The 58,585-nt window shown below is 52.1% G+C and overlaps 2 protein-coding genes and 1 long non-coding RNA gene across 6 annotated transcripts; 1 reads left to right on the forward strand and 2 right to left on the reverse strand.

Annotated features, from left to right (window-relative positions):
- The first annotated feature begins 3,289 nt into the window (after nucleotides 1–3,289).
- On the forward strand, nucleotides 3,290–46,570 carry TECR (trans-2,3-enoyl-CoA reductase). 4 transcript variants are annotated; one of them, XM_032781401.2, is made up of 13 exons: nucleotides 3,290–3,450; nucleotides 26,497–26,547; nucleotides 36,048–36,099; nucleotides 37,029–37,073; nucleotides 37,579–37,682; nucleotides 37,767–37,882; nucleotides 38,529–38,634; nucleotides 38,795–38,867; nucleotides 40,327–40,370; nucleotides 40,751–40,808; nucleotides 41,738–41,826; nucleotides 44,070–44,115; nucleotides 45,246–46,570. In XM_032781401.2, the coding sequence occupies exons 1-13, from the start codon at nucleotides 3,436–3,438 to the stop codon at nucleotides 45,371–45,373; spliced, it is 927 nt and encodes a 308-aa protein (XP_032637292.1). In that variant the 5' UTR covers nucleotides 3,290–3,435; the 3' UTR covers nucleotides 45,374–46,570. The 4 variants fall into 4 exon arrangements, with proteins under 4 accessions (XP_032637292.1, XP_032637289.1, XP_032637290.1 ...); XM_032781398.2 differs by lacking the exon at nucleotides 3,290–3,450 and adding an exon at nucleotides 20,068–20,094; XM_032781399.2 differs by lacking the exon at nucleotides 3,290–3,450 and adding an exon at nucleotides 22,723–22,884.
- Nucleotides 7,147–21,413, reverse strand: LOC116825407 (uncharacterized). The gene is made up of 3 exons (XR_004373831.1): nucleotides 20,988–21,413; nucleotides 8,647–8,735; nucleotides 7,147–8,301 (listed from the first exon to the last, which is right to left on the reverse strand). It is a non-coding gene; the product is annotated as an uncharacterized LOC116825407 (long non-coding RNA).
- Nucleotides 46,571–50,435: 3,865 nt separating the features above from the next.
- NDUFB7 (NADH:ubiquinone oxidoreductase subunit B7) lies at nucleotides 50,436–54,052 on the reverse strand. The gene is made up of 3 exons (XM_032781397.2): nucleotides 53,888–54,052; nucleotides 51,443–51,611; nucleotides 50,436–50,606 (listed from the first exon to the last, which is right to left on the reverse strand). The coding sequence occupies exons 1-3, from the start codon at nucleotides 53,997–53,999 to the stop codon at nucleotides 50,519–50,521; spliced, it is 369 nt and encodes a 122-aa protein (XP_032637288.1). The 5' UTR covers nucleotides 54,000–54,052; the 3' UTR covers nucleotides 50,436–50,518.
- Nucleotides 54,053–58,585: the final 4,533 nt, after the last annotated feature.

Genomic DNA, 58,585 nt, shown 5'->3' on the forward strand with positions numbered 1-58,585 from the left:
AAGGCTACACTCAGAAAGACCTCAAGACTTCTGGAATATGCTGCTCAAACAATTTCACTTTTGTTTCTATTGCCTGTCCCTCCCTTCTCACATTTATCTCCAGACTTCTTGTCCAGATCTATTCTACCCCCAACAATCTTCTATTCATTAAACTTTTTGAAACTTTGCACTTTTAGAGAGAGGTAAGGGACTGATGCTGTGTACACAAATTTGCAGTGGGACAATAGGGTTGAGGTCTGTTATTTCTCACCTCCAGATATTATTTATTTATTTAAAAAAGTTTTTGCTGTTAACAAGCATGTTATCTCTGGAGACACAAATCCACAGTTTGAGAACTGCAAAACTAAGCATCTCTGATGGTATCTTCTAGACTGAGCACTGAGTACCATTGCGTAGACAGAAAAATTCACCTAAATAATCTACCCGGAAGCCCCTGGAACCCCATAAGATTGGGTCTTTAATCCATGAACTGTTGGAACTCATTTATAAAACTTTTCTTAAACATGACATGAATATATTGTCTCATACTATAGAATTAGACTTTATAATCCCTATTCCATGCTGAGATATCTTTGAGCTATAATGTATCTTAATTAAAACTCTCTTTAGATAGGCTTTTTCCTCATACAGCATTTTATCAAAAAAAAAAATCTGATTTAAATTTAAAAGAACAGATTTTTAGCCACCCTGATTTCTTTGCCTGGCTCTGCTTCCTCTACACCTTCCTCACCCGCTAAGCCTATCAGGTAGTTGAGTCTCAGGGCTTGGCTACACTTGCGAGTTGCAGCGCTGGTGAGGAGGTTACAGCGCTGCAACTTACTCGGTGTCCACACTTACAAAGCTCAGCCAGCGCTTGCACTCCTGGCTGCCGCGCTGGCTGTACTCCTGGTCTTGCTACGGGGGTACAACCAGCGCTGGATGCAGCGCCTGTCATCAGTAGTGGACACTCACCAGCGCTGTTATTGGCCTCCAGGGTATGAAAGAGGATATTCCAGAATTCTGTTCTACAACAAAACCAAGAAGGTACTCCCAGAGCTACCAAACACAGCTGCTACTTTGCTCCAGTGAGCAAGCCGAGCCGAGGCTTCGGAATGGTCACACGCTCGTTTGTCTCAAACAGCACGGAGGGGGGGAGGGAGTCCCGTCGGAGAAGCTTGCTTATTCTGCGGTCTGAAAGCCTTTTAATACATTTAAGATTGATTGAGAGAGGAGGTGGGAAATGGCCAGAATTATGCAGGCAGGGAGGCTCACAGTGTCTGCTCCAAATAAATCCGCTCTCTCTGTCTCCCTGTGCTCTCTGTCCACTCCACCCCGGCTTTTTGAACTTGCAAGGCAGGGGGCTGTCACGTGTCTGCTCCAAAAATTCCGCTTGCTGTCTCCCGACGCTCCCTGTCACACTCAACCCCACCCCCCTTCTTTTGAAAAGGACGTTGCAGCCACTCTGACGCTGCCAGGCGTGGTAGCTGTCAGTTGGCACACTGCAGCACTGTTCTACACAGTGTATGACCACAGCTGTAACTCCCGCACATTTTCAAGCTGTAGCCATACCTCAGGGTGTCTCTACAGCTGGCTTGGCCTGTGAGATCACAGCTTAGCAGGTGACTTAGTGTGACTCGACAATACCAGGAAGGGACCGAGTCCTTGGTTTCCCAGATCTGCCAATTGCCTCTGGCCCCTTCCCCTCCTGCCAATTGACTCCCAGGGTCCTCCCTCCCACGTCAACGCCTGCCAATTGCTCAGCCTTCCCTTCACAAACTTGCCATGCTCACTGGGTCTCCCCTCCAGCCAGGCCAATGCCCTCCCGGTCCCTCGACTCCCAAGCCCTGCAATGTCCTCCTAGGCGTTCCTCTGCCCACCCTTGCCAATGCCCTTCCCGTCCCCTCCCCTCCCCAAGCCCTGCCAATGCCTTCCCAGTTCCCAAGCGCTACCAATGCCGCCAGGCCTCCCAGCCCTACAATGCCTCCAGGCCCCTCCCAAGCCTGCCAATGCCCTCCCAGCTTCCCCTCCCCAAACCTTGCCAATGGCCCCTCCGACCCTTCCCAAAAACCCCACCCCTGCAATGCCCTCCCGGCCCTTCCCCTCCCAAAACCCTTGCCGATGCCCTCCCAGCCCCTCCAACCCTGCCAATGCCCTCCAGTCCCCAAGCCTACCATACGCCCTCCAGGCCCCTCCCAGCCCTGCAAGTGCCCTCCCAGGCCCCTTTCCCCTTCCCAAACCCTGCAATGCCCTACCCAGAACCCTTCCCCAACCTGCCAAATGCCCTTCCGGCCTTCCCTCCCAAAACCCTGCAATGTACCTCAGCCCCCTCCCCAACACCTGCCAATTGCTTCCAGTCCCCAAGCGCTACATGCCTCCCAGGCCCCTCACCAGCCCTGCCAATGCCTCCAGGCCCATTCCTCCCAACCCTGCAATGCCCTCCCAGCCCCTCCCAACCCTGCAATTGCCCTCCAGTCCCAGCGCTACCAATTCCCTCACAGGCCCTTCCAAGCCCTACCATGCCTCCCAGTTCCCTCCCCAAGGCCTGCCAATGCCTCCAGGCCTTCCCCCCCAAACCCTGCCAATGCCTCCAGGCCCCAAGCGCTACCAATGCCCTCCCAGAGCCCCTCCCAGGCCCTGCCAATGCCCTCACAGGCCGCTTCCCTCCCCAAACCTGGCAATGCCCTCCTCGGGCCCCTCCCCAAACCCTGCCAATGCCCTCCCAGTCCCCAAGCGCTACCAATGCCCTCCCAGGCCCCTCCCCAAGCCCTACCAATGCCCTCCCAGGCCCCTCCCCAAGCCCTGCCAATGCCCTCCCAGGCCCTTCCCCTCCCCAAACCCTGCCAATGCCCTCCCAGGCCCCAAGCGCTACCAATGCCCTCCCAGGCCCCTCCCCAAGCCCTGCCAATGCTCTCCGGTCCTTTCCCCTTCTCTGTCCTGCCAATCACCCCATGACCCCAAACCCTTCCCAGCACCCCTCGGTGCTGCTACGGGAGCCCCTTGGGCCACAGGACCCAGGAAAATGGCCCCAAGGCGGGCAGGGTACGGCCAGGAGGTCACTCGCAGGAACAGATGGGTTGTTCCAAGACCACGTGGGTGAGTAGCCGACCCTCCCCTGTAATTGACTGCGAGCCTGTCTCTTGATAGGCTCCAGGAGGGCAAAGCGCTGAGGCGATTGGCGCGCCGATCCGTCATTCCGGCGCACTTGGCTGGCTTCCGATTGGTAGGAGCCTTGTCACGCGTTTCAGTTTCCATGGGGACGCTTGGGGCGGGTTAATAAGCAGGAGGGCGGGAAGTCGAGCCCCCGCCCAGCGTTGATTGTCTGGATCTCTGCGGCCTGGCTTCTGCGATTGGCCGTTCCGCCTGGTCGGACCCCGCCCCCCAGATGAGAGTGGAGGCAAATCACGTGAGCGGAGCAGGTGCCAGGCGGTGGTAGCGGCGGCTGGAGCGTGAGGAACTATGAAGCACTATGAGGTGAGGAGGAGGCCGTGGCCCCGCAACGCTCGACCGCAAGGGCTACCCTCTGCGGGCCCTCACGCAGCCCGACAGCGAGAGAACCGGGCCCTTAGCGCTGCGCCCTGAGAGGTGGTGGGCGGCCAATGCGCACGCGCCAGGTCTGTCAGAAGGCGCTAATGCGCATGCGTAAGGAGCGAAGACTGTGTCGGGGAGGTGGGAGTGCGCATGCGTTCAGCTGATCTAGCTACGCGCTTTTGTACGCACATGCGCTTAGCGAATGGTGTGCGTGGGAGGGGTGAGAGCACGCATGCGCACATGGTGGAAAAGGGACTGGTGGGCATGCGTTGGATAGCTGTATTTCTGTCGCAGGCAAGGGGGGGCGCTGGCTGGGGGACAGCGGTGGGGGTAGAGCTCCCCCGTCCTTCGCAGGCTGCTTGCCCTTGATTGTCGCAGTTGCTAGCAGCTTGCGTGCACGTGCTACTGTCTGCACACCCCTTCCCCCAGCAGGGGCATCCCCAGAGTCACAGGTTCCTGCTGGCTCCACCGCTGGTTGAGCCTGTTTTCATTCACTGCCCAGCTAACTCACTAACAGGGCAGTTGCATTGCTCAGAACCATCCTCTGCGTGTGGCGGAATTTAGTGCTGGCTGGACAGCACTGGGCGCCCCTGACCCCTAAGTAGGTGCAGCACTGGCAGCCTCAGTATTTCTCCAGTATCTTCCCTTACCAGTGTAGAGGGGGATTTGGGCTCTGTGGCTGTTTCAGGCCTGGGAGACGCATCAGATGGTAACTTGGCATCTCTGTTGGGCTGGATTTCTGCTTGTGTTCCCTTGAACCATCCAGTATCTCAACCCTGTGACCTCCCTCCCTCCGCCCTCTTCAAATAAAAAATGTACCTTTTCTCAGGAGGAGGAGCAGGTTTCTGTAAACTACCTGAGCTACTCCTATAAAGAGAGGTTGCTGAACTCAGCTCGGACAGCTATGGGGAGAGGAGGTCACAGCAATTCTTGCTCTTGCTTCGTAAACAGATATATACCCAGATATGCAGGGCTATTAATATTGGCTGTAAGTACAGCTCTCCCAGCAAGCTCAGCAGTTTGTCAAATGCTTCACGGGGCAAACTGTCCCAATAGAATATTGAATGTAGGGCATAAAGTAGGGGAAGATTTAAAAACCCCCACATCTGCTTTTTTGATCTGGGAGGAGAATCTGGAGTGCGGCAGGCCATCCTGCAAACTGAACGTTGTACTCCTATCTCTTCCCATCCTGAAGGACAGATGTGTGTGCATGGACATGCTCTTCCTAATTTGCTGACAAGGCCAGAGCTGGTTACCTCGTGCAGGTCAGCTAATGTCAGTTGTGTCTTAACACCCTCTCTTTACCTCTACTGACAATGGCAGGTGAACCTTTTATGCCTATTTAATGATCCTTGGTAGTTATACTAATAAGGATACAGGTATTTGAAAGCTGTAGGCACACCTAGGGATGAGATGACAACCACATGGTGAAAATTAAAAGCTGCACAAAGAGATGTAGGAGTTGTGCTGCTCCTAGCAGTTTGGGCTGTTATCTGCATGCATATCAGAGAGGACAAAGGTCTCCTGCATCAGACCTGTGTGGGCAGTTCTATGCTTGTCTTATTGCCTTGTCACAGCTCTGTGCCTTTTGGGTCACCTCCCTGAACATAGAAAAGGGAAGATCCATCTGTTCCCCAAAGCCTGGGGTTCTGGGATTTCCCTGGCAAGGAGGACTCCCCAAAAGACAGCTGTATTTTCAGTTCAGAAAACAGGTACCTGTGCATTACTTTCTGTTGACCTCATGGAACTAGTTAAGGAATCCTGATTTGTGTCCTCTGACTCTAGATTGTCTCAGTGGGATTGCCACTAAACACATTTTTATATGGTTCCCAACCTATGTTAATGGGCACCACGGAGTCCAGCAAAAATGGAAGGGAAGTGCAGGGACCTTTGTCACATGGAGTCTGTCACAGCTCTTCCAGTGGAAGGGTTCCACGCCAAGGGAGAAATAGCCTGAGGCACCCTCTCTGTAGCTGTATCTTGCTTATTTATAGTGTCAGTCTCTAGTTTATAAGCCCTGATTTTACTCCCACCACAGAGGAGTTGGGAGAAATTGTGGAAGGCTGGTTGGATTGGGTGTGGCGTGTGATCTGACTAACCGGACCAGGGTCTCTAAAGTTACGATGGGAGCTCCTCATTACTTTGCAGCCCTGAAAATGCTTGTTACTGTTCTAGTCTAGTAAGTCTTGTTCTCCCAGTCAGTGGGAGTAAGGGACTCTCCCACCTGCATGTTACAGCTAGCAGAACATTCAGCAGGGGAGTGATAATGGAAGGTGGAGTCTTGTGCTCCTAGGTAACTGGTTTAAATCCAGCCCTGGTTGGTAGTGACTGAAAAAATCTTATTTGCCATCTTACTGGCTTTCAGTGACCCGTGTGTGAAACAAATTTGTTGGGTTACAGTCCAGTTCCCATGAGTCAAGCATCCATGTCACTGACCCCCATACGGACACTATTTGGTGCCTTAGCTGACAGCTTCAACAGAGACAGCAATGATCCATAGATTCCAAGGTCTAAAGGGGCCACTGTGATCATCTAATCTGCTCTCCTGTAGAACACAGGCCAGAGAAAGTCCCCAAAATAATTCAAATCAGCTGCAGAAAACTGACTTCCCTTCTTGTCTCAAATAAAGGCTGAGGATGTTTCCAGGAGAGGGAAGCTTGCAGTGCCACTGCCAGTCCTGTTCAGGGCACGTTTACAGTAGCACAAAATGTGCTTCATTAACAACCGTGTATTTAAAAATCTCAAGGTTCCTTTACTCTTGTTCTTAGTCAGCACTTGACTGTGCTGGGAGGATCAGGGAAACCCACAGAAGTCAGTTAGGTAATGAAACCTCTGAAACACCAGTTCAAACTACTTTTTTTGTAAGAGAGGCAAACTTTGAGTGTCCCTGAGAATGTTATTGTGAGCTCTTTGGAGCTTTTAGTTCTGTGTTTGTGTAGCACCTAGTACAAAGGAGTCCTGGTCCGGGAGGACTACGGCTGCGAGGTCCTGGCACAGTATATATAATGTTGTGTGGTTGCTTTGAGCCGAGGGGATGTGTGGAGAGGGAGAAGAGCTCCCAGTAATGGTCCGTTTGTGAGGGCTTGCACTAGGTAATCAGTAAAACAATCTGTATCACTGGTTACTGATGAAATTCTTGAAATATACTGAATCTTGCTTCCTTCTTCAAGGTGACACTTCAGCACATCTCACTCATGCTGCCTGTGTATAAATGGTGTAAAGGGATCCCCCAGGCTAGCTTAGATTTTGCAATAAGCGTTCTTTCTCTCTCCTGTTATTGCTAAGAGTGGAGCAATATGGTAGAGGCGTGGTAATTGCTCCATAATTAAAGTTGCAGCTGACTTTGCATTTTTGGCCTCGCCATTAAAATCTACCAAGTAACTTACTATGTGAGACCAATGTGACTTTAAGTTTAACTTTTCTACCAGACTGGCAGTGAATTGAATGGGATTTCTGTGATAAGGAGGTGCTCAGAGTTCAAAAAGTCTTAATGTTTTTGTGCCACTTCGTAGCAAAAAGCAGGAGAGAAACAATTTGGCTAGCTGGACTCCCCTCAGTGAGACCTAGTGACCAAATCAATTGAGTTCATTTAAAATCTACTTTCAGGGTATTACCGTGTGTGTGTGTGTGTGTGTGTGTGTGTGTGTGTAAACTAGTGCATCTCCTCTGAATGTCCTGGTTCTTGTACCAGTAGAGTCTTGTTGCTGCTGTGAGCCGCAGGGAGGGGGTGAGAACCGGGTGTGTGGGGTGGCTTGTCAGGCCTGGAGGAGGGGAGATGGCCCATTGAGCCCTAGGAGGGTTGTTATGCATGCACGCTTGAGCTTTAGTTGGCTCTGTAGCCCCCTTGCGAGCCTTCTGATGGGAGACTCCTCTTCATGCTGGATCGCCTGCTGGGATCAGCTGGGCCTATCTCACCTAATCGATTTGCTGCCATCACAGGCACTTTGGTCTCTCTTGGTCTCCTGAGGACTGAATTGCTTTGGTCTAACTGAAATCATTGGGCTTAGTACTGAGGTATCTGGGTGAAATGAATAGCCTGTGCTCTCCAGGTCAAACTGGATGATCTAATGGTCCCTTTTGGCCTGAAACTATGAAACTTCCTGGTCTGTGTTTTATCTTCTTGTGTCTTTAGAAGACAAGCGTGTCAGGACAGGGAGGCTGTCAGTTGGGCATATCAGACCCACTGCATAGTTGGATCTAGCTCCAGGGAATTCTAGTGGTGAAGCTGCCTGCGTGACTTTACCAGCTAATATTTCAAGTCTTCTGGAGCTAACAAGCAGTGCACTACTTCCCGCTTCTGCATACTAATGTACTGCCGGCTTCACCTCTTAGAGACAGTGTAAAGGAATGGCTGTTGTGGTAAGGCTGTCAAAGCATATGGGAGTCAAGTAGTGTGGGGAGGAGCAAGAGGGTAATCGGAATGATGTGACTTCCATGGTTAATGCCTCCTGACCATCTGGAGGTGGAAGGAAGTGTTATATCAAATCTCATTTGAAAGCTGATGGCCTGGGGACCTCAGCTTGCGAACAACATAAAGCACTTGTTACTAGGCCTGAATGTAGCAATGTATATAGAGGACCAAAAATTAGGTGGGACAGCACACTTTCAGGAGGACAGCATATCCAGTATATAACATATATACATCTGATGAGCAGTGGTAACAGATACTGACCTCCACAGTCTTTGGAGTCATCAGTTAGGTAGCTAAGTTTAAACTCCCTAGCATGCCAAGGTCCAGTGTCTGGGTACTGGGAATCCTGGTGCCTTCTGCAAGGACTTTCTTTGCTGAGCGGCCTGGGAATTAAAGTCCTGGATGAATCACAGTGTGCAAACAAGTGTCAAACAGTGTCACTTTAACAAACAACTGATGGTCCCTTTGCCTTTGTATTCCTTGAACAACCCCTCCCCTAAGGCAGCGTTCAGAGTGCAAGGCAAGGGTTTTAAAAATCTTTTAAAGAGAGAAAAACTGCTTAAGATGCCAAATTATTAAGTGTGGAATTGGGGTGTCTAACGCTGCTCCAGATGAAAGAAGCAAAGGGTCTTCCAAACATTGAGTCTTTGCGGTGTGTAAAGGCCTGGAAGGTCAGGAGGTTTTGTGTTGGGGTTGGATTTTTTTTTTTTTTTTTAATACTCTATTACCTTCAAAATATCGGGTTAATCTGTCTGGTCTCCCCTGGTTTTGCTTGAGCACTCACTGTTGGTCGCAGAAATGGGGAGCTTGAAGATTCCTGTGTGAAGGTCTTAAGAGACCAACAGTCAGAATAAAAATCACTGCCCCTATTAGTCAGTTGGGATTCTCTTTTTTGGTATGTGTGGAGTCCTCATCTGCCCTGTTCCACACTTCTTAGTAGACATGACCTAACTTGTAATATTAAAACCCGACAGTGTTTTAGTAAAACACTTCAGTGTCTCTACATCCCAGAGAAACAAAGGGAACACACATTTCCCCCACTCTTCTCTGGTCACCTTGAAGAATGTTCTGGAGGAGGCAATTTTAATCTTTTCTGTGGCTAGAACATAATAGAAATTCTGGAATTTCTTGATGGAAGTGCTGCTTGGTAGTATAACTACCAAGGATCTCCCTAGCTGCTCCATGTTTGGCAGCTCCTGCTAATGCTGCCGAAGGATTAACCTGCTTGTGGGTTGCAGCGTTTGCCTTAGCAATGCAACTTCAAAAGCCAGTGCAATGCCACTGCTCATGGAGAGAGCCGCTGATGAGGCTAGAACTAATGTGGTAAGTGGCCCTAGGAATGCAGTAGAGTGATGAGACATTTCAAGACAAACTCGCAACTTGTATTACTTCTCCCAGAAGCTTCAACCAGTGTCTCTGTCCTGTTGTTAGTGTAGCCAGTCAGAAACTCTGCAGACCAGTGTGGAATTTGAGATCAGGCCTCTGACTCCTCATGTGCCAGTCACTTCACTGTCTTCTTGCCTCCATTTACCCATCCGTTAAATGGGGATAACAACCGACTTTTGTAAAGTGTGCTGCAATCCACGATGTAAAGCCCCTCTAAGTGCCAACTATTAATAGAATTTGGTTGGAGTTTTTGGGGTGATTGTCCAAAACTCCTGCTCTAAAAACTAGCAGAGAGACCTTGAATTTGGTAAATCAGAGGGACACACTCTCAATTGTTTGTTTTTAAATAAGTGCTGTAAACAGAAAGGTCTTTTCCTCATTGTTATTACTTTCCCCTGGAAGATGTTATTAAATTGCACTTGTCTCTATTCTGTTTCCTTTGCATTTCTTGTTGCTCAGACAGCAAAAGTGATTTAAATCAGTTTGTGCTGTTCATATAGTCCCTTTCACCTTCAGGTGGTTAGTAGCAATGGCTGGGTTGCAAACACCACCGGTGATGCACATCCTTAAAACAAAAAGAACGAGGAGTACTTGTGGCACCTTAGAGGCTAACAAATTAAAAACTATTTCCCTATGATAATTTTTCCTGTATTGTTACTCACACCTTCTTGTCAACTGTTTGAAATGGGCTATCCTGATTATCACTACAAAAGTATCAGAGGAGTAACTGTGTTAGTCTGGATCTGTAAAAAGCAACAAAGAGTCCCGTGACACCTTATAGACTAACAGATGTATTGCAGCATAAGCTTTTGTGGGTGAATACCCACTTCGTCAGACGCAACGTATTCACCTATGAAAGCTTATGCTCCAATACGTCTGTTAGCCTATAAGGTGCCACAGGACTTTTTGTTGCTTATCACTGCAAAAATGTTTTTTTTTTTTTTTTCTCCTGCTGATAACAGCCCACCTTAATCAATTAGTCTGTTAGAGCTGGTATGGCAACCCCCATTTTTTCATTGTGTGTGTACGTGTGTGTATTCCTATTGTATTTTCCACTGCATGCATCTGATGAAGTGGGTTTTAGCCCATGAAAGCTTATACCCAAATACGTTTTAGTCTCTAAGGTGCCACAAGGACTCCTGTTCTTTTTGCTGATACAGACTAACACGGCTACCACTCTGAAACCATTCTTAAAACAGTTGTTTGCACTTTAATTAAAATAAAATGTTTCCATGTTTCTGTAAGTTTTATATAAAAAGCTAGTTGTTATCATATTTAAAATGTTGGGCCTTGTGTCACTGGCTGTTTCATAAGTGCTCCCGGCCAGGGATTGTCTCTCACTTGTGTCTGTAGAGTGCCTGCCACAGTGGGGGTCTAATGTACTGCAGTGCCCGCCCAAAATATCTCTGCCTTGCCTGTAGTGGTGCGACTACTTCAGTGATGTGATGGGAAGGTTAGTGTGTAATTACTCCTCAGACCCAGATGAGGGTGTTGGAGTCCCTTTAGCACTAGGTCAGTCATGTGGACGCAAGGGGGTGCTGTTGGCTGTTTGATGCCAATCAGATGTTTTTTGATATATTCTATTTTCAGTTAGGTCCTATCCTGCCCTGGCTTAGCATGGTATTTAGCAATAAAAGCCCTCCTGAAACAGGAGCCCAGCTTGATAAGCATTTATGTAAACTGTAGAGACAGGCCTAGTGGTTTTTTTTTTTTTTTTAATGTTGCAACTTAATCGTGCTTTTGGTTATCTGCACCGCTTGGGATCAGTGGCTCCATAGAAAGCAGGGTGCGGCTGATGCTGGGGAGTGGACACAGCTGCCTAATTCCAAAATACAGGTGGGAGGGATAGCTCAGTGGTTTGAGCATTTGGCCTGCTAAACTCAGGGTTGTGAGTTCAGTCTATGAGGGGGCCACTTAGGGATCTGGGGCAAAATCACTTTGGTCCTGCTAGTGAAGGCAGGGGGCTGGACTCAATGACCTTTCAGGGTCTCTTCCAGTTCTATGAGATAGGTATATCTCCATATGTTAGTCACGCTTGGATTCTGACATCTTACAAAGCCTCTGAGACCAGTGTCTCCCCAAACACCAGGACTGCCCCTGTTCCAGGGCCCATCTTTGCTGGCTCTGTTTGTTCTGGGTTTCATACCCCCTAAAGAAGCTGCTGGCTGGTGAAATTGACAACTGACTGGCTGAGCACCTGTGCCTATCAGGAATGCATCCTTCCCCAAAGCCTGTTAAATGTTAACCCGCTGCTCTCTCCCACCTGAGACCCCCCCACTTCTGCAAGTGTCCTTGAGCCAGTTCTCTCCTGTCAGCAGAGTCCAGTTGGAGAGGCAGGCACCCTTTTCCCTTGCCCTGCCATGGTGCCCACTGAAATCATCCTGAGCATCGGTGGTCTAGCGGTGGCAGGTGCTAGCCGAGAACTTTGGAGACCCCGTTTCATTTCCTTGCACTGCTGCTGACTTTCTGCATGACCTTGGACAAGTCACTTCGTCTCTGTGTCTCAGTTCCCCATCTGTATAATGGGGATAATGGCACTGCCCTGCCTCACAGGGGGATGGTGAGGATAAATACATTAAAGATTGTGAGATGCTGGGGTACTATGGTAACAGGGCCAGATAAGATGTCTCCCCACCCCTTGCTTACCGTGGACTTCAGGACTCTTTCCACAATCAGTTATGTGATTGCTCAGAAAGACCCTCTTGCCGGAAAATGTCTCTGGCTGTGGCTTGTGCTGAGGTTTCCATTATTGCTGCCCTCTGCAGAGTCCTGTAACTGTGCTTTGCTCCCAGGCAAAGCTCCCAAGCTCTGCCAAGACAAACACCTGTTGCTTGCTATAAATTGAGAGCCAGCAATGCTATTAAATAAATATCATAAAGCAGTCTAAAAGAGCTGCCACTGCTACTTCACTGCATGCAAAATCAAGCTCTGCTGTCAGTTACAATAATCACAGGGCAATTTAAGGGGCTGGATTAATGACTTATTTGGAGCCAGATGATATATATTTTTTTTAAAAACCAAGATTTAATTGAGGCACCAAAATAAGGGGCTTGGTTTTTTAAAGCACTCAGCACACGGGGTTGCGAGCACGTTGGGTGCTGAACTCTGGCCTGTGGTCCTGTAAACTTTGCACATGATGTTTTGTGCAGCTAGAAAGATACAGTGCAAATCCGAGGGCCACATTCTGCTTTCTTAATCTTTGGTAACTGCTGGAGATGATGGAGTTGCGCCAGATTTTGCAGGGTATAAATGAGAGGAGAATCTGGCTCTAAAAAATAAGAACTCAAGACAGCACAGGACTGGACTTCAGAGGGAAAGGAGTCTGGTCTTAAGGAGACTGAGTGACAATGATTGTGAAATGCTCAGGGAGGTTAGAGAGGCTACAAAACCAGAAAGTGCAGTAATAATGGGTGACTTCAACTTGCCTCATATTGACTGGGTAAATGTCCCCTGAAAGTGTGATGCAGAGAGAAAATTTCTAGACACCATAAATGACGGCTTCCTGGAGCAGCTAGTCCTGGGAACCCACAAGGGGAGAGGTAATTCTTGATTCACAGGATCTGGTCTAAGCGGCTACATCTGAACCGCTTGGTAATTGTGACCATAAAGTGGTTAAATCTAACATCCCTGTGGGGGGATGATACCAAAAAATCCCACTATGGTAACATTTAACTTTAAAAAGGGGAACTGCACAAGAATGAAGATGCTTGTTAGAAATTAAAAGGAGCTGTCACAGGGTTAAATGCCTGCAAGCAGTATGGGACTATTTAAAAACACCATAATAGAGGCTCAGACTAACTGTATACCCCAAATCACAAAAGACTAAGAGGACCAAAAAAATGCCATCGTGGCTAAACAGTGGAGTACTGAAGGCTGTTAGAGGCTATGGGTATGTCTAATCACAGTTAAAAACCTGCGGCTGGTTCATGCCAACTGGTTCACGCTCATGGGGCTTGGGCTAAGAGGCTGTTTAATTGCAGAGTAGATGTTTAGGCTCGAGTTGGAGTCTCAGCTCTAGGACCCTGCAAAGTGGGACAGTCCCAGACCTGTGGGCAGCCTGAGCTGGAAGTCTGCACCACATCCAGCTCCATGAGCCTGAACCTTGTGAGCCTGAGTCAGCTGGCAGGGGCTAGCCGTGGGTGTCTAACTGCAGTGTAAACATACCCAGAAAGACACCTTTTAAAACTTGGAACTCAGATCCTGGTAAGGATAATAGGAAGGAGCACAAACTCTGGCAGGGGATGTGTAAAAGTATAAGAAGACAGGGGAAGGAAGAATTTGAGAAGCAACTTGCTAAAGATGCAAAAACTGACAGTAAGAATTTTTTTAAGAAACAGAAGCCTGCCAAAAAGGTAGTGGGGCCACTAGATGACCAAGGTTTTAAGGGAGTGTTCAGGGAACACAAACAAGGCCACTACAGAGAACGTAGGGGAGATCTCCACAACAGAGCTCTCCTTTTTGGGGAACAGATCTGAAGTGCTTCCTCCACACTGGTGAGTCAATAGCAGAGGTTTTAGAACAAATTGAAAAATAGTAATAGAAGTCACCAGGACCCGATGGTATTCACCCAAGAGTTCTGAAGGAACTCAAATGCAGTATGTAACATATCACTGAAACAAGCCTCTGTACCAAATGACTGGAAGGTAGCTAAGGGCTCAAAAGGTGATCCTGATGATTACAGGCCATTAAACCTAACTTCAGTCCCTGGCTAATTGGTTGAAACTATAGTAAACAACAGAATTATCAGATTCATAGATGAACATGATTTGTTGGGAGAAGAGGCAACACAGTTTTTGTAAAGGGAAGTGATGACTCACCTATCTATTAGAATTCTTTGAGGGAGTTAACAAGCATGTGGATAAGGCTGGTCCAGGGGATATAATGTACTTGGACTTTAAGAAAGTCTTTGACAAAGTGGCTCTCCAAAGGCTCTTAAGGAATCTGAGTAGTCATGGAATAAGAGGGAAGGTCCTGTCATGGATCAGTAACTGGTTAAAAGATAGGAAATGAAGGGTAGAAATAAATGCGTCAGTTTTCATAATGGGGAGAGGTTAACAGCAGGGTCCCCCAAAGATCTGTACTGGGGCCCGTGCTGGTCAACATATTCATTAATGATCTGGAAAAGGCAGTGAATAGCAAAGAGGCAAAGTTTGCACCTGATCCAAAATTATTCAAGACCGTTAAGTCCAAAGTTGAGTGCGAAGAGTTACAAAGGGGTTCCACACAATTGGGTGACTGGGCAACAACCAAATAGCAGATGAAATTCAACACTGATAAGTGAAAAAAATAATGCATATTGGAAAAAATAATCTCAGCAGTGTGATTCCCACCGCCAGTCAGTGGAAAAACACTCGTATCATCATGGAGTCCAGTACCAATGTACTGTCAGATGTCCCTGCTGCCATAACTCAGAGGCTGTTTGCAGCATCGCAGGAAAGTGGGAGATTAGCGTCTTCAAAGACCTATTGTTTTCCCTAATGGCTCTTCCCAACCTGCTGTCCAGACTGATTGCATTCTGTGGAGTGGGCGTTCCCAAGGTGTAAATACATTTGTAATAGATGCAGAGACAATATTCCTGACTTCAGACACAAAACTGATACATGCATACAAATAGGATAATCATATTCAGTAAATCATAACCTTTCCAATGATCTCTCAGATTACCCATCTTGCATAGAACACATCTTAGTTATGCCATAATCATATCATATATAACAATATCTCTAAGAAGAATATGGGGGTGCAGCGTCACAGTAAGAGCTCTTGAAAATCTGGCCCTGCAATAATGCTTTCAAAGCACTTTGCAACCGTTAATGAATTAAACTTCAACCCTTTGAGCTAGTTCAGTATCACCACCTCCATTTTACAGAGGGAGAAACTGAGGCACAGAGAGGTGAAAGGACTTGATCAATGTCAAATCTGGGAGTAGAACCTAGCAGTCTTGACCTCCCCACTCCTGTACTTTAGCCTAAAGCTCATCCCTTCCTTGCGCCCTTAGCAACCAGGGTGGATTTGATTTAAATCACTAGTCAGGAAGACTCAATTTTAATCATGGTTTTCTACATGAAAGTGCATTTGTGTTATAACCTTAATGCATATTTTTCACAACTCAGAGATAAGATGTATGTTTCATTTTTAAGAGGTACACACTATGCATTTTTAAACTGTGATTTATTTTGAAAATCTTTCAGATGAGTTTTACAGCTATATCAGAAAATGAATGATTGTTTGGTTATTTCATTTGCCAAAGGTAATTGAAGCAGATATTTATGAAGTCATTGGGAGGTGAACTATCTCCAATTCATCATTAATATTTGGAGGATTTTCTTGCCATGCTGTATTAGGAGGAGAACATCTCCAGACAGATATTTAAATTGTTTTATTTAACTAAAACAACAATGTTAAGTATTCTGGATTTTTTTCTTCAACAGCAAACATAATATTTTAACAAAACAAGCATATGTCCCTCACTTCTCACATTTATCTTCAGACTTCTTCTCCTTGTCCAGATCTACTCCGCCCCCAACAATCTTCTATTCATTGAACTTTTTGAAACTTTGCACTTACAGAGCGACGTAAAGAATTGACTCTGTGTACACAAATTTGCAGAGGGACAATAGAGTTGAGGTATGTTTTCTCACCTCTATATATTATTGATTTATTTAAAAACATTTTTGATGTTAACAAGCATGTTACCCCTGGAGACACAAATCCACAGTTTGAGAACTGCAAAACTAAGCATCTCTGATGGTATCTTCTAGACTGAGCACTTAGTCCCAGTGGGTAGATAGAAAGATTAACCTAAATAATCTATACAGAAGCCCCTGGAACCCCATAAGATTGGGTCCCTAATCCATGAACTATTGGAGCTCATTTACAAAACTTTTCTTAAACATTACATGAATATATTGTCTCATACTATAGAATTTATAATCCATTTTCCATGATGAGAGAGATCTTTGAGCTATAATGTATCTTAATTAAAACTATCTTTAGATAAAATGCTTTTTGAGGGGAAAAAACTTATCAAAAACATCCAATTTAAATTAAAAAATTGAATTTTTAAAAAATATTTCTTTTTAAAATCATTGATTTTTATTCACCCTGTCCGAAACTATCTGCCTGACTGTCAAAAGACAGGCTACTGGGATAGATGCAGCATTGACCCAATCCAGCAGGGCTGTTCTTGTATGTTCTTTTACGAAGATAATTCCAGAACAAGTCTTTTCTGTATCGGCTCTTTTCTCAAACACCTTCCTCACTCCACTGGCTGATGATTCTACTGTTCTATGATGCTTTTGTCCTCTAAAAATAACTTCTTTTTCTCCTGTTTTAATGGACAAGTTTTCAGAACTAACTTGGGTGTCTATAGCTCTTCCTTCTACCCTGCTGCTATTTCAAATGCACCCACAGGGGATGGGAAAATAACTCTCACCGCCAATATATGTCTGGGATAAGTGCCATCCACCTGCCAAGATATAGATCACTGCAAGTCCCCAAACACCTCCAGCGTGCTGTAATTCTGATCCCAAGTTCCAAGTTTGTACAGGCTGCGTATGTGTAACATGGGCCAAATTCTGCTCTCACTTATACAGATGTAAATCTAGTATAATCTTGCTCCAGTGGATTTGCAATGATGTAACTGAGCTCATAGCATGGTTGTCGCTTTCCACATGTGGGCTGAGCACAGAGGGAGGAGAAGCAAACTTGAGTCAGAGTGAAAAACGCTATGGTGAGCCCTGAGCGAATGGAATGCAGAACTGTGCTGCTCCTTACACCTCACAAGGTGGAACAGATTACAGGGCGATGTCTGCCTTGGAAACAGTCCCCGGGCCTTTGCTGCGAGCCCCCCTCTGCACAGAGGAGGGGATTTCTGAGGTTCAGAAGTTCAAGGAGCATCTGCTGGTCAGGCACAGACTGAGGCTGTTTATGTTCCCAATTAGCAGGCGTTAAGGGATAAAGTTCCCACATTCCAGTGCTGTATGTGGTTACCCTTGAAGGGGGGAAGGGGCTGAGTCTGCCCCAGAAGAGGTCTCCCATGTCTCTGAGCTCACCCTATTCAGAGGGAGTGGCCCCTGATGCAGCTCTCTGCCTTGTGGGCCGTGACTGGCTCTCGCAGACAAGGATTTTTGATGTGTGTCACTTTCCTGCTTTCTGCTCCATGCCCTTTGGGGCTTGTGGATTTTGCAATGCGCGTCCCATTGGCATAAGCAAAGGCTAGTAGGAAAGAGCTGAAGTCCAGTGGCCCTTCCTTCAGTGCTTTGAAGGCTGCAGAGCCCACTGTTTGCTGGCATCAGGCCTGTACTAACATGGCCATGTTGTAGGATCTTCCTTATAAACAGCTCTGCTGCGTTCTTCTGATGAGTCACTTAACAGGGATCTGCAAGTGGGGATGGGTTGGGAGGGAGTTGGGCTTGTGCCTTTATTTGCTTTTTTGAAAGTTTATCTCACAAGTTTTTTTTCCCACTTAGTGTCCCCACCCCCCCAAAAATATCATGACTGTCTAGCCTTCTCTTCCTGTCTTATGCTGCAGTCCTCACGGAGGACCAGAGAGCTAACCTGGGAGCTTTCTCATTGAACTGGTTGGGGTTTTGGATGAAGGTGCCAAACAGTTACCAAAGAACGTTACTTCCCACTCTTTGTTCGGCTTTCACGTTAAATTGCTGTTGCGCAAAAGCAACATTTTCAGTGGGCTGAATGCAAATCATTTCTCCGTGCTCAGGTTTCACATCCTTGGTGTTTGTGATATAGTCCTCTGACAAGTTCTCCATCCATTGGGTCTTCCAGGAAAAATTAGACCCAAACTTCTATTGTTAATTTAACACCCTGTTTTTTTCCTTTTAAAGAAGCCATGTACCTCCAGTCTCTACTTTTCCATCCTCCTTTTCTGTAATGTACTGGATTCATTGTCTTCTGCAACTTTTGCTCTCTCTCCTCATTTAAGCTGATCCTTCTGGGGTCTCTGCTAGTGGAGGAAGATATTTGGGTTTGCACCCCCACATTCAGCCTTCGATTTCTCTCTGTCTGCACTCTTCAGTTTGGAGCATGGTCTTTGTAGCCCCTTAAAACCAGATTCTTATGGGACAGGTGCAACCAGTGATAAAATGAATCAAATGGTGAAAGGAAGGATCTGTGCAAGGGAGGCTTTGGGAATCGAGCATTGCATGACTCCACTGCTATCCAGCAACCTAGAGAAGGGTGATTGCGGTGTAGGTCCCTTTTAGGGTACTGGCGTCTGAACAACTCAAGGACTGCTGAGGCTGCTTCTGGAGGGGCGCCTTGACCAGGCCCCCTTGCTGTCAGGAGGGGTTTCATGCATGATGGAGCTTCCAAGGCAGGGAGAGCTGGAGACTCCTCCAGGGGGGATCTGGCCTCCAGTTAATTTACCAAAAAGTGTCTCCTGAACCCAGCACTTTATATAGATTGGTCATAGCTTCTCTAGTTGGTTCTCGATTCTAAGGTCTGCCTGCTGCTAATATCTGCTTGGTGCTACAGCTAGTGAGGGGACTTCTGAGCAGTCGTTGTCACAGCACTAAAGTGACAGTGGCTGTCTGTCTCTGTCCTTGTTAGAACACCCTTTCTGGTAGCTGTCAAGAATGTCCTAGAAACAGCAGCTCCGCAGGTGCTCTGCAGTCAGCCTGCCAAAGCAGGCCTTACCCAGGGCTGGGTTTTTCCATGGATGGGGCCCCTTCCATTCTGGGGTCAGCAGTTCAGTGGAACTGCCTCTGAGACCCTCTGCTCTAGCAGATCAGGGTAAATGAGGCTTTTAGAGATGCAGCTTCCTGATGGCCAAACAGCCTCGTGCGCGGGCGCTGAGTGTGCACCACACTCCCTAGCCTAAGGGGACACGGCGTGCTAAAAGGGGCCGAGGTGAAGCTGTGTTTCAGGCGGGAGCACCTCCTGCCCTATGGTAGCTATAACTTATACTGACCCCCACTAGCTGCTGACGGTTACAATCCTCCAACAGAAGGGTTCCTTCATTGTCCAGCCCATGGTACCCAGCAAAGAGAATGTTGCTCCTTTAGGAGAACTTCCCCTGTGTGGATGAGCCTGTCCCTATATTAAAGCCCTCACATGCACTGGCCACGAGATCCAGTCCACATCCCAGAAGTCCCTGCACCTTTCACCAGTACGGAGCTAGCTCGTGCTTCTTACAGGAATATGATCAGCTCATCTCGTCATTCAGTGTCGACTAGAAGAGAGCCTGGTAACTGGGGAAATAGAACTCCCTCTCCATCCCGGCTCTGTCCTGGGCCTTGTCTCCACTCTGGGGAATAGCCTCAGTTCAGGAACTGGTGTAGCTGACCCTTAAGCACAGACAAGAGCACGCTGAGCTTTGCATCTGGTTCTGAGACTATACATGGATTCTGGGTTCTGCTCCCAGCATACACTGAGCCGCAGCTGCCTGACGCTTTACCACATGCCACGCCCTCCACTGCTGGCCAGTCTTCCCCGTATAAACATGGTTGAAACAGTCCACAGCTTCCTGAGGGCTTTGGCTCTCTGCCCTGCAGCACACACTGTTCCAGACGCTGTGTGCTGAGCCTATGATCCCCCTGCAACCAGTGTCTGTAGGAATGCTCCAGCCTCTCCCCAACCATGCCTGGATTCTGTCCTTCCCTAAGAATCTCCCTTCTATGGGTCCTGGGAAGATTAGTATTCAACATACTGAGCATGCTGGCTGGGCCCAGCAGCGAATCCCTCTCAGAAGCCCACATACCAGATGCTCCCTTCTGAAGCATGTGCCAGTTCTGCTGTCTCCATCCTGGGGAGCAGCAATGTTTCCAGTGGTTAGAGCCGGGGGTGTGTGTGTGTGTGTGTGTGTGTGTGTGGAAGTTGGGAGATCTGGGTTCTGTTTCTGGCCCCACCCTGAAGGACTGTGAGACCGTGGGTATGTCATTTTGTGCCTCAGTTTCCCCCTCTGTGAAATGAGGATAATGATACTGACCCACCTTTGAGATTCTCAGATGAAGAATGCTGCCTAGGTGAAAATTCCTGTCTTCACTTGTGGGGCAGCTGGCTCCTCCCCAGACACCTGTTTGTCCTTCCTAGTCACTAGCCTGGACTTTGGAGTCTGAGTCATAGTGTCAGCTGTTGCTGGAAAACCGCAGTCCATCTGTATAGTAATGGCATGTGCCATTTACACCAGAGCAGCTTCACCCTACGCCCACTGATGGGCTCTTCAATAATTACAGCAAGCAGAGTTTTGGGCCCTGGGATCATGATGTGTCTGATTATTGGCAAGTTAATAATTGCTTGTGTCCCTCTGGTGTTAAGAGGCCAAAGCAGGTGGCTGGATTTCAGATGGCGCATGCTTGCTTTCTGATCCGCTCCAAGCGGCCCTGTGACTGGGGATCTCTAGGGCGAAGTTGTGCAAAAGGAGAAATATCAAATGGGCACATGTAGTTCCTGCTAGTAACATTTTAGCCTGTCTCATTGCTCGGGATACGTACCCTGCGCACATACCAGTGGGTTTTCTCCACATGCCCTTGTTTCTGTCTTCTGCTAGACCTGTTTTGAGGTTCTTGCAAGGGAGCACAGGCAGTTAGTCCAAACTCAGGGTAAACTTTCTCAGTACCCAGATTGGTGAGCTCAGTCTGTTCTGCGTAACCCACCCTGACTGCATTACAGTTAGCAACTTTTCCTCTGTAGCATGGAGTTATTTAGCAGGGATGTCCCTTACCTTTCTGTGCCCAATGGGCTGCTCCACTGGCCTTCTGCTTTGCTCTTGAAAAGCTCTGTCTCCAGTGGAGAGCCTTTTCTTTCCTACGGGGATCCCATGGGGGCCTGTAGGGTCGTGGTGTTTGAGATCGATTTCTCTGATTCCAACCACTTGCTGATCCAAGCTCTCTTGATCTGTGCCTCTGCCCGACCCCCTTCTGGTGTAAGACCCCCAGTCTGTCCCTCACGTCCAGGATCGGCTGTTTGTGTTTTCATATATTGACTGGCTCAACCGTATCTCTCCTGCTGCTTCCCCTGCATGAGATTCCTGTTGTTTCCAGAGTTTAGAGGCATATGATAAACCACCCTAGCCTCTAGAGCCCAGCTTCTATTAATACACCTGCTTGGACTCAGTCCTTCCTATCTGCTGAGAGTGCAGAACATGCGTTCCCTGCCCCCTGCAAGCAGCTATGGGCCGCATCCTTACAGAGCCACGGCTTCACGGAGACCCATCAGGAAGGAGAGAGGCTTTCTCCCCTTCTGTTTGTGGATGTGGCTGGGAAGGGGGTTCTGAGGGTGGGGGTTGGGGGGGCAGGGGAAGGAAAGGATGAGTTACAAACACATTTGCTCACGTGCACCTCTGTGCCATTTTGATCTGATTTTTGTGTAGTGTTCCCATTGAATTTAAAACCTTTCCAGTCCATGCAGAAGGGCCCCTGAGGCACAGACTGTTTGTGTTACCTTTGAGACAATGAGTTGTTCACATGTTGGGGAGCCTCCAGGTGCATGTGACACAGTCCCTGTCCCTTTCTTTCCCGGCTTGTCTGGGGGCAGTTTTCAGGAATCCACAAGCTCAGGAATTTGTCACCTTCTCCACCTCTTCAATGCAAAGTGAAAATAATCCCAAGTGTCCCTTGCAGCTCTCCGGGGAGAGCCGCAGGAAATGGTACTCTCTGCCCTCTGAATTCTGCAGATACCCAGAACTCCCCGACAGCTGGGAGAGCGCTAACTGAACCCCCCCACAGCTGTGAACTTTGAACTGTTTCATCATAATTAATAGTTCAGAATGTCAATGAGCAGAAGCAGCAGGAGAAGGAGAGAAACTGTCTGCTAGTTTTTGTAACCCTGTAATCTTTGCATGAGCATTTAAGGCTTTTTTTTTTTTTTTTTTTTTTCCCCTGAGGTGCTGAGCACCTGCAAGTCTGGTTGAAGTCAGTGGGAGCTGAGGCAGATTCAGAACAACTACAAATCGGGCCCTAAAGCCTTTACATCCCATAAATTGGCTTATTCTTATTTGTGTTTATAGCAACACTTAGAGGCTCCAGCTGAGATCAGGGCTGCATTGTGCTAAACCATGTACAGACACTGAGGCCAGGTCTATACTATGAACTTACATCGGTGTAACTATGTCACTCAAGGGTGTGAAAAATCCACACCTCGAGCAATGCGGTTGTACTGACCTAACCTATGGTGTAGACAGCACCCCGTTGCCCTAGCTACTGCTTCTGATGGAGCTCGATTAACTATGACAGGAGACATTCTCTCACATAGGCATGATAGCATCTCCACTGAAGCACAACAGTGGCCCAGCTGCACTGGTGCAGCATTTTAAGTGTAGACCTGCCCATAATAAGACACCTCCTCTTCCCAGATAATCTATAGACCAGACAGACAGAGGGAGAGAAAACAGAGGCACAGAGATTGGAAGCGTCTGGCCCATGGTTACAGAGCAGGTTGGTGACAGAGCAAGGAGTAGAACCCAGGTCTCTTTGATGGCTAATTTCAGACCGTGGTTGCAATACTTCACCCAGGGGAGAATTGATAACGTGATTTCTGCTCCGGGCATCCTGCTGCATTCGCTGCTGCTGATGCCTTTTTTGGTTCAAGGCTGTTGGGAATCCTTCCTGCAGCTACCAAAGGTAGAAGCTCCTGTACTAACTCCTTGCTGTGTTCCAAGGAGACCTGCCTAGATTTTCTCTGTTTATCGCTTTCCACCATGTGCTCTGATTTCAGAGTAGCACCCATGTTAGTCTGTATTGGCAAAAAGAACGAGGACTACTTGTGGCACCTTACAGACTAACACACTTATTTGAGCATAAGCTTTTGTGGGCAACAGTCCACTTCATCGGATACATGAAGTGGAAAATATATATATACAGAGAACATGAAACAATGGGTGTTATCATACACACTATAAGGAGAGTGATCAGTTAAGGTGAGCTATTATCAGCAGGAGAGAGAGAATTGTTTGTAGTGGTAATGAAAATGTCCCATTTCCAGCAATTGACAAGAAGATGTGAGGAACTGGTGGGGAGAGGGGAAATAAGCATGGGGAAATAGTTTTACTTTGTGTAATGGCCCATCCACTCCCAGTCTTTATTCAAGCCTAATTTAATGGTGTCCAATTTGAAAATTTAATTCCAATTCAGCAGTCTCTCATTGGAGTCTGTTTTTAAAGTTTTTTTGTTGTAATATTGCAACTTTTAGGTCTGTAATCAAGTAGCCAGGAAGATTGAAGTGTTCTCTGACTGGGGTTTGAATGTTATAATTCTTGACATGTGATTTGTGTCCATTTATTCTTTGATATAGAGACTGTTCGGTTTGGCCAATGTACATGGCAGAGGGGCATTGCTGGCACATATCACATTGGTAGATGTGCAGGTGAATGAGCCTTTGATAGTGTGGCTGATGTGATTAGGTCCTATGATTGTATCCCCTGAATAGATATGTGGACAGAGTTGGCCATGGGCTTTGTTGCAAGGATAGGTTCCTGGGTTAGTGTGTTTGTTGTGTGGTTGCTGGTGAGTATTTGCTTCAGGTTTGGGGACTGTCTGTAAGCCAGGACTGCCCTGTCTCCCAAGATCTGTGAGAGTGATGGATTGTCCTTCCAGATAGGTTGTACACTGAGCACTGAGTTTGTCATGGGTAGGAATATGACCCAAGGGTCAGACTTCTTTTCACAGGCCATGAGCCCCTGCAGTTCCCATTGACTGCACTTGGAGTTGCAGGTGGCTGCACCTCTGAAGACTAGACTTACAACTCTCAGGGACAAACTTGGCTGTGTTGTAATTTTGTGATCCCCAGGTTGGTTGGGGGTCACCAAGTGGGGAGAGGAAGAGATCTATCTTTATTATTTAAAACACATAACTAGTGCTGTATCTTCTCCACATTTGAGATCACTGCCTTCTCCTTAAGTTCCTGAGGGTATGTCTATCTGGCTGGTAGTGATCGATCTGTTGGGGGATCGATTTATCGTGTCTAGTGTAGACACGATAAAATTGATCCCCGATTGCTCTGCCATCGAGAATTCCACCGTGCGGAAGAGGCGGAAGCAGAGTTGATGGAGGAGCAGCAGTGATTGACTCGCCGCTGTCCTCACGGCCAGATAAATCAACCTAAAATACTCTGACTTCAATAGCGTAGCTGAAGTTGCATATCTTAGGTCGACTCCCCGGCAGTGTAGACCTAGCCTATGAGATGATCTGCAAGTTTCCCATCTACTCCAACAGAATGATTAAAACTTAACGGCTGGACATCACCCAAGATCTGAAAGCTCCCTCCCTTCCTGGAGCCCAGTTCCCATGCTGCCTACTCTGAACTCAACCACGCCTTCTGCAGCTCCTTTAAAAAATGCAGTGTTAATTCAAGTGTGAACTGCCCACTCTTCTGTGCAAGCCAGTTCTAACTTTTAGCCAGTTCTCAGAAGTTTGCCTAATTGCCTGGGGAGAGGGTGGGGCATGTTTCATGTGGTAACGACATTTCATTTTTGCTCTCCAAAGAGCAGTCCCTGTTCTGTTGCTCACAGACTGGGTGTTGAAATATTGTAGGCATCTGTGCTTCTAGCTGGCAATCCTCAGACAGGCTAGTTGACGCACAGTGTCATATCCCGCACCCTTAAAAGTAGGAAACAAATACTTCTTCTTTCGGGGAAATATCCCTAACCAGGCTTAGCTTTAGGCCTTTCTGCTTAAGCCAAGGGTCAGTATCCCCTGTGTTAGCAGCACCAGAGCCCTAGTGGAGATGGTTTGTCAGCTGGTTTGGGTGTATTTTAAGCACCATCTTTTCTAACCCTGCTCAGAGGCGATCTAAGGTGCTTAGTGATGAAATGGCAGTGGCATCCCATCTCTGCAACAGTGGTATTGCTATAATATTTCCCTGGTGGAGTCAAGGCTCTAATCTGTCAGTACAAAGCTTCCACTGCTTTGATTTGTTGAAGGTGGTGGTAGGGGGTGCATTAAGAACAGGTGGGGGAGAATAGGGAAATCGAGAGAATGCAGTTACAGTGAAAAAATATACTGCATTTAAAATGCAGTGAGAAGACTAAGTCCTTCCAGCAGAAGATCTCCCCAAAGCCAGGGCCGAGCTTGTCATGTGTGCACCTGGGAATTCAGAAATTGCTGGACTGAGACAGACCTGGAGTCCATCTAGTCCTGGGTCACGTCACTGAAGCTGGCCAGTGCTAGCTGTCTATACTATACCTACTGTAATGCCATTTCCTGGTGATGGGGATGGAGATGTCTGTGAACGCAATGAGCAGCTTTTGCCTTCAAGTGGGAGGTTTTATCCTTGCCACTGTAGTTTCAAAGACAACTCTTATAAATGCCTAGGTGTGTATTTTAAACCAGCTGGCCCCTTTGTCTCAATTATATCCTGCAGCAGAGAGTTCCGCAGATGAATTATGGATGTTATTTTTTTAAGTAGCAGAGGGAAATCCATCAGTCTGTGGGGCTGATACAAACAAAACCATTACCGAGCACCATAGGGGAGATGACTGTTTAGTTCATATCTGTGTAGCACTTAATGCGATAGGTCCTCCTTCCAGATTGGGCCCTCTAGGCATTGCTGTAATGCTGACAGATAGATTTCACAGGAACGCAAACTCTTGCTGATGTGAGATTAGCACCTGATCAGCTCCTGGGTGCTTGTGGGTACTTCAGGACAGAGAGACTTTCACCAGGCTGGGTATGCTGTAGCCTGCAGCAGCCCATTTAACAACTGCAAAGTCTGAATGTGATTAACAAATCCCGGTGAATGCGAGAGGGGGGCGTTTATCCCCCAGGGTGATGGCAGTGCCTTTAAAAAGCTCCCTGGTTGGAGCCGCTTGCTTGTGAGGAGCTAGGTTCAGTTTTATATTTAGCTGGGTACCGTAGTGATTCACCTCCCTATGCTATCAGGTTACGCCTGGGAATCAGCCTACAGAGCCGAACTCTGCTCTCCCGGCTGGGTCTGGTTCATGGGGCGGCCCCTGGAACCCTCCCAGAGCAAGGGAAGATCTCAGTGAACCTCGCTGAGCCTTGGAGAAGCCGCTCCCTTAGGAATCCGCTGACTGGGACAGCCAGGGCAAAGCTGCAGGGTTGAGTCCCAGGCTCGACACGCTTCCTGGGGTTTGCTTGTAAAACTTGTGGAGAGGCATGGACGCGAATGTGGTGCCGCTGGAGGGGGGCCAGCCCCTCCTGATGAGTCTGAACAGCATGGGGCTCAAGCGTCACCCCAAGGCCATGAAATCTAAAAAGGCTGTTCTTTTCTTTGAGGTGGAGATCCTGGATGCCAAGACCAGGGACAAGCTGTGCTTCCTGGATAAGGTAGGCCTGTGCCCTGGGAGCTGGGAGGGGTGGTGGCTGCTGTGGTTATTGTAAAGATGCCCCCTGGGCCCTGAGTCATTTCTCAGTGGAGGGTGGGATTGTCCTTTCCAGAGTGAAGCACGTTCTCCCCTTCCTTAAAGCCATCCTGAAGCTCCTGGGTTCAGGACCCTCGTCTGCCTCCCAGCTACAGCCCCAAGGCAGGTGGTCATGAGCAATGACACCATGCAGCCAGGTCTCAGTCTTGGGCTTCTGAGCAGTGGGGTTTGGCCACCTTGTCCCAGCAGAAGGAAGATCCTTTGGTGCACCAAGGCCCTTATCTTTGTCCCCTTACGTGTCTTTAGAGATGCGCGCTGCATCTGCTCAGGGCTGGGAACCCCACTGCCTTGCTGAGCGGCGACTGGGGTTTTTGGTGTGTTCAGAGCGAGCCAGCAGGGGTAGGGACGGACTTTCAAAGGGCTGTGGGAGCGGAGGGCTCAGGGGACAGACCGTGGGGGACACAGACAGTTGGATCCCTTTGCAGGCTGACAGTCATTACGCACCTTAGTTGAATTTGCTGGGTCTGGGCCCAGTGCCTAGCAGACAGGCACCCACATCCCAAAGAGCTGCCAGTGGGAGTGGCCCTCTCTGGCAGCCTTAGCAGAGAGGGAGGGGATGTTGGTGTGGGAACAAACTCTGCTCTGCATGCTGCCCTGGTGCGGCCCAGCCTGTGAGTACACACAGGCGTTCAGGGTGTAAATCCAGCATCTTTCGTCAGCCTTAATGTAACACAAAATACTCCCACCTGGTGCAGGCTCAGATGCAGAGAGCTCCAGCCATGTGGCTCTGGCACCTGGGCCACATCCGGGGCTGAATTCTCATTCTGAAAAAGAGTAACTACGTTCCTGGCCTGCTGACTTTGCATGCATTTCAGGCCTGATCTGTTTACACACGTGCATTAATTTGCACTGGGCTGGCGGTGTGTGTTGGGGGTTTTCTTAGAAAGAGAACAAAACACAAACTCTCGGTTTCTTTAGTTTAACAAGGGCCTGCAGGCTGAGGTGCTTGGTGGAGTTACAGTGGCTACACAGAATGAATCCTCGTGCAGTGTGTCCGTTTGTGCTGATTCTACTTGCAACGTGTCATCCGTCAGCCACTTTATCAAATGAGATGGGGAGCCAGCGGGATCTGATGGCTAGAACCTGGGAGGGAGACTGGGATTCTAACTGGAGCTCTGCTGAAGACTTGCTGTGTGATTTGGGCTAGTCCCTTTCCCACTGTGTGCCTCAGTATCCCCCCATAAGATGGGGATAATGCTTCTCACTCGCCTTCAGAAAGTACCTTGGTCTGTGCAAAGGTGGAGGCCGGTTCTTTGGAACAGGGATGTGCCTTCCTGTGTGGTTTGTATACCTAGCACAATGGGGTCCTTGATCCTGATTGTAGCCCCCGGGTGCTGGTGCAGCATGAACAGCAGTAACGATGACAGGCACATGTTTTTAGTAGGGGTTAGCCCCGGGACCAGGCTCCCAGGGAAGGGGTGGGTTCTCTGTCTCTTGGTGCCTTTGAGACAGGCTGCCTTTCTGGATGATGCTTTACCCAGACAAGTTACTGTGCTCAGTGCGGGGTGACTGGCTGCTGTTCTGTGGCCTGTGATAGGCAGGAGGTCACATGAGAGGATCTAATGGTACCGTCTGATCTTAACATCTACGAATGAATCTATGATCCTGTGGCCTTTTTTGGGCCACTTACCAGAAGGACGCATGGAATCTCCTCTCCAGGCCAGCTACTAGATAGAGGTGACTGGCTGTGTGGGCAGTACAGAGGGCTGGGTCTGTGAGAAACTCCTCTACCCAAGAACTGCCACCTCACACAGCATGCCTAGGAAGGAGGCCCAAAGGTGCCGTCCACTGCACTTGTGCGGCTGTCCCCTTCCCAGCTTGTGAGTGCTCACACGATCTGCAGCGGCAGCTGCCTAGGTGTAAATACCTCTTCTGCCCCATCACCAGATGCAAAGAAGCTGCAGCGTTTAACGAGACATGCCAGAGCTGCCCAAACAAACCTTAGTGCCGATCCTGTATGTCCTTCATAGCAGTTGGTGTCAGCTGCCCAGCATCAGAGGCCAGCTCTCCCAGATCCGGTGAGACTCACTTCTGTGCCTCCTCCCCCTCGCCCCCCCGCCTGATCTGAGCTGTTTCCTTTCCCTCTGGAGACCAATCTTTCTGTCCTGCCACTGCAGATCTTCTCTGTTTCTGTCTCCCACCTAGCTGCTTCCCATTTTAAGCCCCACTTCTCTGCTGGCACCCATCAGTCACTGTTGCTTGCCCTTACCAAGCTAAATCCCAAAGCAGGGAGCAGCCTCATCCATGTCCCCAAATCCTAGCTGAATGGACTGACTGCCAGAGTGTCAGCGAAGGCTTGGAGTTCCCCAGGGGCTGCCCCTGTGACAGTTGCACTGACACCGCTGCTGAGAGACAGATTTTCCCCTGTCTTGGGGAGAGAAGGGCCTCGGTCAGAACCAGAGCCACCCTGCTGGCCATGTTGACTGAATCTGTCACCTTGATGAGGTGTCTCCTGGTTGCTGGCTGCTATCTGGGGATCACCAGACACAGCCAGCACCACAAGCCTGTGACTCTGTTAGCGTTGCTGCTTTGAAACGAGCTTCCCCTCGTCTTTTGCAGCATCTTCTGTGCTCAAGCAAAGGAGAGATTAATTCTTGAGCTCAGGTGCTCTCCTGCCAAAGCAGGTTGCTGTGAAGTGTCTTGGGGGCAGTGGGTGTTATAACAACCCCTTGCTCTAATCTAGCACTTTTCATGCAGTAGATCTCCAAGCACTTTACAAAGGAAGGTTGGGAGCACCATCCCCATTTTACACATGGGGAAACTGAGGCACAGAGCAGAGAAGTCACCCACTCAAGGTTGCTCAGCAGGCTAGTGTCAGAACCAGGAGTAGAACCCACAGATGAACCCCAGTCTAATGCTGTATCCAGTAGGCATCACTGCCTCCCTTGATGTCAGGTGCTTTGGCTAGCTATTGGGGAGGGCTAAAGAGGAACGATTCCCCATAAACTCAGCAGGCTTTGAAATGCAGCAGTGCTGAGGTCAGCAGCTGTGCACACGGCACCGTAGGGCCCCCATGCCAGCTTTCTCCAGGTCCAATGTTGTGGGCAAACTGGCACTGGTGGTTTAACTTTGTGCCTGGGTATGATGCCCCTCTCTGAATAAACTCAGTGTGAGTTGTAAATCCGTTCAGACTGGCAAGGAGGAAGTGGGAAACTAAATATAGAGATATGATTAAAATAATCCTGTGATGGGAGTGCTCAGAACTCCTTCGTGTGCTTTTTGCCCAAAAGGCTACCAGGGGCATTCAGCAGCAAGGCCCGAATCTCTTCCCTCTGCTGAGCTCTGGGCTGGGCAGTGGCACCTGGGAATTCACTGCTCCCTTTGCAGGTCACCCACCAAAGCCGGGAAGCACTGAGTTTCAGATCTCACTCTGTCATGCCTGCATATGTGGCAATACAGCAGGGATCAACAGTCCAGGAGCTCCTGTACCGTGCAGGCCACTATACCTTGCAGAGGCGCAGTGACTGGGATCCCAAACTTGGCTTTTTGTGGGTCCTCTAAAGTGCAGTCTTAAAAAGCACCCTGCAAAGGGAAACGGGCAGGACCCCTTTTGTGCTGCTTTTAATGAAAGGGTGTCTCTGTTTGGTTGAATGATGGGTTAAAAGATTCAGATCTCATCCACCCTGGGAGACTCTGGCTTACTGGGGCTCTGTGGGCGTTGTGACAACAAATAACAAGCAAGTGAAATCTGCTTAACAGAGAGGGGAATTAATTCCTAGACTATTTAAAAGTCTTTGGCTTTGTGGACACCTCTTCAAGGGAGCCATTTGGGAGAGAGAAAATCCCTTTCTCAAAGATTCAGCAGCCCTGGCTCTTAAGATTAATTGATATTAAGGCCAACAGGGAGCATTAGATCATTTAATCTGACCCCCTGTATAACACAGACCAGGAAATGTCGTCCAGTTCTCTTCATAGCGAGCTCAGTCAGTTTGTGTCTGACTAAAGCATCGTCCAGAAAGGGCATCAGATCAGAACCGAAGGCATCAAGAGATGGAGCATCCACCACTCCCCTTGGGACTTTGTTCCAATGGCTCCCCCCCGCACCATGTTTAAAGTTAAATGGTGCCTCCTTTCTAATGTGAGTTTGTCTGGCTACAGCTTCCAGGTGTGGGTTCTTGTTCTGTCCTAGACCGCTGGCTGAGACCTGCCGCAAAAGCAGACTTGCCTTGCCTCATGTTTATTTTTTTTAAAAAAAAGGGCAGAAAATTTATTTAAGACAAACAAATAAAACGTCTCTCTTCAAAGCATTTTTATCCCTCCTAGAGAAGCGAACCCCAGTGCTTTCCCTTTAGCCCGTCAGATACTGCCATCTTCCGCAGTGTCAGGCTGCTGGGGAGGGTGGGGATTTCCCATGGCTTACTGTTTTCACTTGGCATGTGGGTGCTCTGGATGTGACCCTAGCTGTACAGTTTTTTGGGGAGGGAAGTATGATTGAAAGTCACTCCTGCGATCTTTTGCAAAGGATCCTAGTGATTCCTCCACTTCCCAGCATCTCTGTGAGCAGCACAGACTTGAAGCAGCCCAGCACTGGAAACTAAGACAGGGGAGGACGGCGTCTGCAACTTTCTGTAGCCCGCCCTGGACTTTCCGCAGGGCACCATGAAGTAGCAGTAGTGATCCACCAGGAACATCCTGATGCTGTTGAGGAAGCAGGCCAGTGAAGCCATCAGCCACCTCCAGAGAGAGAACTCCAAGCGGGACCCTGCCAGCAATAATTACCAACCCTCCAGCTAGGAGCCTTTCTCCATGTTACCGTGGAAGAACTGAGGAACGCAGAGGAGGTCGCACAATGAGTCAGTGGTAGAGCTAGAGAAAGAACCCAGGAGTTCTCTTGGCCCCGCCCCACCCAGTCCACTGTTCTCTAACCACTAGCTAACCATGCCTTCAAAGGACTGAGGAGTAAATCTTAGTGTAATTTAAAAGGGAGGCTCTGCTCTGAAAATTGGCTATAAAAATGACCTTTCTGTACTGCACAGCTCTGTCCCTGTGTGTGTATCGGACAGAGTCAGAACTCCTGCCAAAAATAAGTTCTGGCTGCTGCTTGGTCCTCTTACCCCTGAAGAGTCAACACAGCTGCGGGAGAGGCAACTGAACTCTATCTTGTGCATTGTCACCAGCACTGTTCCAATCATTCGCGCCTGGACAAACCCCTAATGCGGTGGCATGGATGTTGCTGAGGGCAGTCGCAATGACTAGTAGTGATGCGTGAGAAGGGAAGAACCAGCTTGATTCTCTGATCCCAGGAGGTGGGGCCTAAAGCCATCTTGTGCCATGAGCCTGTTGGACCTAGAGTCGCTGAGAGAGAGATGGTGGCAGTGCGGCTGCATGGGGGCCATCTTAGAGTCCCTTTTCAAAGCAGAACTGTCCTTTCTGTGGGTGTCAGTCTCTTACTGACCTCAACAGCGGTCCTGCCCACAGCACTAGGGCAGGAGATAGCCTTAAAGTTGAGCACTCTGCCCAGGATTGGTATGGAGGTTGGCTTGGTCCCCTAGCCAGTGCCCCGTTTACTTTATTCTTTTCTTTTTTACACTGTGCCGTGTGCTTGAAAATGCTTTAAGGAATCCACGAATGCCCACAGCACATTCTGCCTTGTGCTGAATGCAGCTTTATTTTACTTGTCCTGATTGTTGTGTACCCCCTTTGTCTGGATACACAGAAGTCAATCTGAGGCAGGACAGGGCACTGCCACCATTTCACTCTGTACCTGCTTCCCCTCCCTGTGTCTCGGTGTCCCACTCGGTGAAATGTGGCTGCTGACGCTGCCCCGCCCAGCTCCCAAGGGTGCTGTGAGGACTAATTCCTGGTTGCAGACGGGGTGCGCTGGAGGGTGCGCTGCAGACATGCTGAGTGTCCTCGTCCATAGCAGCAGGATCTCTGACGCTTAAGTCACTTTGCTGACTTGTAAATTTCATTAGCCTGGGTGAATCTAATCCCACATAAACTTTCAGCCAGGCTGGGCTCTTGCCATTGTCGCAGGATGTAAACCCCTGGCCCACGCTCTGGAATACTCGCAACACAGTCCCATTGAGGGCCAGAATGACTCCTCTGGGCCCCGCAATGAAATGCACAAGCCCAGTTCTGCTCTGAGCAGCGTCTGTTTGTTTGGGTTCCTTTGATTTATGCTGTCTGGCTGACAGAGCTTTCTCAGGCGGAAGCCAGGTCTCCCCACTGTGGGAGTGGCCATCAGCTGTTGTAGACACCCTACACCAGCACCTGCTTGGGTTAGCTGGGTTTGCAGTGGGCACAACCTCCTTAAATGTAAGTGTCTGGTCCTGCAGTGATTCACAGATAAGTTTTATGGAGGGATTGGTATGATGGGATAGCCTAATTTTCACAATTAATTTGGCAAATGATCTTTGATTATCAGCAGGTAGGTATGTCCAGTGGTCTGTGATGGGATGTTAGATGGGATGGGATCTGAGTTACTGCAGAGAATTCTTTCCTGGGTGATGGCTGGTGAGTCTTGCCCACATGCTCAGGGTTTAACTGATCGCCATATTTGGGGTCGGGAAGGAATTTTCCTCCAGGGCAGATTGGCAGAGGCCCTGGAGGTTTTTCGCCTTCCTCTGCAGCATGGGGCATGGGTCACTTGCTGGAGGATTCTCTGCAGCTTGAGGTCTTCAAACCACAATTTGAGGACTTCAATAACTCAGACATAGGTTAGGGTTTTGTTGTAGAAGTGGGTGGGTGAGATTCTGTGGTCTGTGTTTTGCAGGAGGTCAGACTAGACAATCATAATGGTCCCTTCTGACCTTTAAAGTCTGTGAGCCTATAACACCCTTTAGCCCAGGCATTGTCAGCATTTTGGGATCCGCCCAGGGAGGACATTGGGACTGGAGGTGAGAGGGGTCCTAGAGGAGCAGAAGATTCCCAGGAGCTGTGTGTGAAAGCCATCACTCTCAGTGAGGGAAATGGATGAACCAGTGTCAGGAGCAGCAGAGTGCTGATCTGTGACCAGCTTCACCCAGCTGCTGACATGCTATGTGCACAGTAATACGCAGCACTGCCTTGCATCCGCCCCACTGGGGAGCAGGGCGTGGACTCCATGCCTGCCAGGATCGGGCCCAGAGCTAGCATGGGAGAACAACCCTTCCCTTTGAAACCATTTTCCTAACTCGGATCTTGCAAACCCCGACAGCAGCTGTGCTTCGACCTATGTACAAGGACTATCAGAGAAATGGCCCAGTTAGTCCAGCATCCCAGCTGCTTCAGAGAATGGAGCAGGAAACACCCCAGTGGAATTACTTGCCCTTGAAAGAGGTTCCTTCTTGAGCCCTGTGAGTTGGTGCTGACAGCTGTTAAATGTGTTATGGTAGCAGTGAGAGGCCTGTTGTATTAATTTAGATGGAATAAAGGGGCCTAAAGAATCAAAGGTGTTAATATGACTTGTCACTGTCCAGCACTAAAGAATGTTAAACAAGGGGTGGGGTTTGGCAGAGACTTGAGCCTGCATAGTACCCTGGCAAACACGCCATGAACAATCCTTTTAACGTTGTATTGAAGATAAAGAAAAGAAGGAAAAACGGTTAAAGCATTTGAAATGTAAAGTAGTAAGCCAGGCTTTCATTTCAACAGCGTCCCTTGTTCCCGTCCCCTTCGGTGGGACAGAGTTTTTAGGAGGAAAAACCCTCGTCTGACAGTCTCTTAGATGGTATCAGAATGGTGATAACCGTCCTGTGGGGGGAGAAGAGAAGAAGTGAGTTAAGAATGGGCTGGAGCAGTTGGTGAAGCCTGATCTCATTTCCTTGACACCAAAACAAGACAAACAGACAAAAGAGGAGAGAAAAGAACAGCGAAGCTGGAAAATGCAGCTTTGGTCTCTGGGGCTGGCTCTCACTTATGTCACTGCTGGAGACACACAGGCTCAGCACATGGTCTGATTAGTCGCTCCGAGACCTGGCAAACTTGTACCAGCATCGGGCAGTTCAGGGCATTGCATTTAGTTGCCTCTCTCTGGTCACAGACTCGTGGTTGTGTTGCAAAATAAGCAGTTGTGGCCAGCTAAGCCAGACGCTTATTAGACAGAAGGCAAAAGAAGTGAGGGGAAAGAGAAGAGAAGAGATAAGGTGGGGAGGGGGGACAAAGGGTCACATCCCAGGTGGTATTTGGGATTCAGCCAGAGCTGGTGGAATTGGCGATGTCATCTGGCTGCTCCTCTCTGGCGTAGTTTAGCCAGGACATCTCTCAGGATCCAGAGTCCCAGGAGATGGTACGGGTGGCAGCTCACTCAGTAGCCAATTTTTTTTCTCCCCAAAATCTTTCTTTGAGGACCCCAAAGGGAGTGGTGGGTGGAATAGCCCAGCCCCTCATTATTTTGTTCAATGGGTAGACCTGGTTGGTTCACTGAATTCTGGTCCCCCAGGCATGATCTTAACTGTCCTTGAGTTACCTCAGGAGGCCTTTTTGTTTGGATAAGTCAGTGTCTCGCTCTCTCTTTTTTTGCACCTTTTCCTATCAGCATACATTGTTGTAGGTTACTGTGACATCTCATGAACTTCCGCCCTCTTTTGGAGAGGAGCTCCCAGTTAGGGTACATTTGTAGGCCCAATTATTACAAAAGGCCCCAGCTGAGATCAAGGCCCCATTGTGCTGGGTGCTGCATGAACCCAGAGGGAGAGAGAATCCCTGCCCCAAAGAGCTTCCAGTCTAAGTAAACAAGATAGGTTGGGTGAGGCAGAAACAAGCACAGAGCGGGTAAGTGACTGCCCAAGGTCACGTGGCAGGTCAGCGGCAGAGCTGGGAATAGAACTCAGGTGGCCTGTGTCCCCACCTTGGTCACTAGCCCGTGCTGCCTGTACCACGCGCTGCCTGTACCATGCTGCAGCTGGGGGAGAGCTTGTATATCTGTTTTCTATTTACAGAAGCTCAAAGCATCAGGGCACCTCCCTGCCGTATCAGACCCTCCCCTGGGGAGCAGTTTGCTGCTGAGCTGTGCCTGGCTGCTGCCACTGGGATCCCTCTAGGGTTTTGTTGCTTACTTTGGACTGGCGGCCAGGTCGAGCACTTCCCGGCATGTGTACCATGATCCAAACTGTTCACTGCATTCCGACCGCGGAATCTCTATTCCCGGGGCAGCGCGAGGCCATGGGGAGCCTGGCTCGACCTGCGAAGCTTGCTGGGTATTTGTGGTGAGGCAGCAAAGAGAGACTATGAAACCGAGCCCGTTGTATCGGCAAGCTCCAGGGGCAAACACAGGGACCCCAGTGCTGCACTGTCCCTTTGGTCAGAGCCCTGAGGGTCCAGCAGAACCTTGGCAGAGTTCACGGAGTCTCTTCCCAGACCCCAGGTGTAAGGTTAGAGGGGCTGGGAAGTCTGTAGCCAAGCTCCTGCCGATGTCCATGGCACAGGATCGGGCCCTCACTCTGTGCCCCTGGGTCTGTGATCACTACTGTCTGTTCTCTGCAGGTGGAGCCCAATGCCACCATCGCCGAGATCAAGAACCTCTTCACCAAGTCCCGTATGTATGGCATGAGCTCGCTTGTGTCGGCCCTGCCCCCACTCTTCATCAGACTCCCACCCTCTGCTCACTGCCCCCATGAAACTGACCCCGCCAAGCACCGACCTCCATGGCAGTTGAGGGTGCTTAGTGCCCTGCAACACTGGGCCTTTGACCCCGAGCTGCCTGGCATGTCCCATGTGCTAGAGCAGAGCCAGGGCTCAGCTGCAATGGGCGTATGGGGCCTCTTGTGGTTCTCCTGACCTTGCTCCTCGCCAGTGCTGTCTAGTGTCATCCTGCTGGGCTCCAGGCCTAGCCTGTGTGGCGGTGGAGCAGGCTGTGCCATACGCCTCACGAACGCAGGACGGTATCGAGTATTCAGAGTGGTAAAGGGGAGGGTAAGAAAAAACAGCTTCCCACGGGAAGCCGCCACTTCTCCTGAAAATGTTCTTCAGTCAAAAATCCAATTTCCCACCAACAGCCAGTTTATGATGGCAGACTTTGACCAGCTTCCTAGTGGGTGGTGAGAAACCTCTGCAGCCTGCGGCGTTCGTAGCGCGCCCGTCACCACAGCATCTAGGCCTTGAGATCGCTGTGAGTGAAATTCCTCCTGTGCAGCAGGCCAGCACAAAGCGTAGGCACCGCTTGTGTCCCACAGGAGTCCTCAAAATGGGGCATAGCAGGTGTCTGGGCCTTGTGCTGGCTGCCCACACGGGGGGCATCCCCTGGCATTTCAGTGCTTGGCCAGTGGGCTTGAAGACCCATCAACAGCGGGAGCCACCTAGGCAGGAGCCAGCCTGTCGCCTTCTGCCCTTAGCAAGGTGCTTGAAGGCCCAGCTCAGCCTCGTGAGTTTCCATAACAGCAGCGTGGTTTGGTGCTGATCAGTGGCACAGTCAGGGATTTTGAAGCCACAGGCGTGATGCCATTGTCTCTGCTTTTCTCTCTGCAGATCCCCAGTGGTACCCAGCCCGACAGTCCCTTCGCCTTGACCCCAGTAAGTTAGAGCGCCGTGGGGGCTCTGACAGCTGTCGCTGCATCTGTTCCCAGGCGCGCCTCTCTGCTGCTGCTGATTGGGTGCCCCGTGGGTGGGGAAAGCGCCTGAGGGGAACATGAGCCACAGGGGCCTGTGGGGCAGGTGCTGACGCTGTTCCGGAGGGTGAGAGATCTGTTCAACCACCAAAGGACTAGGGCTCTAGGAAAACCCAGATTTCTGGCGAAGGGCCCTGTGGGCTTCCCAGCTTGTACACAAGGGAGAGCGAATCTCAGAGGACTGTGATCTCGGACCTGCAGCAGGGGCGGTGGTTCGTTCTCCACATGGCTTTCAGGAGGGTGTCGCTGTGCCGCAGTGAACAGGGGAGCATTGCCGTGTTTCAGGGAGCTGGGGTCACTTGGGCACGTTGCCATGGAACCAATGCCAGGGTAGCATATTGCATTGGCATCCCGGTTGGCGCCCCCTCCTCCTCCCCTTTGCCCTCTCTGAGTCTCCGCTCTCTTTCTAGAGGGGAAGTCCCTGAAGGATGAGGACGTGCTACAGAACCTGCCGGTAGGCACCACAGCCACACTGTACTTCCGGGACCTGGGTGCGCAGATCAGCTGGGTGACGGTGAGCAGTGGCAAAGGTCTGCCTGAGAAAGCCCCCCCTGCCCATAGGCACCCCCCCGTGCTCACCGCACGCTCTGCCTTTCAGGTCTTCCTCACTGAGTACGCTGGGCCCCTGCTGATCTACCTGCTCTTCTACTTCCGAGTGCCCTTCATCTATGGCCCCAAGTACGACTTCACCTCCAGCAAGCACTCGGTCGTGCAGTGAGTACCCGTGACTGCGTCTGCTTAGCCTGCGCTGGGGCCGTGCCCTGGGATCTGGGCCTTCTCCTGAGCTGTTGGTGGCAAAGACCCTGTAGAACACCTGAGCCCTAGGAAAACAAACAGATGGGACGTGGATCCCACTCCTGGAGGGCCCTGTCTCCCAGGCCAGGCCTCCAGCCCCCAGGTTGGCCTCCTCTCCAGAGCGGGATGAGTGGGGAAGAGAAGATCTCACCCCTACAGGGACGTCATGCCGGTTGGATTCCCTGCTGGTGTCGCCAGGCAGTCTGGGATCTGGCTGTCATTCAGCCATTGGATGTTCAGCAATGGGCAGGCCACGGAGAGGGACTAGGGGATGGCGAGTGCTCTGAGCTGTTGCACCGGAAAGGCTGTTGATTCCTGGCAGGAGGGAACAGTTTATGATCCCCAGAGCATCTCCTTGTGGCTCAGCAAGGGAGCTCTGCTTTAGGCTCCAGCACGGCCCCCATCCAGCCCTGCTGGTGAGCAGCCTTCGGGGGAGCTGGCAGGTGCTCTCTGTTGGGACACAGGGGACTTGCCTGCTCAGAACAATTCCCTAGTGGGAAATGTACCCCCAGCCCGTGTCCCAGAGGCATTGGTCCCCACTAGTACCCTTGTGCCTCCCTTCCAGCCTGGCCTGCATCTGCCACTCGTTCCACTACATCAAGCGTCTGCTGGAGACCATCTTTGTCCATCGGTTTTCCCATGGGACGATGCCCTTGCGCAACATCTTCAAGGTGAGCAGGCTGGAGGCAGCACCGGGCAGAGGGCAGGGCCTGGGGGCAGGTGAAGTGAAGTGAGGGACGGGGGCTGGGGCAGCGGCTGTCTGGGGGATCCTTTTGACTTGTCTCCCTAGTGGAGCCTGTGTTAAAAGAGCATTTCCTGATTTGTCTCTAGAATTGCACATACTACTGGGGCTTTGCAGCCTGGATGGCGTATTACATCAACCACCCGCTGTACACCCCACCGAGTAAGTGACCCTTTGCCACTCTCTTGACATGCGATTCCAGATCTTCTGTTTAACAGACAGCTTGCCTGAGGGGCTGTCCTTCCTTTTCCACTGCCTTGCTTCAGCCCTTCCCTCCCACCCCCGATTCCACGAGAGGCCTGCAGGTATCCCACAAGGCACAGCGGCTGCTGCACAACACTCAGTTTCCCACAAGGCAGTGTGTCTGCGTGGCACGTGGAAACACTGGGATCCTACCCACCGTGCACCATGCTTTTGCTGATACAGCCATGTGGTCACAAGGCACCAGTGCAAGCAGTCGAGTGTGACCACATGCCACAGAGATAGTGTTGTCGCAGCACTGTGCTGACAGACCTGTCCCTGGCACAGCTTCTTAGCATAGCCAAGGTCTTAGAGACATGGGGCAAGTCCAGGCTTCAGGCTAGTCTGGCTTGTGTCTCTGCAGGATGTAGTGGTGACTCGGAGGTGGGAGCACTGTCAGCCCTGAATGAGGGGAGCTGCTCGCTCAGCAGCATGTGGAGACTTCAAATCTTGGATGAGTTTCTCAAAGCTCCGCTTTAGCTCGGCCACGAGTTCTGGGCCAGGTGCTGGTGAAGGGGGAGGGTCTCTGGGCTGGGCTAGGCAGGGGTCAGTCTGAATGGGCAGGATGGTTCCTCCTGGCCCTGAAATCTGAGCCGTCAGTTTTAAACAAATAGGCAGAAAATTGCTTCCCTCTCAGTCCCGTTTCCTCAGCATCTCTAGTTGTAAACTGCCTCGCTCCCCAGCGCCCCCTGGTGATCAGGCCTGACTTGCTAGTGTAAAAGACAAGCAGCAGCCAGTGTTCTTGTTTTATGAAAGGCCTTTTGTCCCTTCCTGCATCGTAAAGGGCTAAAAACCCAACTGAACAAGCCACACTCTCCTGTTTTGCATGTCAGGTTCCATCGAACCTTCCTCCACTCCTGCAGCAGCCCGTGACCTCGATTCCTTCCCTGTATCTCCATGCGCTGATGTGTGTGGTCCAGCTGCCCTACGGTGTCTTGTACCGTACGCCCTGCCTAGCAGTTTCACCCCCCCTTTGCTCGTTCCTGTCCATTACTCCAGCTGGCTCTGACCCTGGAAGAAGTGGCCCCCCTTGGGACTGCCCTGCCCTCACCCTTAGAGAGGCGGGATGAGCAGGGAAGGTCCCCGTGCTGTGGCTCTGGATACGCACCAGCCCTAGAGGTGTTCATCTGGTATCTTTCATGGGCACTTAACAGATCCACCCCACCCTTGCTATGAATTTTTGTTTCTTTCCGAGCCATTATTGCCATAGGGCCTGCGAACACCAAAGCCACGTGCTCCCCGTGCTGACCATGTGTTAGCTTGTTCCTTATGCAAACGCCAGGCTCTGACCCTGTAAACCCACCCCTAGCACCCCGTGAGATGAGTGTTCTTCCCCCACCCCCCAGGCCGGGCTAATCTCTGCCTTTCCCCTCCCCTACAGCCTACGGCGACGAGCAGGTGAAGCTGGCACTAATTATATTCCTGGTAAGAGCTGCCAGCGGCAGGGAGGGGAGCAGGGAAGGAGGCTGCTCAGCTGGGTTTGGGCAGGAGTGTCAAAGGGGGTACCGGGGTTGTGCCCATTGGAGATGGGCATGTGTGCAAAGGTGGGGGGGGGGGAATGAGGGTGCCAGAGTGTGGGGCTGGGGAGAGGGAGGGATGAGGCTGCCAGGAGGATGGGTGGCGGGTGGCACAGTTCTCTGCTGCCACTGCAAGAGTGTTGCCAGGCCAATGCCCTTCCAGGCCCACGCCCCTCTGAGCTGATAGGGGATCCTGCCACTGCAAGAGGGATTGAACCCCCAGGCCAGGGAGAGGGAAGGGGGTTGTTGGGACCCAGGGCACTGATCGATCTTCTGCTTCCTCCTCAGTTCTGCCAGCTGGGGAACTTCTCCATTCACATCGCTCTGCGGAACCTGCGGCCGGCGGGTGAGTGGGGACAGGGCCCCGCTGGCCCTCCAGGGCCTCAGTCGCTCAGGGGTGACTGGGCAAGGATGGTCAGTCCGAGGGCAGCCTGAGGGTGGGGGCGAGGCCTGCTTGTATCCCTGGCTGAGGTATGGGGATTGGGAGCGCACTCTGGGTCCGGGGCTTAGTCTGAGGGAGAATCTATCCCCCCCATGCCCCTTGTGCCCGTTCACAGAGGGGTCTCCTCCTTGCTCTCCATCCTCCCAGCTCCCCAGAGTCTTGCTAATGTTTAATGTAAGAAACACAGGAGAAAGCCCCCCTCTCTTCCTCAGGCCCCCTGTAAGCATCCTCGGGGGCAGAGACGGGCAGCGATAGACAAGTCTCTCTCTAAACCGCCATGGCTTTCCTGGGTTGTGGAGGACACCTGCGTTCCCAATGCAGACACCTCTGTCTGGGCGCTGGTGGCTCCAGTGACTGGTTCATAGCAGTGTCTGGAACAGCCTGGCTGGCAGATCCTTGGTCTCCAGGCACAACCACCGTAGAGGCCTCAGCCTCTCTGGGCAGGACATGGCACCCTGACTGGGATGTGGCTGTCCCAGATGTGTGTAGTCCCAGCAGCTGGGGAGGGGGTGCGAGTGGGGGAACACTGAATGAGTCCTGGGCAGCTTGGCACGCTGCCTCTTTACTGCCCCATCAGCCCCAATGGTGCCCGGTGCAGCAGGGCAGGGATGGGGGAACATGCCATTGGCTCAGGCGCCGGTGGGCTGCAGGAAGCCCTGGCCGCTGGGTGAGTGGAGATCTGATGCACCACACTGGGTGCTGCAGCAGCATCTCCCTGGAGAATGGTGTCTGACAGGACTGTCTCCCCAGTTCCCGCAGAAAGCTGATCCCACTTCCCAGGGGGGGTCTCATTGCTCCTGTGCAATAAATCATGCTGCTTCTCTCCTTCCCAGGCTCCAAGACTAGGAAGATCCCATATCCCACCAAGAACCCCTTCACGTGGCTCTTTCTGCTAGTGTCATGTCCTAATTATACCTATGAGGTGAGCCCCGCCCCACCAGCAGCAACTGGTGGGTTCCCTGAGCCGAGGGCTGCCTGGCACCAGCCCACCCTGCTCCACAGATCTTGTTCCTGGTCTCACTGGAAGCATCTCCATGAGCTGCAGCTGCCTCTCTGAGCCAGGCGGCTAGAGAGTGACCTTCCAGCTGCCTCCTGTTTGCTGTTAATTAATAACGAGCTTGTGTTCCTCATCCACATGGGGGGCCCCAGGCTCCACAAACTGTCTATGGCTCTGTATGATCTCAGCTCTATTGGAACATCACTGTGCACCTCAGAAATGCAACTGTCTCTGGGGTGGAACTGAGCAGTGGCTTAACAGCCACACAGTTGAACCCATTAGGGCAGGAAGCCAAGGAGAATGCCCTTGTCTAACTGAAACTGCAGGGGGAATTCAGAAGGTGGCAGGACTTGAATTTGGGTGGGAAACTGGGAGTTAACAGCCCTGCTTCTTGGAAAAGTGCCAGTGAGAAATAGCTGTTACCTCGCACCCCTAGTGCTATGCTAAGACATTGGGGTCAGCCCTGACTGAGAAGGGAAAGTGCCCCTGCCTGAGCTCCCCACTCTGCTCCCTGCAGGACAGCGCCCCCTTGCACTGTATTGGGGTCAGAACAGACAGAGAGAGCAGAGCACCCGCTGCTGAACTCCCCACTCCATGGCCTGCAGGACAGCACCCCTATTAAATCAGCATCAGCCATTAGCAAGCACCTGTGTTCTGCCTGGCCCAGCCCTGCATAGCTCTGGGAGCTGATGAGGCAACATGGCAGCAAATGCCCAACCTGGCACCGCCAGCAAAGCCTCGGGCCTGAAGCCAGCTCTTGGGTGTTCAGGGGCCGTACGTCCAGCCAGCTCTGGGCTCCCAGACACTGGCAGAGCTGGGTTCGAGGGGGCCGAATTTGACTGTCATGATTCCTAAAGTTGGGCATCAATCAGTTCTCCAGGCGCCTGCTGCCTCGCATGTGCCCAGCCACCCATCCTCCAACTCAGCTGCTGCCAGGGCTGAGGACTCCTCATTGCTGGGGAGACCAGGTCCCCCGGCTGCCCTGATCTCAGCTGGGGGAACCCCTTGCCTTCCCCCAATCCCTGGTGTAGGTAAGGGAGTGAAAGCTCCCCCTGCCAGTCCCATCATGCCCAGCACCCTTATTCCTGCCCTAGCCTCTCCCTCCCCATAGGGGCACAGTGTGGGGGAAAAAGTTCCCCTGGGAACTGGCCCCTTTGACTCCACTTTCCTTCCAGCCCCTGGGCATTAGGTTACCCCTCCAGTGCTGGATAGTCCCTTCCCAGGAGGGTCTGAGATTGCTCAGCTCTTAGGGTCTGGGCGGGCCCGGCCCCCCTGCCATTTGAGTCTACGTTAAGGCACGGCAGGCTCCGCACAGAGAATGCAGTAGATGCAGGCGTGCTGGGTCTGTGCCCATTTAGAGGGAGCCCTTCACCGGCTGGGCCAGCGTCCCTGCCTCCCACTGCCACATACGCTCTGGGTACGCGACTTGGGGCACTCTGGGTTATTAATGGCTCAGGGCATTGCTCTGTGTCACAGGGTCTGCAGGCCCCTGCTCACAACAGCCGAGGTCTAGTAGGGGGTTGCAGGTCAGGATAGAGGGGCACTGGCAGAGCTGGGCAGTGGAGGGAACCCAGGGCTTGGATAGCAGTGGATTGGGTTGGGGTTGAGGGGCACTGGCAGGACTGGGGGGAGGGAAGCCCAGGACAGGGGCAGCAGGTGGGCACTGGAAGGCGGTTGTCAGCGTTAAATGCATGCCTGGCTGGTGCCGAGGCAGCAGGCTGAGGTGCCCTGCTGGAGCTCAGGATGTGCCTGTCACAGGGCCCGGCCAGAGGCCAGTCCATCTTCCCACGGTCATTCTCCCTGCCCATGAAGGCGTCGGAGCTGGGGCCTGGCAGGGGCCCTTCGCGTGGAGGCGAGTGCAGGGAGTCTCAGCAGCCAGTGTCGTCATGCCCCTCCCCCATGTGCCAGGGCTTGGATTGCACAGCTCAATGTCTTCCACCTCTGCCCCCCCTCAGGGTCAGGTACCCGACATGGGCTGCTCATCTGGGCACCCCTAGTGGGTGGCCAGATCTGCTGCTGTGCTGCAAATGGCTCAGTGAACTTGAATGAGCGCCCCCGTCCGTGAGTGAGTGCCACTCACGCGGCCTGGCCTCTCCTGTGCCATGCGAGGGAGGGTTCTGCCCAGCCCCTGGCTTCCCCAGCGCTAACTGCAGCTGTTCCTCTTCCAGGTGGGCTCCTGGATCGGCTTCGCCATCATGACCCAGTGTCTCCCAGGTGAGCGCGGTGTCGGGGAAGGAACCAGGGCGTGGGGATGCCACATTGTCTCCTCACAATGTCTGGGTGGCATAGGCCAGGCAGGTCTTGCTGCCTTGATGCCAGGGCCACCCTTCCCTGTTCTGTGGGAACAATAAGCCCCTACATGGCCAGCAGTAGGGCTCCCAGCATGTCACAGAGATCATCCCTCTCCAGGGGGAACCGAGGCACGGGCAGGCCACAGCACCTGCCTGAGTTGTCGTCGTAGATGGGGAATAGAATCCAGGAATCCTGACTCCCAGCCCTGCTCACGTGACCACACTCAAGGAGTTTGGTGGGTGTCAGCCCAGTTCCTGGCTGGCAGGATGAGCTGGGTTCACAGCCCACCTCCCCAGGCTCCCTGCGCTCGAGGCTCGTTCTGGTGCCCAGCACCGAGGGACTCGCCCCGTCTGCAGGGAGTAGGCGAAGCAAAGATGGCAGCGTGAGCTGCCCTGCAGCCGAGGCTCTTGGATGATTTGCCCTGGTGTGAGCTGCTTTCCCTGGCATCTGCTGGCTGCCTTTTCCCAGGGGTGGCAGCGCCCAGGGATCTCCAGCCCATCAGGCGGGAGCCCCCTGCTCCTCCCTCCAGGGAATGCAGATCCCTCATCTTGTGCAGCATCTGGTTGTTGGTCCTCTTGGAGGCAGCGAGAGGGGAGCCAGTGGTGGGGGCTGGCCCAAGTGGGGAGCTCTCATTTTAGGCTTGAGCTGAACCAGATCCAAGCGCAAGGGGGTAAAGTCATTTTTCTAACCTGACCCTTTGTCCTGAACCTGAGTCAGTGCCGCTGCCTCCTCTGGCCGGGAATGGGAGAAGTTGGCTCTCAGCTGGGCCCAGGGCACTTGGCACCGTGACTGTGAAACTGGGTCCTACCAGCCCCTGCTGCTGTGCGAGAGGCACTGTGACTCGTGGGTGCCCCCACAGCACAGCACAGAGAGGTGGCCGACAGGAGCAGGGCACACGCTCATGCCAACCCCCTGTGGCAAGAGGAGAGCTGACCCGCAAGGTCCTGTTTCCCTACCCAACCCCCGGAGTAGGGTCCCCTCAGGGCTGTAGGGTGGGGTGATGGCAAGGGGGTGCCCCCCCCATTCCTCACTGCTTTCCTCCCTGCCCACAGTGGCCCTGTTCTCTCTGGTCGGCTTCATCCAAATGACCATCTGGGCGAAGGGGAAGCACCGCAGCTACCTGAAGGAGTTCCGGGACTACCCACCCCTGCGCTCGCCTATCATCCCCTTCCTGCTCTGAGCCACGGGGGCTTTGGGTATTTGTGCAGTCCAGGAGGAGCCCCCCCCCGCTCTCCCCACTGGCACAGGGTTTGGGGGAAGCTGCACACTCACCCAACTCCCTGCTGCTGGGTTTCTGCAGCTGCCCCTGTGCTCCCTTGGGGGCTGCCCCGCCCCCCAGGGAAGCCAACACCCAGCCCTGCTCAGAGCCAGGTCCTGTGTTCTCCTCCTGCTGCGTCGTGCACCCAGATCTAGATTCCTGTCGAACTGGAAACTAACCCAGGGAGAAGCTGGAGCTGCCTCTGCCTGGATGCAGCCACGCAGAGCTGTGGCCTGGAGGAAGGACCCTGGCCCCAGGCACCTGCCAACGCTTACCGATCCCAGAGGAGCTGAGTGCTCGTGCCCCCAGTGTTGCTGGTGGGAGTGGCAGGTGCTGAGCCGCACCGGAGACCAGGCCCCTTTCTCCAGGTACTGGCTTAGGATTGTAGGAGCCTCATTTCAGGCTCTTGAGCAGGAAGAGAAACTTCTTGGCAGGGCCTCAGGGGGCAAGCACTGGGCTGGGGCATGGGCCCTGTTGAGCACTTCTCTCCTTCGAAAGCTGCCTGGGGGCTGCTGCAAGACACAGCTGGGCTCTGGCTTCTGCCCTGCACCCCAGGCTGACAGGAAGAGGGCGGGATGGTAGCCGAGGCTGGCAGGGTCTGGTCAGGCCCCCAGCCCCAGGCTGCCTTTCCCCTGTGCCCTGCTGGGCCCATGGACTGTCTGTTTAGAATGATGCTCCAGGGTCTCATGCTGGCACAAGCAGGAGTCAGGAGTGAGGCATGTTGGTGGGGGGCAGAACTGAGCCAGGAGTAGGGTGACAGGCGAAAAGGGAAGGGGAACAGCACTACTGTGTAGGGAAAGCCAGGGGCGGCAGGTCAGGATTGCAGGGCACTGGCAGGGCTGTGGGGGCAGGGGCAGGATTGAGGTGCAGTAGCAGGGCTGTGGGGGGAGCTCAGCTGGCAGCTGCTGGACTCAAGCCAGCACCGTAAATTGTAAGCACAGTAAAGTTTTGTCTTTTGTACCATTCTTCTGTTCCATTCTTCCCTGTGCCGCTGAGCGGCCGCCGTTCCAGGCTGTAGCTCCAGCCTCGCTCTGCCGGGATGGCAGGGGGCAGAGCAGGCTATTCTAATAAAGACATGGGGTGAGGCCCTTCTGGGGCCCGGTCCAGCTCCCTCCTGCACTGGCTCCTTGGCAGCTTGTTTCTCCTTTGCTCTTACTCTGTGTGACTGCTGGGGAGACGGGGGGCCCTAAATTCTGTGCCCTGGGGGCTTGGTGCATGTTGGACAAGGCACAGGCTCCTGGGGGGAGGGCTGGACTAGGTCACCCATCACTGGGAGGAGTCCTGGGGAAGGCTCTGGGGTCCCAAGGAGAGAAACCAAGGGGGCAGGGAGGGCAGAGACTGGCCATGGGCCAGGCTTTCCTCTCTGAATGGCTACCCTGGGAGCTCTGTCTCCCAGGGGTGCTGTGCCTAGGACAGGGGCTGCCCTGGGTGCTACCACACCTTTCACTGCAGCATGAATGCATCACTGCCTCTGTGCACAGGATTCTCTGCTGCTGGGCCAGGCTCGCTCTCCAGGGCTCTGATTTGGGCAGCTGAAATAGCATCTTAGCTCCAGCTGCCCCCGCCCTGAGCAGCAACCACTACCCAAGTAGGACTGAGAATAGCCCTGCCCCAGCACAGGAGCTGCAGTGAGCCACTGCCCTCTGCCCAAGTGCATGTCCAGGATCGTTCTCCCTGTCAAAGTCACAGCGATAAACCAAGCCAGTCACAGCTCATTGCTCCCCCCACCTCGACAGGGGATCAGCTGGCCTTTAGGTGTAGGGGATGCTCTTTGCATAGGCACTCCCATGTCACTGAATGGCAGACACTGCACCCCATCTAAGGGCTGGTGCCCTCCATCTCCCCCTGCATCCAGCCATGCAGCACAGCTGGGGAGGAGCAGCTCTGGCTTCTTTGTACACAGCAGTGACTCATGCCCATTTCCCTAGGCACATGGGCTGAAGCAGGACTAGCCTTGGCCACTCGGGGGGGGGGGGGGGGGGGGGGGGGGGTGTGTGTGTGTGTGTGTGTGTGTGTGTGTGTGTGTGTGTGTGTGTGTGTGTGTGTGTGTGTGTGTGTGTGTGTGTGTGTGTGTGTGTGTGTGTGTACACACAGCCCCATGAGCAGGTGCAGCACCCCCTAGCTTCTCCAGAGCTGTAGAAGTCCAAGCAGCAGCCAGGGTGCTGCCCCCAAATGCCCTCAAGGGGCAGGGAAGCTGGGCTCGGCATGGGACAAATCCTGCCCCTGCACACCATAGCTGTGCCAACCTAACCCCCGCTGTGGACACAATTAGCATGACCGTCACTCGGCGAAATGGGTGCCATAAAACCCTTCCCTGGCTGAGTGGGGGTCGCCGCTGTGGGGTTACAGGGCCGAAGCTGTGCCATGGCAGTGCAGACATGGCCTCAGCCCAACGGCTCCCCACACGGAGAGTGAGTGTGAGCAGGTGCCACGCAAGGAGAAGGGGCAGAGGGTAGATTCCCAGCACTGGCTGTCAGGGCAGGAACTAAGCCAAGCACCCGTGGGAGCTGGAACTTTCAGCAAAGAGCCCAAGCATGTCTGGCGCTGTCTGAGCCCAGCGGAGCTTGGCCGTGCTGAGGGTCAGAACTCGGCCGCCATAGGGTACTGCACACGTGTTGCATCCACACACACTCCAACCCTGGGAGGGAGCAGAGCATCACCCCGTTCACAAAGAGGGGAGAGGGCGGGGGTAGCTCAGGGATGCCTGGCTCTAGTCACTAGACCCTATCCCCCTCCCAGAGCAGGAACAGCACCAGGAGCAGCGTTCCCTCTAATTTTTTACATCCATGTGCGGAATGAATTCTGTGATGTGCACAAATATAGAGGTGATAGGTGCACATCACAGCGGGGGTGAGGCCAAGGGGTTCGGAGTGTGGGAGCGGGCTCAGGGCTGGGGCAGAGGGTTGGAGTGTGCAGGCTTTAGGGTGGAGCCAGGGATGAGGGGTTCAGAGTGGGCTATGGGCTGGGGCAGAGAGTTGGGGTATGGGGGGGTGAGGGCTCTGACTGGGGGTGCAGGCTCTGGTGTGGAGCCAGGGATGAGAGGTTTGGAGTGGGCTCAGGGCTGGGGTAGAGGGTTGGGGTGAAGGCTCCAGCTGGGGGTGCAGGCTCTGGTGTGGAGCCGAGGATGAGAGGTTTGGAGTGGGGGAGTGGGCTCAGGGCTGGGGTAGAGGGTTGGGGCGCAGGCTCTGGTGTGGAGCCGAGGATGAGAAGCTTGGAGCAGGGGAGTGGGCTCAGGGTTGTGTGCTCAGGGCAGAGGGTTGGGGTATGAAGGCTCTGGTGTGGAGCCAGGGATGAGAGGTTTGGAGTGGGCTCAGGGCTGGGGTAGAGGGTTGGGGTGTTGGCTCCAGCTGGGGGTGCAGGCTCTGGTGTGGAGCCGAGGATGAGAGGTTTGGAGTGGGGGAGTGGGCTCAGGGCTGGGGTAGAGGGTTGGGGCGCAGGCTCTGGTGTGGAGCCGAGGATGAGAAGCTTGGAGCAGGGGAGTGGGCTCAGGGTTGTGTGCTCAGGGCAGAGGGTTGGGGTATGAAGGCTCTGGTGTGGAGCCAGGGATGAGAGGTTTGGAGTGGGCTCAGGGCTGGGGTAGAGGGTTGGGGTGTTGGCTCCAGCTGGGGGTGCAGGCTCTGGTGTGGAGCCGAGGATGAGAGGTTTGGAGTGGGGGAGTGGGCTCAGGGCTGGGGTAGAGGGTTGGGGCGCAGGCTCTGGTGTGGAGCCGAGGATGAGAAGCTTGGAGCAGGGGAGTGGGCTCAGGGTTGTGTGCTCAGGGCAGAGGGTTGGGGTATGAAGGCTCTGGTGTGGAGCCAGGGATGAGAGGTTTGGAGTGGGCTCAGGGCTGGGGTAGAGGGTTGGGGTGTTGGCTCCAGCTGGGGGTGCAGGCTCTGGTGTGGAGCCGAGGATGAGAGGTTTGGAGTGGGGGAGTGGGCTCAGGGCTGGGGTAGAGGGTTGGGGCGCAGGCTCTGGTGTGGAGCCGAGGATGAGAAGCTTGGAGCAGGGGAGTGGGCTCAGGGTTGTGTGCTCAGGGCAGAGGGTTGGGGTATGAAGGCTCTGGTGTGGAGCCAGGGATGAGAGGTTTGGAGTGGGCTCAGGGCTGGGGTAGAGGGTTGGGGTGAAGGCTCCAGCTGGGGGTGCAGGCTCTGGTGTGGAGCCAGGAATGAGAAGCTTGGAGTAGGGGAGTGAGCTCAGGGCTGTGTGCTCACGGCAGAGGGTTGGGGTGTGCAGGCTCTGGTGTGGAGCCGGGGATGAGAGGTTTGGAGTGGGCTCAGAGCTGGGGGAGAGGGTTGGGGTGAAGGCTCCAGCTGGGGGTGCAGGCTCTGGTGTGGAGCCGGGGATGAGAGGTTTGGAGTGGGCTCAGAGCTGGGGCAGAGGGTTGGGGTGAAGGCTCCAGCTGGGGGTGCAGCGTGGTGTGGAGCCGGGAATGAGAGGCTTGAAGTGGGCTCAGGGCTGGGGTACAGTGAGGGGTGAGGGCTGACTGGGGTGTGGGCTCTGGGGTGGAGCCAGGGATGAGGCATTTGGGGTGCAGGCTGCCCCCAGGCTGTGGTGGGGATAGAGGACTCCACCCAGCTCTTTCTTGCCCCAGCAGCTCAGGGTGAGGCACCTTTCCCCAGCTCCGGCAGGGCCAGGTTGGGCAGGGTGAGGGAGGGGCACCTCCTCTGGCCTTGGAAAGTCCAGGCTGAGGCTGGCGGGGAGGGGCACCTCTTCCCACCGCAGCCCTGAGCAGGGATTAATAGGGAGCTGCACAGCCACACAGCTTCATGGGAACTTAGCCCAGGAGTCCTGACTCCTGCTGAAACCACTAGGACATGCCACCGCTCACTGCTCCCCATAACTTCAGCTCCAAGTCTGAAGAAGCCCCGAAGTCGGTCCAGTAAGAGTGATGATCTCACTCACCCTGGCTCCCCATCACGCCCAGCACCTGCATTACAGCCTCAGTGCAGTGCGCGCTCATGCCCTGCCCTCCCCACTCCAGTCACCACTCCAGAGCCAGACACAGACGAGCCATTATTTATTCCCTTACACATGACACAAGGAGAGGATTCCTCCAGCCTCTCATGCGGATGGGGACCCGGGGCTTTGCTATGCTCCAGCCGCCTCCTGCTCCAGCCTCTTCTTCCTCACCAGCAAGCGCCGCTCCCGCTCGAACTCCTTCATACGCATCACGTAGCTGGGGCGAGAGGAGACACCAGTCACAGGGGTCCACCTGCATCTCCAGCAGGAGCAAGCTCCCCCCCCGGCATGCTGCACCCCACTCTGCAGGGTGCAGGCTAGCATGCTCTGCATTAGGCACAGGCCCATCTCAGAGCTGTTTGACTGCCCCACTTGCCTGGAGGGGAGCCTCACTGAAATTAGATTCACTGCTCTGACCCAATCTCTATGATCTCTGCCCCACCGCCCCCCACAGCTTCCCCCTCCAGATCCCTCCTCCAACCCACAATCCCCATGGTGACACAGCCAGGCCAGCCCCATAACCACGTTCCTCCCTTCACTCTCTGGGGTCTGCTTGGCCCAGGCCAAGGGCTTGACCCTCTGTGGGAAGGGCCCTACACGTTTCATCACCATCCTGCAGGGTTAGCCACACCACTGGGGCCCAGGGATCAGCCAATGGCCCAGAATGCTGCTTTCTGAGATGCCTTCCGCAAAGTAAGGGGGAGGGGACAGTTTATTTCTGTGCTAAGCGCCTGCTGTAGCTGGTTACTAGGGACCATCAGCACATTCTTAGGCTTAAATACCCTATGTGGGAAAGGCAGGTGCCAATCACACCGAGCTCAGCAGCACCTTTCATTAGGAGATCTCAAAGCACTGTGCAAAGGAGGCCAGCTTGCCCCAGGTCACCCACCACACCAGTGGCAGAGCTGGGAATAGAACCGATCTTTGTGCTCTCTTCACTAGGCCATACTGCCTCTCTCTACCCCTAGGGCTGCCACCCCCAGCTCTGTGGCCCTGGGAGTAGAGTAGCCTGCAGATGGTGCCAGGAGTTCCCCAGCACAGGCAGCCTCGTACTCAAGGTGCTCGCAGTAGTCCCACTCGTGCCGTTCGTGCTGGCAGGCCAGGAAATTGGGGAAGTTGTCACGCTTGCACTTCATCAGCTTGATGAGATAGTGGGCACAGTAGTCGCGCTGCTCCAGGGGCAGTTGAGCATCATTCATCTGCTGCTGCGTCGCTACCATCACTGCAGGGGACAGAGGAGGGGCAGAGGTAAGGCTGGGACCAGGACATGGGCGCGACACCCCAGGAACTGAACCTGGGACCTCCAGAGCTAAAAGCACAAGTGGCCCTCCACCTCCTGGGCAAAGAGCCAGGCTCTGTCACGGGGCCATAACAGCCTACATGAATTGGGCACAGAGTGGGACTCTGAACACCCTATACATGAGCCCTTCTGATGAAGTCCCATGGGGAAACTGAGGCACAGGAAGCCACTTGTCCAGGCTCACAGAGGGAGAGCTAGGGATACAAGTCAGGAGTCCTTGGCTCCAAGCTCTCTCCCTATTCACTTCAATTACACGTGTTCTTATTTACACTTATCTCAGGATCTATGCAGCTACACAGCGCAGGGGTTCGACTGCCCTCTACTATATAATGATCCTGGGTTTACACAGTTCCTTTCAATGCAGAGCACTGACTGACCCTCGTATGAACAGTTCAGACACTCAGAGAATCAGAGAAGATTCGGGTTGGAAGAGACCTCAGGAGGTCATCCCCTTGCAAAAACCAACTCCTTGCTCAAAGCAGGACCAGTCCCCAACTAAATCATCCCAGCCAGGGCTTTGTCAAGCCTGAGCTTACAAACCTCTAAAGATGGAGATACCCCCACCTCCCTAGGTAACCCATTCCAGTGCTTCACCACCCTCCTAGTGAAACAATGTTTCCTAATATCCAACCTAGACCTCCCCCACTGCCACTTGAGACCATTACTCCTTGTTCTGTCATCTGCCACCACTGAGATCAGCTGAGCTCCCTCCTCTTTGGAAACCCCCTTCGGGTAGTTGAAGGCTGCTATCAACCCCCCCCTCCCCACTCTTCTCTTCTGCAGTCTAAATAACCCTAGAATAAGAGTGTCCAGATGGCCATCAAACAGTGGGCTCAGCCTGTCGTGTGTGTGGGGCACAGTATCACTGGAGAGCTCGCAAGGACCAGTGTCTGAGCCTGAGCTTTGGCCTAAGTACCCTTCCCAGTAATTATCTGTATTGTGGCAGCTCCTAGAACAGTGATTCCCAAACTTTTGTACTGGTGACCCCTTCCACATAGCAAGCCTCTGAGTGCAACATCCCTCTCCCGCTTATAAATTAAAAACACTTTTGTATATATTTATCACCATTAAAAATGCTAGAAGAGAAGCGGGGTTTGGGCTGGAGGCTAACAGCTGGCAACCCCCCATGTAATAACCTCACGACCCTCCAAGAGGTCCCGACCCCCAGTTTTGAGAGCCCCTGCCCTAGAAGCCCAAGCCCCAGCCTTGACCAGGCGCTGCCCAGAAAGAGCAGAGCGTCTCTGCCCCAAAGAGCTTCCACTGATGTGAAACAACACCCGCCCCCATATGCCCTGATGTCCCTCCACAGCCTATCGACTGCCCCTCGGGGTCCCGATTCCCTTCCCCCACCCCCGGCCCTAAACCTCCCTCGGGGTCCTGATTCCCTTCCCCACCCCCCACCCCGCCCTGCAACCTTCGCCTGCGGGATCCGATTCGCTCCCCCCCACCCCCCCGGCCCTGAACTCCCTCGGGTCCCTGATACCCTTCCCCCCCACCCCCGGCCCTGAACCTTCCTCGGGTCCCTGATTCCTCCCCCCCGCCCGCCCTGAACTCCCTCTCTCGGAATGTCCCCTGATTCCCTCCCCCCCCCACCCCGGCCCTGAACCTCCCTCAGGCGTCCCTGATTCCCTTCCCCCCCACCCCTCGGCCTTGAACCCTCGGGGTCCCTGATCCCTTCCCCCCCCAACCCCGGCCCTGAACCTCCTCGGGTCCCGATTCCCTTCCCCCCCACCCCGGCCTTGTAACCCCCGCGTGCCCTGCATCCCTCCCCTCACCCGGCCCTGACCCCCTGCTCCCCTGGCGCTGAACCTCCCCTCGGGTCCCTGATTCACCCCCCCGGCCTGAACCTCCTCCTTGGGTCCTGATCCCCCCCCGGCTCTGAACCTCCCCTCGGGGTCCCTGATTCGCCTTCCTGGACCAACCCTCGCCCCTCCCCCGGGGTCCCCGAACCTCCACCGCCCCCGGCTCAACCCACGCCCCTGCCCCTGGGGACTCAGCCCCCGTGACCCTCAAGCGCCCGGCCCGGCCTGGTCCCGCCCCCCGGCACTCGGGGCTCCCCAGTCCCCTGAGGGAGGCAGAGCCCCCCTAGCTCCCGGCCTGGAGCCTCTGAGCTTGAGGAACCCTGCGGGGGGGGGGCGGTTCTGAGCCCCCGGGGGCGGCGCCAGTGGCAAAGGGGCGGGGCTGTGCCCCGGGCTCACCTCGCTCCTTGCGCTCCGCGAAGCCCAGCTCCGGGTCGAAACTCGGCATGCGGAGCGGGTCCGGCTCCACATCCGCGTCGCCCAGGTAGCGCCGGGCCAGGTGCGCCCCCATCCCCGCCTCGGTCACCTCGGAGCCGCGCTGCCCCGGAAGCACTTCGCCCACCCCCGGAACCGAACGTGAAGGGCTGGCTCCGCCCCCCGGGACCATAGAGCTCACAGGGCAGTTCGTAGATAGGGAGGACGATTTCCGGTTTCTGGGCCTCTGTTCGCCCCGCCTCTTTTCCCATGGGATCCCGGCTTGCGCCCCTCCCTCCTGCGCGTGCGTCCACCGGAGGGCGTATTCCCGCTCCCCAGGAGCAGGGACATCTCAGCCAATCACCACCCTTCTGCTGTGGTAAATTTGCATGTAACGAGCCTATTGGCTGACACAGCTCCTGGGGTAAGACATGGGCTTCCTGGTGGGCGAGGCCCAAGGGGGCCTATTATGTGGCCCCACCCCAGGCTGCGCTGGGTGAAAGCCCCTGCCAGGGTCTGCAAGGCCCTGCTGCCTGTGCTGAGCCCCCTCTTTGTCTGTGTATGTACAGTGCCTAGCACTACCGCAGTGCACCTAATAATGTACAGCGCCTAGCGCAACAGGGCCCCGTAACACCTACTAAATGTCAGCCCGCCCCAGATTGGCTGGGTACATGGGCCTCGCGGTGGCATGCAGAGACAAAGGTTTTTGACACCGGAAATGATTGCTTCTTGGAGCAGCCAGTCCTGCAACCCACAAGAGGAGAGACAATTCTTGATTAAGTTCTAAATGGAGCAGACATCTGGTCCAAGGGGAAAATATAGATGAACTGCTGGTAACAGTGACCACAATATAATAAAACTGAACATCCCTGTGGTGGGGAAAACACTGTAGCAGCCCACCATGATAGCATAATTTCAGAAAGGGGAACTACACAAAAATGAGGAAGCTAGTTAAAAGGTACAACGCCAAAAGTGAAATCCCTCCAAGCTGCATGGAAACGTTTTAAAGACCACCATAATAGAGTCTCAGCTTAAATGTGTACCCCAAATTAAAAAACATAGTAAGAGGATCAAGTATCAGAGGGGTAGCCGTGTTAGTCTGGATCTGTAAAAGCAGCAGAGAATCCTGTGGCACCTTATAGACTAACAGACGTTTTGGAGCGTGAGCTTTCGTCGGGGAACTACCCACGTCGTCAACCGCAGGAGTAGGAATATCCAGGGTATGGTATATATAAGCTTGGCAACTAAGCTAGAGATAATGAGTTGTGCAGTCAGAGGAGGATGAGGCTCTGTCTGCAGTACGAGCTGTGAAAACCAAGGGAGTGAGTAGTACTGGTTTCTGTAATTTGGTCAAGCCCATTCACCTAGTTCTTTTTTAGTCCGTAAGCTGTTGTTGTCAATTTGCAGGTGAACTGAAGGCTCAGCAGTTCTCTTGGAATCTGGTCCTGAAGTTATGGTCTGGTCAGCGAAACAGACTAATCTTTGCAAGTCTGGCTCAGGAAATGATATAACAAAAACCTGTAGAGAGCAACTTCAACCACTACCCGGCCACACTAAGCAGACCCTTAAGGAGTCATCCGCAAGCAGAAAAACTATAGACCAACTCAAAGAGAAAATGCGCGGCTGAGGGGGCAGTTCATCTGAAAATTTGCACACCGATCTGCTCTGGACTAAACAATAGACCTGTAGGAATGGCTGCATTAACAGAACAGTGTTCTCCTACCCGGTTGCAACTCATACTGCGAGAGACTAGGGCCATCCCTATGAACTAACCTCCGTGGAGCGTTCGTGCCAGCAATATTATACTATCCCTGGAATTCCACTATCCCGTGCGGCTGACGAAGTGGGGATTTCAACCACGTAAGCTCACGCTCCAAAATCGTCTGTTAGTCCTATGAAGGTGCCACAGGATTCTCCTGCTCGTCTTTGAGCAGTAAGAGAAAGGGAAAGGTGAGGTTATCAGAACACTGGGACCCATGGGGTGAAACCAAAGCTCCTGTAGTGCACCTGCAGGAGGTCAATAAGGTGTCTAAGACAATGGTTATGGTTTGCTGGTATGATTAGTCTATTCAAGAGTCCGCCGAACTTTCCAGAGGTGTGGCATCGAGGGTGGCTTGCACGGTTCGTGTCCAGGAATACATTAACATTGAGAAGGTCCTTTCTACAAGTCATATAAACTAGACTATGGTATGAAATAAATAAGGTTTACAATATGTAAATGAAGCTTCATTTATAATTAAATACAAATGCAAAGAAAACTCCCCCAAAGACGGAGGGGTGGGCAGTCTAGTACCCTGAAATACAGACTCACGGTTTGCCTTCGCAAAACAGTGCCATAGGTTCCACCTCTGTTCTAGTTGTATCATGTATCATTTTATATTTAAGTGAGAGTATTGCGGTCTCATAACTCCTGATGCAAACTTGTGCATGATGCTCTTTGGGAAACACCAGACAATTGGCAATACATGCCTACCTGCTTGATGGCACATAAAGGACCGAGTCAGCATGAACGCAAACTGACTATTGAAGAGAAAAAGCAGACACACCTTAATGACTCGAGAGCGAGACTCACACACATGAAACGAACTGAGAGCGACAAAGAGACTCCCTGAAATATCCACTATCCTAGCTGGAATGATAATCCCATGACGTTACGGAAATGATTTGAAACCTGCAATTAATCCCATCATCCGCTCGACATGAAACCAAGACGGAGACATAGTAAAGATGATTCATTAACACCCATTTTAGCGGGGTGTGTGGTGTCCTTTTATTGAATAAACTTACGATTTTAAAGTTGAGTAGGGCACAACAGCATAAGCTCAGTGGGTAAGATCTGCAATGGGTCTGCGGGCTGGCCTTTGGGATCGGGAGACAATTTTTCTTGACTGGGGTATTAGTTCATAGATTCCATTCGGACCCATTACAGTGCACTGGTGGTGAGATGGAGAAACAGGAGTACGCTGAGAAGGGATTTAGTTGACTTAATGGAGTACGGCCATGGGGAGAGCCAAAGTCCTTCTCCGTTTGGCGGTTTGATTGCCTGGTGGCAAGGAACCCCGCCTTGGCTGTACTTCCCTGCTTTAAGCATATTGTCTGATTGGTACTCTGCAGTTGTGTCCCATCAAACCAGCGATCAGTTTACAGAGGACAAAACAAGGCGCATGGCTGACATCAAAGCAGAAGAAGCAGATTAGAGGCAAAATGTTAACCATTTGAATAAGTGCGCAGGAGGTTATCAATCCTATTAGAAAATAGAAAAGAGCATAAACGCATTACCATAACTAAAGATCCAAGCGCTCATTTAACTTCAGGGCTTCCTTTACATGTTACTTTGGTTGTCATAATTTTTAGCTCATCTTGTCTCGTATCTGACTTTGTTTTCATGTGCTCTTTGAGATGGCGGGCGCAGGAGGCCGGACAGAATGACCATAACAGCTACAGGGGTGATTTCTTATCAAGTCATCCAGCCCTTCTCCCGCTCAACCAAGCTCTGGCAAACAGAGGTAGGACACCATCCCTGCCCATCCTGGTCTAAGTCACATCGCATGGAGACCGATCCTCCGTGAAATTACTTTCTTTTTTCAACCCTGATTATTACTTGGCTTTATCACATCACATCTCTGGCTAAGGAGAGCTTCCACAGGTTGCATGATGCGTTGTGTGAAAAATACTTCCTTTTATGTTGTTTCAACTGCGCCGTATATATATCATTTGGTGATCTTTCTTGTCGGTAGAAGAAGAGTAAATAACACTTCCTTATACAATATTCTCCAACCAGGTCATGCATATTTATAGACCTCAATCATACCCCCTTAGTTGTCTCTTTCCATAGCAGAAAAGGCCCGGTCTTAATTAATTGCTCCTCAGAACTTGCAGCAGTACATACACCAACTAATCAATGTTTCTGCTCTTTCTGTACCTTTTCCAATTCCCAATATACTATCTTTTTGAAGCGATGGTGGTGAACCAACATGTGCATGCGGTATTCAGATGTGGGCGCACATGGATTTAGATAAATAGAGCAAAATATGATATTTTCTGACTTTACTTATCATCCTTTCATTAATGATTCTCGCCACATTACCGTTCGCCTCGGCAGTGAAGTGTAAAACTAAGTAGGAAGGCCAAAATAAGAATTTGAAGAACACTAGCCAAAGACCAAAAATAACAGCAATTTTTTTAAAGTAACTTAGAAACAGGAAGCTCTAAACCACCAGATGGAACCCGATGAATGAGATGCTAAAGAGCACTCAAAGAAATAGGGCATTGCGGAGAAAACAAATTAATTTTTGCATCGCGTCGTTCACTGCAGAGATTGTGAGGGAAGTCCTAAACGGAGCTCCTTTTAGTGAAAATCTGAGGAACTGTTCACAGACTGAGTTCTTAGAGAGAGTTTTTGGAACAGATATGAAATAAAATAACAGTAATAATCCCAGACCAATGGGTATTCACCAAGATTCTGAAGGAATCAAAATGTGGAATACAGAACTGAAGTATATGATTAACTGGAGGATAGTACAGTGAGCAGTGTTAAAAAGGCCTCACAGTGATCCTGTAATGTCCAGGCTTGGTAAGCCTGACTTTAGTAGTACCGCAAACTGTAGATAATTATAGTTAAAGAACAGAGTGTCGAGACATAGATGTAACACGATTTGTTGGGGAATAGCAACATAGTTTTTG

Source organism: Chelonoidis abingdonii, chromosome 26 (genome assembly GCF_003597395.2).
Source record: "Chelonoidis abingdonii isolate Lonesome George chromosome 26, CheloAbing_2.0, whole genome shotgun sequence".
NCBI classification, from domain to species: domain Eukaryota; kingdom Metazoa; phylum Chordata; order Testudines; family Testudinidae; genus Chelonoidis; species Chelonoidis abingdonii.

Excerpts from the sequence above, each read along its gene's own strand:
- TECR (XM_032781399.2), top strand. The coding sequence starts at position 22,738 with ATGGCTAATTTCAGACCGTGGTTGCAATACTTCACCCAGGGGAGAATT. Across the intron at positions 26,548-36,047 it reads AGCTGTGCTTCCTGGATAAG|GTGGAGCCCAATGCCACCAT; the intron begins GTAGGCCTGTGC and ends TGTTCTCTGCAG. Across the intron at positions 36,100-37,028 it reads GAACCTCTTCACCAAGTCCC|ATCCCCAGTGGTACCCAGCC; the intron begins GTATGTATGGCA and ends TTCTCTCTGCAG.
- NDUFB7 (XM_032781397.2), bottom strand. The coding sequence starts at position 53,999 with ATGGGGGCGCACCTGGCCCGGCGCTACCTGGGCGACGCGGATGTGGAG. Across the intron at positions 51,612-53,887 it reads CGCGGAGCGCAAGGAGCGAG|TGATGGTAGCGACGCAGCAG; the intron begins GTGAGCCCGGGG and ends TGTCCCCTGCAG. Across the intron at positions 50,607-51,442 it reads GACTACTGCGAGCACCTTGA|CTACGTGATGCGTATGAAGG; the intron begins GTACGAGGCTGC and ends CTCTCGCCCCAG.